We start from the raw sequence: 71,559 nt of genomic DNA, 5'->3' as shown, positions 1-71,559 counted from the left end.
AGTGGGACGAACCACTGCCCTTACGCCGCCACCGCTACCTCGACAGGCGGGATCCAACCACTGTCCCTGTTGGGCGCATAGCGTCTCATAATCTCAATGAAAAAAAATAGTACAGTGGTTTTCAAAAACATTTTCAGTATAATATGGATCCATCATCTCATTCAGAGCCCTCGACTCTTTTCAACTACTGTTCATTCACATTTCAGTTCCAAACTCAACAGTTCCTCAATTCTCATCTTATACATCAACCATTCATCACATACCATTGAACCACCCCAGTATGCCAGAAACCTACTCCTCCGTTTTCTAAATTTTTCCAAATAATATCATCTAAAACCCTTAAATCCTTTTCCCATGTTTCAAATATCCAAAATAGGCCCAAGAGTCTTAAAATGATATTATAGAAGCTTACAACCTCGTCGAGAAGGTGAAACGGTTGAAATAAAAGTTTAAATTTGTGAAATAGGGCGTGTGCGTCCGCATAGGGTTATGCGTGCACACGCCCAGGAAGATTTTAAATGTGTGCATGCATACAGGGGTGTGCGTACGCACAGATATTGAAATTTATAAAGTCTGTTCACTCACACAGGGTGTGCGAGCGCCCCAACAGACGACCATTCTCGACTTGTGTGTGCGCATAGCGCTGTGCGTGCGCACATGTTGCAATTCTTCATTGATGTGCGCGCGCACATATCAGAAATCCTGAAATTCTGCAACTTTGTAGAATTTCAGATTTTTAACACCAACTTTGAATGATCACAACTTCCTCTACGAAATTCCAAATTTTGCAAACTTTATATTGGTTTAAAGGGTTTTCAATGAACTTTAATTCTAAATAAATTTCAACCAATTTTTTCAACCAATTTTGAAAACCGAGGCAAAAGTTATGATCAAACAAATTTCACCAAAAACCAACTTTTACCCAAAATCACAACTTCCACAATTTCTTTGTAAAACACAACCAAAACCAAACCAACCCAATCCAAACTCCATTTTTCAACAAAATCAACCCTCTATGTCATATTACACCAAGCTTACCACATTTTTCCTTCACATTTCCTCACCCACAATATCAACATTAGTATATCACATATATCAAATCTCATTAACAATTTCCCAACTACATTACCAATTCACTTCTCAACTTCACAAATCATTCATCTTCATCATATCTTTAGCAATCAATTATAATCAAACTCAACAATAATCAAATCACCATAAATCATCACATACCATCATTCAACAACTCAACAACCATTCAATTCCAAACTTATCCTATGGGTCACTAGCCTAAGTGTCCATGAATATTATATACTACATAGAGGAAACCGAAACCATACATTGGCCGATTTTCAATATATCAAAAACTCAAAATTGAGCACGAAATGAGCTTTCCAACCATAATCCAAGCTTCCAACAATCACCAACAAGCTCCAAACTCACAATAATCAAACTATATATGCATAAACCATCACAAATCAACCTAGGGTTCCATTTAAACATAATGTCATAAGGGTTTAAGTTTCTTACCTTTTCCAACAGTTTTGATAGCCAAAATCCAATGCTAAGCAAGGATTAGAGTGAACCTAAACATCCAAAATCACAAAACTCACTTAATCAAAAGCTCTAAATACCCGAAATTTTGAGGAGAAGAACTGGGAAGATTTAGAACTTACCTTACCAATTTCTTATATGGGTTTTGTAGAGCTCGTCACAAGAAACGCGTAGTCGCAAATGGTGCGGCGATCGGAGCTCTATAGCTCAAGATATGAGCTTAAGAAGATTGAAGAGAATAGTAAAAATGGAGGTTCTCTTCTTCTCCCTCTCAGCAGCATGAGTGTACTTTATTTGTGTGTTATGTTGAAGTGGGTTCACTTAATGAACCCTTTTATATGTTGGGCTTGAGCCCAACTTGGGCCCGGTCCAATCCGTTAGCGTTTTTAGCCCGTTTGGCCCAACCTCGGGCCAAACATTTAAAATTAACGCCCGATTTTCTATTTCTAATATTTTTCTAAAGTTCTTGACTATTTTCACTTTTTCTCATGCGGTTTCGGGCAGACTTGAACTGGTTCAACCGGTTCAACTGTCAGTTCACGATTTTTCGCAGAAAACACATTTTTTGACTCAGAAAGACGCACTGAGTCCAAAAATTACCTTTAAATCCTCAAATTCTCACTCTAACTTTTTCGGAACGTAATGTGGGCAATATAATCACTTAATTAACCGATTGATTAGATGCGGTTCTTACAGAGGGGGACTCAAAAGGGTTTTTTTTTAAGTACAAAATGATGTCGTTTTAGTGCTCCCATTGGCAAAGATGGACACAAATTATTTTAGGGAATACTATGGGTCTCGGAGGGAAATTTTGGGGACAAATTTGAGTAATTATTAACTTCAATGATTACTTTGAGGCTCGAGTGTAAGTTCAGAGACTATTTTGAGATTTAACCTTTAAATTTTAATAATCCAACATTCAGCAAAATCATCATTCTTACATTCATAAATCAAAGAACAAAATAAAGAAGAAAGCAACATAGCACAAGTGTACATCAGATTCATTGAACAATATTAAAGTACTTAATAAAGAAAATAAAAGGGAAGAGGGGACTGAAGTCACCATCAGAGGAAGAAAGAGAAGGTCTTACTTGAATTGGAGGCAAAGGAGAGGTCTCACAGAGTCACAGTCTCACCCAGTCACATTGTCCAGCCACCACAGTCCAGTTTGACAACATCCACAGAAGGCAACCCTCATAGGTCACAGCAACATTTCGAACAAAAATCAAGAACAAACTAAAAATTAAAACAAAAATCAAGAACAGAAACAAATTAAGAACAAATAAGAACAAAAATCATAAAAAAATAATGAATTCAAAAATCACAAATTTTAAAATTAAAATAAAATAATGAACCCGGAATAAATCCTAAAATCGAAATCAGAATAAACAAAAAAAAAAAGAACGAAATCAGCACAAACCCTAAAATATATAAAAATTCAACAAAATCAAAATAAAACAAGAACATAGGCATACACCACAAATTAGGATTTAAGGTTAGGGTTCAAAAAGGGGGGTTAGGGGTTTTTTAATTAAAATGAAATAAAAACGAGGATGGAATAGAAAGAGGAATGAGGGCAACCTACTTGTAGGAGGGAGGAGAGACACAGGTCGGCGATTAAGGGAGTAACGACAGCGACAGTAGTGTCGGGAGGACAAAAATGGTAGTGACAAAGCAACCAACACTTTGCAAGGAGCACCTAACCGAGTTCATGTATTCTTTGGATGCAATTAGTGGTGGCTGACGCTGGTGGAGAGGCTGTTGAAGATGGTTTGGAGAGAGAGAGAGAGAGAGAGAGAGAGAGAGAGAGAGAGAGAGAGAGAGAGAGAGAGAGAGAGAGAGAGAGAGAGAGAGAGAGAGAGAGAGAGAGAGAGAGAGAGAGAGAGATGTTCGCGGTTCGAATTTAGGCAAGATTACCGTCAGTTTTACTGGCAAAAAAATCCAATGGTAACGCTTTAAAAGTGACCAAAATACAGTGTTGCATTGATCAGGGATTACCGGCGGATAAATCTAATGGTAAATCCCACGGTGATCTCGGCGCCAATTTTTCTTATTTTTTCTCCAATTATTACTAGCGAATTTACCGTCGAAAAATCAAATTCGACGGTAACCTCTTTATCTGACGAATTTATTATCAAATCTGCCACTAACGTTCGACGCTAAATTTGACGGTAAATCCAACGGTATTTAGCTTTTTCTTGTAGTGTCAAACAATTTAGCATGGGTAAGGTGATAGTCATTGTACAAATAGAGAGTTAGTTCATGATTCTTACCTTCACGAAAGGCTCTATCTCTTTCAAAAATAAACTTATTTCGACGAAACCATAATGAATTCATAGTGCTAGCGAAAAAAAATTAACTTGGATTGGTCAAGTGGTCAGCTCACTTGTCCACTTAAGCAAGTGTCAGGGGTTCGAATTCCGCCATGTGCATGTAGCAATCAATTGGCCAATGACAAACTCTTAAATAGAACTCAGATCCATAATAAATTAGCTCTTGACTTGTTAGACCGAAAGATATCGTAAATAACAGAAAAAAAGTGCTAGCGAAAAGAAGGGTCACAAGACCTTCTAATGTGAGATTGAGAAGATAAATTCTCTAATAATCAATGGATAAGAAATAAGGTAAAAAAGTTATTCTCAACCATCTGTTTATGTTCTTGCACATCTTATGTGCAACTCTGCAGTCACAAAGAACATGGAATAAAGACTCACATAAAAATTTATAAATTATTCAAAGCTATATGTCTTCTAAAGTGAAGCTCATTAGTTAGTAGCTACTTTTTTGTAACTAAGCACTCCGAATTCATTGGGGTGGTTCAAGCTAAATCTTTGAATAAAGCTCGACGGAATAATCTTTTGGGAGGTGAAAGGTTAAGTAGAAACTATAAATCGATTTAATAATAAACAAATCATTAGAATTCAAAGTCATGCAACTAAATCGTCCACCCTCCACACTTAATTCCGACCTTTAAGGCAATAAAATATGGTTAACCTTAGAAAATGTTTAGGTTTTTTATAATTTAATTTTAATATACTGATAATAAAAAATATATTTTATATGATTATTTAATTATATTCATAAATTTAGATAAATTTTAATAATAAATTTAAGAAAAATTCTCCACCTACAAGCGTTTTCATACAAGTCATACAAGTCATTTATTTCTTCTTCTTTTTCTTTCTTCATGTCTCCTCTTTTTCTTCTCATTCTTCTCTTTCCGTGTCTCCTCTTCTTCTTCTTCTTCTTCTTCGTTTTTGAAGTGTTTCATCTTCGTCGTTGTGTTTCTCCTCGTTCTTCTTTTGATTTTGCAACATTATGTATTTTTTTTTCTTTGTTTGATTTTTTCCTCCTAAAAAGAATTATGAGAATATGAAATAAGAAAATGAAGAAGAAGAAGCAACAGAAGATGAGGAGGAGAAAGAAGAAGAGTTCTGAATTATGCATAAGGTGTACTTCAACGAATTTTGGGTGTATTTTTTAAATTATTTGGGTGTATTTTTGTAATCCTTTGGGTGTATTTCTATAATCGTTTGGGTGTATTTCTGTAATTGTTTGGGTGTATTTCTAAAGTTTCATTATCTTCAAAACGATTTCAAAGCTTGATTTCAGAAACCATGAAAATCGAAAAAAAAAACGAAGCAAGAATACAAGTGATAACGCAGATAAAACAACGAATGAAAAGGTAAAGAGAGAATGCACGAAGGAGATCAAATTTGGCAAGAAACTCGTTTTCATGGAGGAAAAAGAAGAAGAGTATGAGAAGAAGAAGGAGAAGAAGAAGGAAGAGGAGGAAGAAAAGGAGGAACGCGAAGCACGCCATAAAAATCGTATATGGGTCAGCGTATTTTTTGTTAAGTTTCTCCCAACTTGTATGACTTGTAAACTAAATGACTTATATGTGTATCACTCCTCATAAAAATAAGATATTTTAGTCGATGTAGCAATATCTACTTATTTGTGTAAAATTTTCTTACATTGAAAATGTACCAAATGTTTTTTTAATAAATATGGTACAAGTATATAAAAAAAGTTAATCATTTATTTTTATTCATAAATTTTTTGTTAAGCACTTTTAGGGTAGGAGTTACAATAGATACATTGCAATAATTTTTTCTATTCATAATTTTTAATTAGTAAAGTTAGAGTGGTAAGAAAGCCGAAGTTTTTCGCCTTTAACCAATATTATCATATTATATGAAAAGAATATATAAAAATATACATAAAAAAAACTATACAATAGATAAAATTATTCATTAATAATTTAATATTACCCATCAAAGCAACAGAGTTTAACTTCATGTGTATATTTGAATTCTTAAATTATTAGTGAATAATTGTGTCCACTAATATAATTTTTTAATAATATTATATAATCAATAAATATTATCATTTTGAGTTAGTATTTAATTATTAATAGTTTATATTTATATTTATAAAAATTTACACATAAAAAATATATAATTTATATTTATAATTATTAGAATTTATACATATAAATTAATATAAATTATATTTATATTTATTAAAATTTATATACATAAATTAATAAAATTTATTTATTAAAAATAATTTAATATTTATACTGATTAAATACTGATTAAAATTATTAAAAATTGTTGGTTTTTAAAAGTTTCTAATAAATTTTAATGTAAATTTTTATTTATTATTCTTATTCTATATTTTAGAATAAAAGAAACCATAGAAAATGTAAATCCTATTATATATTACAATATTATTCATTTATTTCTTCAACATTTTTTATCTGGTGGACTGTTAAGTTTTTTGTTCTTGTAATTAAAAGTTTAATATAAGACAAGATTTTCTTTATTCTAAAAAGTAAAAAATAAACAAAATAAAAGTTAATATCGTATGTATATATTATATAGATAGATTATAACCATAACGCATGTATATATAAACATTTGAGCAATTTAGTATATTAAATAATATGGGATCCATATTTATCAGAATGCATAAAATACAAAGTGGATGCTAAAATGTATTTTTCTCATAATCTATGTAAATCGCGACAGGGGTTCCGCGATTTACGAATACACGTAATCTGCTGTAGGGGTATCGCGGTTTACGTGCTACGAAAAATAAGCATAAACCGCGAAAGGGGTGTCGTAGTTTATATGTGGGCGTAAAATGTGCATAAACCGCGAGAGGGGTGTAGCGGTTTATGCGTTAGTATAAATACGCTGAAGGGGTCTCGCGGATTACATTTGTGCTGGAGAAAAAAGTTTTCTAGAGAGAAAAGTAGAGGTTTTCTAGAGAGAGGAAAAGAAAGAAAAGTGTGGTTGAGTTGAGTTGAGATCGGAGTCAGGACCATGGCGGAGGCACGCAGTCTATACAGGCTCAACGGCGTTGCGCACTTTGCTGGGAGCATAAACGAAGAGGTTAGTTTGGTTATTTTTAGTTAATGTATTTTGTATAATATTTTTCGTGTTTTTCATATTTTTGGTTATTTTTAGTTTCGTTATTGTTAATTAATGTATTTAAATTTAGATTTAAATTATTATTTTAAATCACAAAATGTAGTATTTAATTAATTTAGATTAAGGTCTTGAATCGTTTATGTCTTTCATTGAATTTTGTGATTAGAAAATAAAAACGGTATGTTACCTGTTTAAACTTTAAAATTGTAGTGTTTGTGATAGATGACTATAAACTAGTGTTGGATTTTTTATATGTTTGGTTTCTTCTGTCACGTGCTCCAGCCGGCTAAGTATATATATAGTGTCCGGAGGCAGCAGAACATGCCTCTGCATGACAGGATCGTACCATATCTGGAGAGGGCCGGTTTGTACCACTTGGCGAGGCTCAACGCCAGGTGGTTCTGGTTGGACGATCCATTAGTCAGTGCTTTCATTAAGAAGTGGCGTCCTGAGACGCATACCTTTCATATGCTCTTTGGAGAGTACACTATCACGCTGCAGGATGTAGCATACTAGTTGGGGTTGCCCGTGGATGGTTTGCTTGTATTCGGGTGCCTTACTGATTTTGAGAAGTTTATGGAAGAAGGCAAACCGACATGGGATTGGTTTGAGGAATTGTTTGGCGAGCTTCCACCATAGAATAAGGTGAAGCAGTATACAGTCCACTTCACCTGGGTTCATGAGAGGTTCAGGGTGCTACCAGATGATGCTACGGAGGGGACCGTACGCATATATGCACGGGCTTATATTATGATGCTGCTTTCCACTCAGTTGTTCGGTGACAAGAGTGAAAACCGGGTTCATATACGGTGGTTGCCCTTTGTGGCGAGGCTTGATGATATGGGCAGTTATAGCTAGGGGTCGGCAGCGTTGGCCTGGCTATATCGTTGCATGTGTCGGGTGGCCAACAAAAACATGACGAACTTGGCAGGCCCCCTGCAGCTACTGCAGTCATGAATTTTCTGGCGATTTTCTAGCCTCAGGCTGCGGGGATTAGACACATATTCCTTCCCATTGGCTTTTAAGTATACATATTTGTACAGTTAGGCTTGAACTGTAACTTTTTTTTTATTGGTTCTACCTGTTAACTTTGTATAACATTGTATTCGTTCAGGTGGGCCACCTACTTGCCTTCATCCGACCACATGGAGGAGAGAGTCGTCCACTGTCGCCTAGCGTTAGATGATTAGGCAATCGAGATGTAAGTTTATTCATTTTGATTCAATTTTTATGTAGTACTTAACTATATATACATTTCGTTAATGGACTAATTAATGTATTCTGTCAACATCTGTAGATTGTTTGGAAGCTTTATGCTTCGCTCGACATGATGGCTATTGTTCATCCAGAGATTCTCATAGAGGAGCACAATCGGTTATGGCGTGTATGTACTTGCTTGATATACTTTGTAAGAACCCGCGTTTTCATGCAAAACCGTTTTATAAAGTAATTTTAGTGTCCAAAATAGATTCAAAATTTAGAGGTTTTAATTTGAAAATAAAAATGTGACATTTGATTTCAGTGAATTTTTCTGAGTTGGAAAATGTACATTTTTCGAAAAGTTTTTGTAAAAATGCGTACTGGCGCTTGAGCCAGCAGTACCGGCTCTAGTCTGTCCAGTACTGCGTATTTTGGAAAATAATATTTAGAAAATTGATTTGTTGTTTTGAAAGGACAAAAATAATTTTAGAATCGAAAATCGGACACTAATCTTAAAGGTTTTGGCCCAAAATAGGCCAAACGGACCAAAAACGCTAACAGATTGGACCAGACCCAAACCGGGCCCAAGGTCCAACATATATAAGCTCATTTAATGAGCTTTGAGCTCATTTTCCAGCCCTAAGAGAGAGAGGGCCGCGGTTTTTAGAGAGGAGAGGAAGAAGAGAGAGTGCACTTTTCACCTCCACCTTCCGGAGGCTATATTTAGGCGAAGTTCTTGGCAAGCTCTTCGATTTTATTTAGGCAAATCTGGTAAGATATCGAAATCCCCTCTCCAGTTTCGTGCCCTAGGTTCTGTGCGTTTTTATGTTTGGTTTTTGAGTAGATTTTGTAGTTTTGCTTGTTTAGGTGATCTCTAGTAGCGGAAAAATGTTGGATTTTACCCCTAATCAGGTTGGGTAAGGTAAGGTTTCACTAAACCCTTGTGTTTAGTTTTTTTATGTATCTTAGATTTTGATGTTGGTATGTATATGTGATATTAGATTGAGTTTTGGTGTTTGTTGGAGTTGGTTGAGGCCTTGGATCAAGCTTGGTGGCTTTGTTTTGGTGTTTGGTGCGGTTGGGAGTCGGCCAAGGTATGGTTTTGGTTTCCTTTATATAATATGTAATGTTCATGGACACTTAGGCTAGTTGACCCTAATATAGGATTGAATGTTGTAGGTGTATGAGTAATTATATGTGAATTGATGTTAATTGTTGGTGTATGGAATTATTGATGGATAATGAGAATTTTGAGAAATTAAGATGATGAGTTAATGTAAAATATTTATGGTGGGTTGGAATAAAGGATATTGATGATTATGATGTTTGATGACAAATATTGATGATGTTTTTTATTGTTGGTTATTGTGGTTGTTGAGGATTGTTGGGTATCATTGGTGTTGATGAGCGTTATGATGGATTTGGTTAATGATGGATGGAGTTTGATAATGATTATTGGAATTTATGAGGATTTGTTTTGGTTGTTGAAGTTGTTGTTGGTTGATGATGATTATGAGTGTGGATTTATGATTGAATTGGAAATTTTGGATTGGTAGTGAGATATGATGTAATGGCTTAGTAATTTAGGTGTGAAATTGAGGAGGATGATATGAAATGGTAAGATGTTGTATGTAGTAGTGATTTATGATGGTTGGACATGGTTTGGTTTGGTTTTGAATGGAAAGTTGGTTAAAATTGAGGTTTGAGGTTTTTAGGTAAAAATGGATTTTTTGGTGAACTTTGTCTGATCATAACTTTTGCCTCGGTTTTCAAAATCTGATGAAACTTGTCTATAATTAAAGATCTTTGAAAACCCTTTAAATCGATATAAAGTTTGTGAGAATTGGAGTAAAGGAAGTTATGATCATTCAAAGTTGGTGTTAAAAATCTAAAATTTTGCAAAGCTGCATAATTTTAGGATTTTTTGATATGTGCGGATGCACAGCCTTGTGCGCACGCACAACCCTGCGAAAATTCTATTCTGTGCGAACGCATAGACCTGTGCATACGCACAGGCAGGGGAAAGAGCTCTGGTAGTAGCGCTGGCATATGTTGTGCGCGCACACATCAATGAAGCATTACAACCTGTGCGGACGCACAGCCCTATGCGCATGCACAAGTCGGGAAGGGTCGTCTATTGGGGGCGCTCACACAGCTTGTGCGAGTGAACATGCTTGTAAATTTTAGTACCTGTACGTACGCACACTTTCAAAATCTTCCTGTGCGTGCGCACGCACACCCTGTGCGGACGCACACGCCCTGTTTCATAATTTTAAAAATTGTTTTCAACTATTTCACCTTCCCAACAAGGTTGTAAGCTTCTATAACACCATTTTAAAGCTTTTGGGCCTACTTTTGAGTATGGGAATATGGAAAATAAGTTAAGGGTTATAGTTGATGTCTATTATGAAAAGTTAGCAAACGGAGGTCCAAGTTTCTGGTGTATTGGGGATGAGTTTGGTTGAGAGAGAAGGAAGAGTAGTGAACTTGGCGAGTACTGATAGTGAATTGAGAAACTGATAAGCTAAGGAGTTCGGAAAGGAACTTATGACTGGATGATGGTTGTGATGAGTATGAGTGGAAGTGTGTTTAGAAGAGTGTCCTCTAAGGTTGAATATGTAATCATAATATGCATTATTATCCGTCGTAGGGGCAGTGGCAGTATCCCGCCTATGTTTAGATGTGAGAGTTGAAGATGGGCTTCTCACTCATAATTCTCACAACCAGAGGAAGGTGGTAGGGAACGCTCCCTCGGAATATTTTCCTCTAAAAGGAGAAGGTGGTAGGGCACTTATCCCTCGGAATTCTTCCACCTGAAAATGCGACTTCTCTCTGATTGCTAGGTGGTAGGGCACTAACCCACGGAATCATGCGACAACCAGAGGAAGGTGGTAGGGCACGCTCTCTCGGAATATTTTCCTCTGAAAAGAGAAGGTTGTAGGGCACTCTTCCTCAGAATTTTCCTCCTTATGCGCAATAGAGAGACTAATCCGGGAGTTGTCGACCGGATTTGCCGTCGGGTTTGGCACAATAACTGACATGTGATATCACAGCCAATAGGGCAGACATTCATCATGTGCATCTTCTATATGCTTGCTTGCTTTGTTTACTTGAGTTTGTCTAAGTGTATAACATGCCTATTTGCTTCTTGAACTACTTGCTGTATATGAACATTATCTGTGTTTTATTTGCTTGCCTTAATTGTGTTTGTCTGGTGCTGAGGAGGTTAGGTAGGCGGTGGCAATGAGATCGCATGGAGGGTAGGTTGGCAAGGGCTGTGGGATACAACGGTGTGATTAGTTTAGTTAGAATTTCCCCTAAGTTTAGATAACACTGGTTTATGTTTTAAGTTCTTTTATTTATTTTGTTCTAAGCTTGAATATCCGTATGTGATGTGAAGTTCTAGGATTGCCTTCGGCATCTCGGAGCCTTACATCTTACATCATTGGGCACTGTTACCATACTGAGAACCTCCGGTTCCATTCCATACTTTGTTGTTATTTTTCAGATGCAGGTCGTAATCAACTTCGGTGAGATTGCGGATATAGTGACAGAGCGGAGTATGGTTCCTCTTTGGTTTAATTTATTTTACTTTGTTATAGTTACTCTCACATCTTTTTGTATTTTATCCTTATGGACTTAGAGGCTTGCTTGAGAGATAGGTTGTATAAGCTGTTTTAAATTCCAAAACTCTGTATTTGTCAATTTGTAACTAGTCGGCTTAAACTCCGCAAGCTGTGGCTAGTTCTCTATGATTATTATATTCTTATATTTATATATGCTTTATTCTCTCATACCTATACCTGGTACCTTATGCGTTTATTTACCGTGTGCGAACGCTTCACGTATGTAATTCCGCATTATGCGACTTTAAGCTTTAATCCTTCATCGGGCTCCTAGAATATATTACTTCCTTCTATATATATATATATATATATATATATAAGCCTTAGAACTGTCGTAACCTCTGATTAACCTTTGCTTTACGGCTAGCGGTAAAGCTTAGGGTAATTGGGGTGTTACATTTAGTGGTATCAGAGCGGTTCGTCCTCGTGAGCTTGAGGGATGGACCGATTGTACTTTATTGCACACTCTGGGTCATTTTTCTTTCATGCTATTTAGGTTATCTACTTGATATTTCATAGCATGCTTGTTTTTGAGTGCCTTTTTGGAATAATTGAAGCACTAGACCTTTGATATTGAGACTGATCACCTTGATATCAAATGTTTGGTGTAAAAATGAACCCTAATGGCTACTCGCGGATGAGGTCATACACGTTTATGAAGAGAGAGTAGGAATGAGTGACCGACCGATAACCATGCTGAGCTCATGGCGGCAATGACGGACCTTGCGAACACCATGGAGGCTAACGCTATTGCGAATCTAAAAGTTGTGCAAAGATTAGGCCAACCGGCCGGAAACAAAAACGGGAATGGCGAAAGAAATGCGAATGAGAATGCGGGAGGAAACAGAGATAACACGGGAGGTGCTCCGATGACCTTGGCGACCTTTTTCAAGGTTCATCCTCCGAGTTTTCGAGGTTCAACTAATCCCACGGAAGTGGATAACTGGTTCCAAGCTATGGAGCGTGCACTGCAAGTGTAGCATGTTCCGCATAACCAATACGTAGAGTTAGCTACTTACCAACTTCGGGAAGAGGCCCAGCATTGGTGGCAGGTAGAATGCTGCTTGCTACAGCTCCAGAATGCAGATGCTCCTTGGGATGTATTTCAAATGGCCTTCTACAAGAAGTACTTCCCTGAGTCTGCAAGGGAAGCAAAGAGATGGAACTGATGCAGCTGAAGCAAGGTTCTTTGTCTCAAATTTGAGGAACTTTGTAGGTTCTCTAGGGTGTGTTAGGGTGTCCCGAAAACCTATAAAAATTGGAAGTGTATCACGTATCAAAGGGGTTTGAAGTACGACATCATGACTACTGTGGCTCCTATAGAGATTCATATTTTCTCTTATTTGGTGAACAAGGCAACGGTGGTTGAAGAATATGCTAAAATGGTAGCCTCGTTCAAGGAGAATTCTGGAGAAAATACGAGTAGGGAGCGTGACGATCACCTTGGACCAAGGGGACAGAACTTTAAAAGAAATGAACACACTCCTCAACATCTGCGAGGTCAAGGGGATTTCAGAAAGAACAACAACGCTCAATTCCATATGGCCAAGGGAGATGGTCGATGCTACACTTGCGAATTACCAGGGCACCTTGCTAAGGACTGCCGTAGAGGGAGGAACCGAGGTGTGGGTAAGAGTTAGCAACCAGGCCTTGTGTTTGCTTTGGAGGCACGTGAGGCGATGGCGTCGGATCCTTCGACGAGAGGTAAGCGTATGCTTTGAGTCTTATATTGCCTGGACCTGAGGTTAGTTTGGTTCTATCTTTTGTAAAGTCGTCGTTAGAATTTCAAGAGCTTAGAGTTTTGTTCGGAGTAAACCATTGGGAAAGGAGGATTCTAGCGGCGGTAGCCGAGGATTTTGGACTTGTGATGATGAACGATCCGAGTTGGCATGCTAGAATGGTTACCAGGTATGACTAGAAGTCTTGGGGGGTTCCCTGTGTGGGCGATGGGTGCGGTTCAACACTAGTGGCAACGAAAATACCAACTAACGCCCTTGCAGTTTTTAACTATGATTTTGACGTTTTAAGATTTAGAGTGATTTTCAAATCTGGTTTGGAGCTTTGGTTTAACTGATTTGGTTTTGAAACTAGGATTTGAACTTTTGATCAAATGATACGATTTAAAAAGGAAGGTGGGTTGTGTGGTTTTAATAACTTGTGATCTTGGTTTGCAAATTTATCTTATAAAAAAGGGATTCAAATTGAAAGGTTTTGATTTAAGAATAAATGAATTTTTGAGCCTTTTGAAAAAGCTTTCATGATGAATTGGTTTAGATTGAACTTGTTTTCACAGCTTTGCAAAATGTTACAAAAGCAGTCTTTGGTTTTGAAACTACGTCAGAAATTCTTGGTTTGGAAGATATTGTTTAAAAAGAAAAGTGAGTTCTCCGATTATGTTCATTTGTGAATTTGGTTTCCAAATGATCTTATCGAAAGAAATTCAAACTAAAAAGTTTTTATTTAAGAAAACTGTGATTTCAAGTGTTTGACTTACTAGTAAGTGATTTTTGACTCTTTTGATAAGGTTTTAACAATGGACTCATTTAGATTGGACTTGTTTTAAAGGTTTTGAAAAATATTACAAATTCGGTATTTTGGTTTAAAAAGAAAGGATTTCAGATTCCTAGTGACGATAATTAGAGTGACGCAGCGGAAGTTGTGCAACTGTTTTAATCTTGTTGGAACCGCATGAACCGTTCGAAGTATGCTATGACGCTTCTCTGAAGGGTTTAAGTTGCGTGTTGATGCAACACCGGAGTGTGGTGGCTTACGCACCACGTCAGCTGGGACCGCATGAGGTGAACTATTCAACTCATGATCTGGAATTAGAGGCGATTGTATTTGCATCGAAGATTTGGAGGCACCACCTGTGCGGAGTGAGGTTTAGCGTCTTTTCTTTCTAATCATGAGAGTCTCAAGTATGTCTTTGATCAGAAAGAGCTTAAAATGTGTTGGAGAAGATGGATGGAGTTGCTAAAGGATTATGATTTTGAACTGAGTTATCACCCTGGAAAGGTGAAGGTGGTCGCAGATGCATTGGATTGGAAATCCTTAACAATTGCTTGGGTGAGAATCAAGGAAGAGGAGTTAGTGGATAAGTTTGTGGACCTTAAGCTGGAACATTGGTGAGGTGGCCGGAAGAGTTTGTTTGAGCCAGTTGCAGATTTCAAGCACATTTAAGGCAGAGATTCAGAGGGCTCAGCAAGATGAGCGGAAGCTTCAAAAATTGTTGCAACCAGTTGGTGATAAGAGGCGTGAAGAATTCACTAAGGAGGGTGAAAGATTGTGGAGAGATAAGGGGAGAGTTTGCAAACAGGATATCGGAAGTTTGAGACAAGACTTGTTGTCGGGGGCTCACTGCAGTGGATTTTCTGTTCATCCCGGAAGCACCAAGATGTATTGTAACTTAAAGAAGATGTTCTGGTGGCTTGGGATGAAAGGTGATGTAGCTACAGTGGCATCCAAGTGTTTGACGTGTTAGAAGGCGAAGATAGAGCATCAGAAGTCGTCAGGAATGATACAGCCTCTTAAGATTCCTCAGTGGAAGTGGACTATGATGCGGTTTGGGTGATCGTGGTTTGCTTAACCAAATCCGCTCATTTTCTGCCTATCCGAGATAACTGTTCTATGGAGGAGTTGTCGAGAGAGAACGTCGACACGGTAGGATGATGGTGAACGAGGTGCCTTGGCAACTTGTTGGGTTAGCAACGTTGAAAGTAAGGTGCTTCGTGGGGAATATATGTATATATATGTATATATCCCATCGCGTGTTTCGTATTTTCGAGGGCGAAAATCTTTTTAAGGAGGGGAGGATGTAAGAACCCGCGGTTTCACACAAAACCGTTTTATAAAGTAATTTTAGTGCCCGGAATAGATTCAAATTTAGAGGTTTTAATTTGAAAATAAAAATGTGACATTTGATTTCAATAAATTTTTCTGAGTTGGAAAATGTATCTTTTTCGAAAAGTTTTTGTAAAAATGCGTACTGGCGCTTGAGCCAGCAGTACCAGCTCTAGTCTGTCCAGTGCTGCGTATTTTGAAAAATAATATTTAGAAAATTGATTTGTTGTTTTGAAAGGATAAAAATAATTTTAGAATAAAAAACCGGACATTAATCTTAAAGATTTTGGCCCAAAATGGACAAAACAGACCAAAAATGCTAACGGGTTGGACCAGACCCAAACCGGGTCTAAAATCCAACCTATATAAGCTCAATTAATGAGCTTTGAGCTCATTTTTCAGCCCTAAGAAAGAGAGAGGGCCGTGGTTTAGAGAGGAGAGGAAGAAGAGAGAGTGCACTTTTCACCTCCACCTTCCGAAGGCCATAACTTTTGATCCGGAACTCCGATTGACGAGCCGTTTATAGCCACACGAAGTTCTTGGCAAGCTCTTCGATTCTATCTATGCAAATCTGGTAAGATCTTGAAATCCCCTCTCTAGTTTTGTGCCCTAGGTTCTGCACATTTTTATGTTTGGTTTTTGAGTAGATTTTGTAGTTTTGCTTGTTTAGGTGATCTCTAGTAGCGGGTAAATATTAGATTTTACCCCTAATTACATTGGATAAGATAAGGTTTCACTAAACCCTTGTGTTTAGTTATTTTATGTATCTTAGGTTTTGATGTTGGTATGTATATGTGATATTAGATTGAGTTTTGGTGTTTGTTGGAGTTGGTTGAGGGTTTGGATCAAGTTTGGTGGCTTCGTTTTAGTGTTTGGTGCAGTTGAGAATCGGCCAAAGTATGGTTTCGGTTTTCTTTATGTAATACGTAATGTTCATGGACACTTAGTCTAGTTGGCCCTAAGATAGGATTGAATGTTGTGGGTGTATGAGAAATTATATATGAATTGATGTTAATTGTTGGTGTATGAAATTATTGATGGATAATGAGAATTTTGAGAAATTAAGATGATGAGTTAATGTAAAATGTTTATGGTGGGTTGGAATAAAGGATATTGATGATTATGATGTTTGATAACAAACATTGATGATGATTTTTTATTGTTGGTTATTGTAGTTGTTGATTATTGTTGGGTATTATTGGTGTTGATGAGCGTTATGATAGATTTGGTTAATGATGAATGGAGTTTGATAATGATTATTGGAATTTATGAGGATTTGTTTTGGTTGTTGAGGTTGTTGTTGGTTGATGATGATTATGAGTGTGGATTTATGATTGAATTGGAAATTTTAGATTGGTAGTGAGATATGATATAATGGCTTAGTAATTTAGGTGTGAAATTGAGGAGAATGATATGAAATGGTAAGATGTTGTATGTAGTAATGATTTATGATGGTTGGACATGGTTTGGTTTGGTTTTGAATGGAAAGTTGGTTAAAATTGAGGTTTGAGGCTTTTGGGTAAAAATAGATTTTTGGTGAACTTTGTCTGATTATAACTTTTGCCTCGATTTTCAAAATCTGATGAAACTTATCTAAAATTAAAGATCTTTGAAAACCCTTTAAATCAATATAAAGTTTGTGAGAATTGGAATTGTGTAGAGGAAGTTATGATCATTCAAAGTTGGTGTTAAAAATCTGAAAATTTTCAAAATTATATGTATAATAAAAAAAATTGAGAATTGAATCCACAACCTCCTTTTTGTAAAAATTCAAATTAACGACTAAGCTAATCATTTAAACTATTAATTTAAGAATAAAGCTCTACAACTAAATAAAATACTTAACCAAATCCAACCAAGTTATTATAACCATTTTTCATATCACGTGCTTCTTTTCTTCTTCTTCTCCTTTTTCTTTGCGATACGCTCCTCCTCCTCCTCCCTCCTTCCCCTCCTCCTCCTTCTTCTTCGCATTCCTCTTCCTATTGATGTTGCTACTTCTTCTCCTCCTCTTCATCCTCCCCTTTTTTTTCTTTATCTTTCTCTTTCGTTATCGTCGTTGTCACCACTACCACCACACCACCACTTCCATCTCCTCCTCTTTCTCTTCCTCCTCATCCTCTTTCTTTTCTTATTTGAATTTCTTTAATATCCTCCTTCCTTTTTCTCCTCCTCCTTCTCCATCATCATCATTATCATCATCGTTATCGTTATCGTTATTGTCATCATCGTCGTCCTCTTCTTATACATATAACAGTTCAAATTCAAAATGCACTGAAATTCCTTAATAATGACGAAACACAAAAACTCAGTTCAAAACAAGTTTAGATCAGAATGTACCGAAATTACTTAATGATGATGACACACAAGCAAACTCAATTAAAAAAAAATCACGTACCAAAAGTACACCTTATTTAAATTCAGAATGCACCAAAATTACTTAATGATAACTCAAAACTCCTCCTCCTTCTTCTTCATTATCATCAGCATCATTCTTCTTCTTTTAGCTTCTCATTATTCTTCTAGTTTTTCTCTCTTAACAAGAATAAAAACAAGAAAAATTAAATAAAGAAAAAAAAACGTATAATGCTTTAAAATCATTAGGAAGAAGAGGAGAAAAAAATAGCAATAATAATAGCAATAAAAGAACGACAATGAGAAGAAAATACGCAAAGAAGAAGAAGAAATGCGAAGAAGATGGAGGAGAAACACGAGGAAAAAGGAGAAGAACGAGGAGGAGGAGGAGGAGGAGAGGAATGCGAGAACGTTCAAGTAGTTGGAGCGTGTATTCACGCTCTCACTAATAAAACTAATTTTTGTTGGATTTGGACCAACTTGGTTGGACTTAGTTGACAAAAAGACTTGAATGTGTAGCATGGCTCTTAATTTAGTATGTTTGTTATTTAAAGAGTAATGTTGCAAAAACCTAGAGTTACAAAAAGAGTGACAAGACATTTATCTTTATTTGTGTTATTTTAATTTCATTAAAAACTTGATAATCATGTTATTTGTAATTTTACGTTAGATTTCCTTAAAATTTTATTATTTTTAATTTTAATTTGAACTTAATTTTTTATTTTTTATTTTATTAATTTGTATGAAATATGAAATGATTGAATTTTATATTTGCTTGAAAAATTTTGATTTTTCTGCGAGTAGGATTGGATAGGATAGGGCTGAAAACTTTAGGGTGTGGGTAGAGTTAGGACTGAGAAATTCTCAACTTGTGAATAGGGTAGGGTTGAATTTTTAAAAAGTTTTTAACCCACAGGTAAAAAAAAGTTTTGACTTTTTTTTTCTGTTTCTATTTTTTTTCTCGAATAGAAATAATTAGTAAAATTATAATATAGACGAATAATAATCAAGAGAAAAATAAAGAACGAACAATCTTACATGATCATAGTAAATATTATTATTTGTGGTTAGTACTTGACTAACAATAATTTACATCTATATTTACAAAAAATTTACACACAAAAAATACATAATTTATATTTATATTTATCAGAATTTATACATATAAATTAATACAATTTATACTTATAATTTTTAGAATTTATATGCACAAATTAATAAAATTTATTTATTAAAAATAATTTAATATTTTTGTCGATAAAATAATTACAAAAATACTAAAAATTAATTCAAGAGTTTCTCGTTAAAAAAAAAAACATGGGCTTAGGTGACATCATAGTTGTTAAAACTGAATTGGGTTAGTCGGTTCGATTGAAAACTGGTGAATCGAATTCTATTCTGGTCCAGTCCTAATTTTGGACGGTCTAAGATAAAGAACTGATACGAACCGGTCAAATTCAGAATAAACCGACAAAAACTGATCAAATTCGATGAAGATCGATCCGACCGAACCGTTTAGTCGCAGATGAGGCAAACCTACGGCGTGCAAGTCCATCGTGCTTCAACACGTACAATCCTTCATGCTCATCCGCTTCTCGTTCGAACTCTCTCCTTAAAAAGGCATGCATGCATGAACAGTTTTCTGGTTCATATATATGCAGATTATAATACATATAGATACCGTTCATCAAATAGTTTACTTCTATTTAATTTATATTAATTTTAATTATAAATTCACTTATTTTTTCTTTTTATAATTATATGATATTTATTAATATTATTTTTTAATAAATACTTATAATATATAATAGTATAATAGGTATAAATTAATTAATAAATAATTAAAATGTAAAAATAATTATTTTAATATAAAACAAAATAAAAATATTTATAATAAAATAAAAATAATAAAATAATTATTATTCCTGTTTTATATTATTTTAGAATGACTTAATTATTTTTAAAATTTTAATAAAAATATATATTTTAAATTTTTAGTTATTTTATATTTTTTATTTATATGACACCAGAACTACCAATAATTTACTCGTTGAACAATAATCCAATAACATAAGGGTTATGTTAGGTAATTAATGACTTTTTTAAACAACATGAACAACACCAATCAAATAAAAATTATTTATCTAAATCTTAATATTAAAATAAGTATCTGTACACCTAATAAAATGAATATCTGATATATCTATTATTCACATTATTTAGTATTTTCATTGTCTATTTATATTTTTCCAAACAAACTACACTTTTAAATTATCTACCTAAATTTTAATATTAAAATAACCATCTGTACACCTAATAAAATGAACATCCAATATTAAAATAATAGCCACCGAATCGATCCTTCGGTTTTGACAATTAGGGGCGACGCGGACTAACTCATTCATTTCTTTACTGGAAAACACATTAACAGATTTTTATATAGTTTTTGGACATACAAGCAGATTTTTCTATTTCCATAGAATTAAGACCTCACAGAATATATCTGCTAAAATTGGATTAACATTTAACACCAGTATCACCCTGCTCTTGTTCTATCTACTTTATTTATTTGTTTATTTTAAAAAATAGAGAAAATAGAAAGTTTACAGGTCACAACTGGTGATGCCCATGTGTGAGTTTTATATCCACTACGAACGACGAGCATAGCTGAATGCTGAGCTGGGCAAAAAAACAAAAGCTGATTTCAATGAACAGTTATGAAAGAAAAATAGAAAATCACCTCTCACCACCACCAATACCAATCCACCATCGATTCTGATTCCTTGACCTTCACAGTTCACACTTCACAACACTTTGCTCTTTTCTCCAACCACACATATCTCTTCACTCTCTCTCTCTCTCTCTCTCTCTCTCTCCAAAAATAACTGCCACAGTCACTGCTCTAAGTCGCTAACTAACTGACTAATCCACTCAGTCACACAACATGAGCGTCATTCTATCATGCCAGCGCTCCACAATCTTAGCTCACAAAACTTCTCCGTTATTTCTTCACATGTTCCGTTTCAGATTCAAACCTCACCGTTCCAGATTCTGCTGTTTGCTCGACCAGATCGCCGTCTCCGACAATGTCATCGCCGCTGCTGCCAAGGCCGCCACCACCTCCGCCTCTCTCCACGGCGCCGTTTCCTCGGCCATCACGCAGGTCGCCGTCACCGCTGTTGCAATTGCCTCCGGAGCTTGCCTATCCACCAAGGTTGATTTCTTGTGGCCTAAATTGGAGGAACAACCAGGTTCATTCATATGCTTTTATTATCCTTCTTCATTTTCCCTATGATTAATTGAATTCCTTGAGTCTGAGACTTGTTCATACATTATCTGCGCTTGAAGATTTTCGCGTGATTTTTGTGATTTTGTTTTTGTTTTTGTTTTTTTTTTTTTTTTGGATTTTTTTTGTAACAGAAGAGCTACCACATAGAGAGTGCTAGTAATTAGAAGCATAATTTGTCAATTGCTTCAGATAGTGTTAATAGAAGTGAACTAATATTTATTTGTTTATTTATTTATTAGAACTTCATGTGTTAACAGAAGTAAACTAAAATGGCGTGCAGGTACCGTTGTTCAGGATGGAGTAGAAATTACAGGCTACCCTATATTTAATGATACAAAGGTTTAATAATATCTCTACTTGCATTAGGACTAGTATTATTATGATACGTTGTTACATTTATTAAAATACCTGGTTTGTGAAGGCAGGTTCAGAAGGCTATAGCTTTTGCAAGAAGAGCGCATCGAGGCCAGTTCCGGAAGACTGGAGATCCTTACTTAACACACTGTATCCATACTGGAAGAATTTTGGCAGCGTTGGTTCCATCAAGTGGTAAAAGAGTATGAAACTATTATGCAACACTTGTTAACTTTTATATTACTATTGGGTTGTGAGCTAGGGTGTAAGATCTAAGGTGCATGCATTGCATGTCAAAATACGTTTCATTTTATTTGAGATACTGGTGCTGTTTGTTTCAGGCTGTGGACACAGTTGTGGCGGGTATTTTACATGATGTGGTTGATGATACTTGCCAAAGTCTGCAGGACATCGAGGCAGAATTTGGGGATGATGTGGTCAAGTTGGTCGCTGGTGTTTCAAGGTTAAGTTACATAAATCAGGTATCATAAAGAATGAAGAATGCCTTTCTAAGACCTTTAATTTTATATTGAAACAAGTGGCACATTATAATTAATTCTGTAGATTTAGCTAATTGTTCGATTTAAGTTTGCTGGATATCCTTTTGCAGCTGTTACGTAGACATCGAAGGGTAAATGAGAACCAGGGTGTCCTTGGCCAAGAAGAGGTATAGAATCTGAATTTGACATATGTTTCAGTAATTAGCAACAAAATAGAATGAAAATAATGGCTAACTAACATCGTCTTAATCAATGCAAAGAACAGTATGTGAAGTTAGAAATGTATCATACTATCCTCTTTCTGTATTCTGGATATTTGATACTTTTAGTTGTGGATGCTTGAGGTTTGGTCAATTACTCAATTTTATCAGAATCAGTTTTACTATCTAACAGTAATCGTACGCAAAATAGGTTGGTGCAGCAATGTTCTCCTCTTAATGCATTTGGTAGTTAATCAAGATAATATTGAAACTGGATGCCTTTTGAAGCTTGCAATATATAACATGTATTGAGTGCTGGAATTAGCAGTGGAGATTTTTTCTGATGCCTTGACCTCAATCTATTAGGCGAGTAATTTGCGAGTGATGCTTTTGGGAATGGTTGATGATCCACGTGTTGTGCTCATCAAGCTTGCAGATCGTCTTCACAACATGAGAACCATGTACTGAGTTCTGACTCAGAACTTTTTCATTCTTTTTTAGCCTTTATACCTCAATAATGCTGCTCTTCATTATTTTGCCTTATTAGTTCCCCAATCAATTATATCTTACCCTTTCTCCGTCCTCTATGATTATCAGTTGTAAACTATACTTATTTGGTATAAAAGCCCTGTTTAACCAGTAACCTTTTAGATATGCCATACATTGCTCTGAATGTTTTTGCTAAACACTATATTTTAGGTAACTTGCTTTGGGAATTTTAGTGTGACATGCTACATTTTGCAGTTACGCTCTGCCATTACATAAGGCTCAAGCTGTCGCAGAGGAGACCTTAATTATTTGGTGTTCACTTGCTTCAAGATTGGGTCTATGGGCGTTGAAAGCTGAATTGGAAGATCTTTGTTTTGCTATTCTTCAGGTCTTCAAATAATTAATGTGTCTCTTTTGCTTTGAGAGTCATCAATTATATTGACATAATAATGTGAGGAAATGGAGAAACTAGAGGTGAACAAACATATTAAAGCATTGAAGTTTTCCAATTCGTTTGCATATCTGCCCACCCACCCTCAAAAGGATTGTATGTGGCACACTAAAAAGAGATGTAAAATGCTGTCTTGTCATCAAGTAGTTAAAAGCTTTTTGTGCATGATTTCAACATAGTGTTGTGGAAACATGAATAAGCTCACATTCTTCACTTGAAGTGAGTTGTAGCTGTTAAGAATATGTTTTAAACTATTTACTATCAGCAAATAGTTTTATCTTCTTGTGTATACACATTATAATGGAAAGGGTAAAGTATAATTTTTGTCAATGCAATTTGCCAAAAGTTTCAAAGATACCCCCCAAGTTTTATTTTGTTTCAATTTTGTTCCAGAAGTTTTCATTTGCATCAATTATACCCTTAGCAGCTAAATTTTCAAGAAGCTTAGGATCAATTCAGCAATAATGCTTGACAACTAGGAGTCAGTGACAGAACTTTGTATTGTGTTGAAGGTTGTCTTTGTGAAGTTGTTGCTAAATTGGTCCTAAACTTCTTGAAAAGTTAGTTGTTAGGGTACATTTGATGCAAATTGAAAATTTCTGGAACAAAAATTGACACAAAATAAAACTTAGGGTTTTTTTTAAAACTTTTGGCAAACTTTAGGAACAAAAAGTATATTTTACCTAATGAATTTTATATTGTCAAGGTGACCCGACTTTGGCATTACTAAATTTAATTCAGCTGACTAAATCTGTGTTTGTATTTGTGCGTTGTTATCAGCCTCAAACGTTTCAGAAGATGCGAGCTGATCTGGCTTCCATGTCCACGTCTGCTAACAAAATAGTAAATCCAAGAAGATTCTCTGTAAAAGGTAATTTGATACCTACGGATGAGAACAGTTCTCTCTACAATGAATCCTTGACATTCAATGAGGATGTCTCATGTATAAAGGTAAGAATTTTTTCGTGTGAACTTTCATTTACTCATTTGTAACTTCTGATCACGGGTTTTGATTGAATGCTATTTTATGGTTTTCTTTGGTGGGAGCTTTATACGCTACTGTGTATTGCATCTAACAATACAGTCAAAAATGCTTTTCTTTAGATTGACTGCAAGATATGTAGGAGCAAAAATGATAAAGTAATATACTGTTCGTTTAAAGTAGTTAAATTCAGAATATGACGAGATAAAATTTTTAAGAAAGATGCGAAAGACCGAAAGCATATGAAATGATGTTACTTTTAATTGCTTCCCGCCAGACTTGGAAAGTTGATTATATTCTGAGTTAGACAGAAGGCTCATCAATCACATTTTTTTAACCGTAAGATTAACAACACTAGGCCCCAAGTAATTTATGGTTGCAAAAGATTTATATGTTCATTATTCATAGTTCTTGAGCAATAACAGACGCAATATTCTATCTTCACTGTTTTGCCATGCCTAGAGGAAAGGATGAGGGCAGATTTTTCATTCTAATTGCACCACACTATATATTCTTTCATTTCAGGACCTTTTGGAAGCTGTAGTCCCATTTGATGTTTTGTTAGATCGGAGAAAACGTGCTAACTTCCTAAGTACTATGGAGAAGAATAATTCAGAGACATGCCTGAAACCGAAGGTTGTTCAAGATGCTGGGTTAGCTTTGGCGTCATTGGTAATTTGTGAGGAAGCACTTGAGCGAGAATTGATTATATCAGCTTCGTATGTTCTTATTGTCCATTATTATTTGCTGGTTTTACATTCTTGTCCACCGATATGTGCACGCTTTCGTTATTTTGGTGTCTGATAAAGTATTCTCTATTGAGAAGTGATATTTATATCAGTCTGAAAGAATAACACAGCACTGCATTCTCTCTTCTCACCAAGTGCTTTTAATACTAAAAGGAGAAGGTTTACAAAAACGTGATACATATAGCATCTTTCTTTTCTATTTCCTAACTGCTAAGGTTTACTTAATTTTGTAGTGCCTAAAATGCTTAAAGTTTTCTTCCGTGTTTTCAGTTACGTTCCGGGAATGGAAGTCACATTATCAAGCCGATTAAAAAGCCTTTATAGTTTATATAGCAAGGTATTGGCGAGAGTTCATTTCTTGACTTTTTAAGTAAGAATGCACGGCCATGTACTTTAGTTATGCAATGTGGACAGTCATTAGCATCCAAGCACAGATTTTGCAACAACGAAGCTAAATAAAAAAGCAAAATTAGTGAACGGAAGTGGCTAACTGCAGGGTTTTCTAATTAATAGCGTAATTTTATACTGCTAGTCTTAAATGCGTTATTAGTTTATTTAATCACATTATGATTGTATTATCATGCAGATGAAACGAAAGGATATAAGCATTGATAAAGTATATGATGCACGTGCATTACGAGTAGTCGTGGGAGACAAAAATGGAACTTTACATGGACCTGCAATTCAGTGTTGCTATAATCTTCTTGACATTGTACACAGGTAAATATATGCCAAATCTCAGTCATGTAACCTATACTTAAGTAATACAATACAAGCTACCAGCTATAAGCTTATGAACGAAAGTAGCATACGTTGTTTCTAAGTTTTTGTTTTGCTTTGGGAATTTTGCTCTTTTCTCTCTAAAAAAAAAGAAAGCAGCATGGAAGAGGTCAGTATGAGGATAACGTATCCTCATAGACCAGAATCAACTGAAAAAACATATTGATTGAAAATATCCTTTTATATTTTGCATTCTCTCCCCCTTTTTCAGTTAGTTTGGAAAAGTACGTTCATATTTTAGGATTTGCAGGCTTAGCTGTAACATCGTTTACTTCAATTAACTGTATTGACCCTGATAATGTCTTCTAATTTCTACATGTTTTGGTATTTTATTTGTATACAGGCTTTGGACTCCCATAGATGGTGAATTTGATGACTACATCATTAATCCAAAACCTAGTGGCTATCAGGTTAGGCTTTCTTGTTCATACTATTATAAAATTTAAATGATCATCTTGTATGCTAAGCATAATAATAGTGCTAATGATTGTATAATTTAAATTGCAGTCCTTGCACACTGCAGTACAAGGTCCTGATAACTCAGCCCTTGAAGTACAAATAAGAACACAGGTGCCAAATGATTTCAAATGGGCTAATTCTTTATACTTTATTTCTTGACATTTTATATTATTGTGTTTACTAGAGGATGCATGAGTATGCTGAACATGGACTTGCTGCACATTGGCTGTATAAGGAAACTGGAAATCCTTTGTCATCAATAGACAGCATGGATGAACCTGAAACAGAAGAATCCTATTTCTCCAAGGATATAGAAGATGGGAATTCTTCGGATATTTTGTTAAGTAAATATAGGTCATTGAAGACTGGACATCCAGTCCTCAGGGTAGAAGGAAGTCACTTACTTGCTGCTGTAATCATGAGGTACATAACACTACGCTGTGTTAAAAAGCTGACAATACTATTTGTGGCTCATGAATTTTCACCACCTTTTCAGTGTTGAAAAGGATGAAAGAGAATTGTTAGTTGCTGTCAGCTTTGGGCTTGCAGCTTCTGAAGCAGTAGCTGACAGAAGATCTTCTTTCCAGATTAAGCGATGGGAAGCTTATGCACAACTATACAAAAAGGTATGCTAATTAAATTAACATATATTGATGTAATTTGACTATAAATGGCTTGTGACGAATGGTTCATGGATGGGACTTAAATTGACTGGTTTCACTGATTGAGAAGGCTATGCCCAGATGGACCGATGTATCAGTATCTTCCTTAATGCTGCCTTTCTGCTTTGCTTCTTCGCTTCAGCCTCTCCAGTTGTATCATCTTTATATTTTATATTTAATCACAATTTGCTTATTATTGGCCTGTTTCAGGTGTCTAATGAATGGTGGTTTGAACCAGGACATGGGGATTGGTGTACTTGTTTAGAGAAGTACACACTATGTCGAGATGGTATGTATCACAAGGTATGTTTTGTCTGAGCAGTTGAAAATGTAAATTATGTACTTAAATGTTATTGTTCTTTCTTTTTTGTTTATAATATCAATGAAATTGATCGCTCAATGTATCGAAATCGGGAAAAGATAAGGGGGGAAAAATCATTTTTGTCTGAAAATCTGCCACAGTGCCACTATAGTACTAAGAAATGAGAACTACATGACATTCAAATACACCAAACAACAACCTAGACTACACATAGCATCAAAGATTGGGCAGATTTGTTTAATAAACTTGCCTGACTATCTTAGCTCATAATGGGTTTTGCAATACTGAAGAACTTTATATTAATTTTTTGCTTCATTTGCAGCAAGACCAGTTCGGCCGCCTATTGCCAACTTTCATCCAAGTTATCAATTTCACCGAGCAAGAAGAATCTGAATATTGGTCTGTGGTGTCTGCTGTCTTCGAGGGCAAGGAGGTGGATTGTATTACATCTCGTTCAAAATTTGACTTCCTTGCTTCAACTTCGGTAGAAGCTAGCATCAACAACAAGGTTTTTTTTTTCCTGCAATCACTTGCCTCTCCTGTCCACATTGTGCTAATAAAAATTTCTTCTCATTATTTATATTTTTGTAGCAATTGTGGTTGCAAATTGAAGACTAAAAATGCTATTGTATTGGAGAAATCAAATTCGTCTAACGTACTTAGTTGACTAAATGTAGGAAAGAAATGGAAGTGTCTAGCATCAGAGATTGAAAGTTGATGATTTATCACAGTATTTTCTCGTTATTCAAGTAGATACATTTTTTTGGTGACTATTCAAGTAGACACATGAAAACATTTGGGTGACTCTATGTTTTAGGTACAACTTTTGAGAACAATGCTTTCGTGGGAAGAACAGTTGCGCTCTGAAGTAAGTATCAAGCAAACAAAGCTTAGTGCAAAGCCTTATGGTCTTTCTGGTTCTCTTAATCTTGGAGAAGTGGTAATCATAAGTTGGCCCCATGGTGATATTATGAGGTTAAAAGCTGGTAGCACTGCTGCCGATGCTGCCCAAAGAGTTGGTTTGGAGGGAAGGCTGGTTTTGATTAATGGCCAGTTAGTACTCCCCAATACCGAGCTAAGAGATGGCGATGTTGTTGAAGTAAGAATCTAATCCATTCATTCACAATTCACACATATTGACAAAGAAATTGTAAATAGTTATTCATGGGTTGTATGTGGTTAAGGTAGTTGGTGCAGAAATAGGCAGGTCTGTCTGAAAAATAAAATAAAATAGGGTTGGGTGGGGATTTATTTTGTTACATCGTGTAATTTCAAAAAGGTTTGAGCTTAATTCCAAATATGCTCTGATAGTCTGATAAGTGATAACTGATAACTATATTACCATTGTATAATTAGTTAATTACTTTGGTGGCTTTATGTATTGTTAGGTTTATAAGTTCAATCATATTAGGTATATATAAAAAAGTAATTACTAAATTTTTTAACATAAAATATTTTATTGATAATTTTTTAGCATTTCTATAAAGTATTTACTCTGAAATATAGAATTTAGAATACTCTCATAAAAGAATAATTTTTTAGAATTTCCCTTTTTATTTAAAAATTATTGATTAAAAGGAAAAAATTAGAATCAAACATGTTACATGTATAAGTTCTCTCGTCTTTTCCTGTTCTGTATACAAATAAGATATTTTAAAATTTGATTATACTACGTGTATATCAAATAAAATACATATTAAAATATAAATATATATTGAAAATAAATTAAATTACATATGTATTTATACACAAATATATTAATAGCTGATTTTGATGTATGAATAGTATTTTTGTTTAAAATGACATTTAAATTTTAACAATTTAATTATTTGGTATTTTATTTTTTTCAAAATTTTAAATACTCTATTCAAACACACGCTAAAAATAGCAATTATCTTTGTTGTATCACTTCTTTAAATTGGTTCTCACACAAAAGTCAAATTTAAATTATCTATCGTTACTTTAAATTATTATAATTATTCATTCACTAAGTGAGCATTCATAACCACCCAAATATAAATTGGTGCTTGTTTTTTCGTTACTTTTCTCATTCACATCTCATTATCATATCGTACGTACTTAATGTAAGTTTCAAGAATATTTTCTATACACGAGTCAAATTGGAGATGCCTAAATTGAATATTATCATATCGTTTGTATTTAATTTAGAGAAGTGTTAGAGCCAATAAATTTTGTGATTTGTAACCATCAATTAGTTATTATTAGTATTTTTAATAACGTAAAATTATATCTAACGATGTAGAATTTTTCATTTTTTTCACTAATAAAAGTGCTAGCCTTCTAAATTTTGTCTTTAATTTATTTTCATACCTTTTGCAACTATAAGTATTCTAAGAGAAATATTAAGATCACTTTCTGTTTGTAGGCTACAATTTTTCATTACGAAAGAAAAAGATGTGTAATTCAATTCTATTAGTTGTGCATGTATTTTTATTTTGGTATGGAAATTAGGAATTAGAAGATCCGATTACTTTACAAGTTTATTTTTATTTTTTTTTAATATCAAATTAGAGGGTCTTATTTGTGGTTTATTTTTTCTAGATATTGGATAAAAATTGGTATAATTCTTTAATATTAGAAATTACGATATTTTACAAAATTTGGGACTGTAAAATTTGCAGAAGGCGAATTTGATTTTTTTTTATTTATAAAGACAATACACAAATTGCGTATTGTATTATTTTAATATTAAAATTACAACATATGGATCGCATATTATAATATTCTGCGTATTGTACTTACACAGAACAGCGTTCTCAGAACACTGAAATCCTATTTTTTTGTAACATTAACGTAAAACTCTATTCACTCTTCAATATTAAAATAAAAAATTTCCAATTTGTTTGTTGTGGCTTTTTTCACAAAAAAAAATCATGAATAAGAGGATCCGGTTTTCGTTCCTAACAAATGAGATGTCGATTTTTATTCCCAAAAAAATTGAAGAGTCCAATTTCTACGTTTTGAATAAAAAATTACACATTTAAAAATAACGCCTTATAATAATTCATGATCCTTCAAAATACCATTTCCATCCCAATATAAAAAATAATTTGCGTCTGTCTATATACTCTACGCTTACTTTCGCGCTAAATAGCACTGCTTTTGTCGTAGCACTTGCACTGTTTTAACAAGCCAACAAGGAGTTCAGTTTAAAGCAGAGAAGGGTAACGGTAAAAAGGCAAGAATAAAAATGAGTATCAGCTAAATGTCAAACAGGATACCCCACAAAGGGAGGTTCAGTGGTTCACGTATAAATTGAAAGAAGGAAAGTAAAATCAGATAGAAAGAAAAAATATACAACAAATAAGACAAGAAGTCATAAACTAATAAAACAACAAATCGCATATCATGAGATGATGTATTGTATTGTATCACATCATACTATGTTTTCTCCCTAAACATCCAATGTTATTTAGGGCAAAAGCCAATATCCAGCAACTAACAAAGTATATAGAAAGTTTAAGACTACTGAGAAATGGCACTAGTAGCAATCGAAGATACAGAAATTCTCCTTACAGGACGAGAGGACTTCTTCACATAAGAGGAATTCCACTCCCCACCATCTTGAGAATAATAGTCCATTGGATATTCACCACCAAAATCGCTCTTTCCATTTCCATTTTCATCTTCTCCACAGCTACACTCACAGGAAGAATCACCACTCTTCTGGCAACTTACACCACCATCTTCACAACCTTCCTGCACCTTTGACACCAACACATTTTTCTTCTTCTCCCACCAGCAAGGTATCACTCCCAACGCGATCTCTGCCTCGAAGGGGTTGAGCACTGGTTTCCCAAAAGCATCACCCCAATCAATTGATAACCGAGGACAAGCAATCTGAATCCAAGCATCCACGGAGTCCTCAAACAATGCAATCCTTGCAGGGCTAATCTCAGACATCAAGAAAACAGTGTAGAGGAACCCTTTTTCTTTCATATTCTTCTCCAATCTCTCCAGAATCTTAGGGTTCCCTTGCCTACCCAGAGTCCCCAAAACAACACCCCAATTCCGAGCTTCCTCCCTCGCTCTCAAAATCGCACCTTTCCTAGATTCCTTCATTCCCACGTGATCATACTCTTCCAGAAACAACTTCCCAATGTAAGGATCATACCTAAAAGCCTTAATCCCAGGATTAGCTATCATGATCGCCTCAAGATGAAACCTTCCATCAGCTACAAACACCAAAACGCTGTTCTCAGGATTCTCACTAAACGCATTCATTAATGAAACCTTGGGAGCAGTGCAGCCAAGAACCTCACCGGCCGAAAGAGGCTTGGACTGCGGTACCAAAACCCTAAACCCTGATTTCTCCAATTCCGGCTTCGCAGCCCTAATTGCAGATGCGAACTGAATAGTACCAGCTAATACGAGGTTCTGGGCGCGAGATTCGAGGTTCAATTTAACGGTATCAACCAAATGGGAAACGTCGATTTTGATGTCGACGAAGACGTAGAGACAGGGGATGGTGGTGGAATCGATGGGGACAAGGCAGCTGTGACCGTAGTGGATGAGGAGGTCGGCGGAGAGCGCAGCGGCGGAGAAGTCGTCGACACAACAAGCGCCGTAGGTGACGTCACCGAGGACGTAGCAGCGGTCGACGGCGGCGAAGGTAGTGAAGATGTCGGAGAGAGGGAGGGAGTACATGAGGAGGCCCTCGGGGAACTGAAGGGCAACGCGCTTGGCGCCGGTGGAAAGAACGCGCCAAACGCATTTGTGGACCTCGAAGTTGTAGTTGTGAGGGAGAATGGAGATGGCGGCGTTGAGGGCGGCGTCGTTGAGGATGGAATCGGGGATTTGGTTCTTCACAAACCGCTTCGGCGTTGGCTTTGGCTTAGCTTGCTCCACCTCCATCGACCAATCAACCTTCTTCCCTCTCTAATCTTCTGTAAACCCTTTTTTTTTTTCCGAAACTCACTCGGTCCCCTTCTACTTTCCTCACTTAAGGGTGCTCACGTGCAACCCGCTCAGCGGCGCCAAAAAAGAAACACCAGCACCGAAAATCGACTTGAAAATGGATTCGGTGTGGGTTGGGGAGAAGCGGAGGGAGGTGGAAGGGAAAGAGAGGAATCGATTGGAATGAGAGGATGAGTGAGTGAGGGAAGAGAGAAACAGAACTTGAAATGATGTCGTCATTCGTCTCATTACTATTGGATCCTAAACCCTGAACGGGGTCGATTAGTTACTATACTCATCAACAATGTTAAAAATATATGGTAAATTTTGGAATAATACAAATTTACGATTTTAAAAGTGAAAGACTTATTTAATTATTTTAAAAAGTGAGGAACTAATCTAATGCCAAGCGAAAGTTTCAGGAACCATTTGTGACATTATCTCCTATAAAATAGATATTAAAATTATATAAAATAATATATGTATATATACAATAAAAATGTTCGAATCAACTAAATTCTTGTATCACAAATACTTAGTTATGTTATTTGTAATTACAAAAAATTAATTATCTACATTTATAAATTACATATTGAAAAATTATCAAATAATAAAATATATATGTAATTAGTGTCTAATTTTTTATATGTATACAACATTTTTGTATTTAATTATGTTATATTTTTTTTATGTATACATATTTATATATAAACATAAAGTGTGTCATCAAAGTGAATATATATAGAAAAAAAAATATTACGTATATATAAAAAATTAATTGCTAAATTAATTATTATATATTTATAAATATTCATATATATTGATTCATACTTTTTTGTCAACTAAATAATCTATCAATAGAATTATCAAACTTGTTATAATAGGATAATTAAACTTACAATATACCAATAATCATACTTGTTTATAGTTATACAAAAATTTATGAAATGTCAAATATTTTGAATAGTGAACTCATTTATAATTTTATCATGAATATTTCAGGAAACAATGTCGCAATTTCGCGTGTTGCATATGGTTGTGGATTTTTAGCCGTAGAGCAGATCCACTTGATTCCCCCATCATAGTTAATGTGATTAGCACAAAAATTGAAATTTCAACAACTAAATTAAAATTCTCGTACCAGTTCAGAGAGATTAAATTGAATATTATAAGTGACAGTTGCAGACTATTTTGTGACAGATGATATTTTGCTTTTTATGTCCAAGACAAGACAAGAAGCCTCGTTCCCTTGGGAGAAAAGCTCTGAGAAATGTGGGCTTGCTTGGCAGCAAAAACAAGATCTTCAACATGAATAGGTTTTATCCTTAGAAATGTCAACAACCCACTGAATAAATAGGAGTTCTATTTCCTTGGAAATAAGTCATACCCAACAAATTCTTGAGCTACCACTGTAAATTATTGTACTGATATAACAATGTACATGTAACCTATGAATTTCTCTCCACATCACTATTCAACAAAGCCGCATTACTAGCTGCTTTTAAAGGAGGCCTATTAATCTTCTCAAGTAATCTACTAAATACCAATTTAACTGGTATGCAAGCTACAGTAGTGAGCCCAGAGACCTCTGGTTTAATCAACCTATTTGTTTGATAAAAACTGCTATCAATTAAAGGTTTTTTACTATGATGATTATGTTCACTAGACAATGAGGACAGAGTTCTAGTTTTCTGGCTAGACGATAAGCTCACTTTCTTTGACCCCTTTTTCATTGACTTCTTGTCAATTGAAGGCCCGGGACTGTTACGGCCACTCTTCCTGGAAATGGAAAAGCTTCCCTTGTAGCTGGAACTTCCAGCATTTAATCTTCTATATTCAAATCTTTCTTGATCTAAGGAAAAATCTGAAGCAGCTTCAGCACCATTCGATGATGATAAATGTGGACGAGGAACACGAAAATTCGCTGTTCTCCTTGCAGTCCTCCAAGCTGGTGGAAGCACACTACTTCCCTCAATACCAATTCCATCATTATTGAAATCATCAAATGCAGGAAATAGCATATCTGATGAACCATCCTTCAGGGTTTCAATTTGGATCGGATGTCCGATTATTGCCCTACCATCTAACTTACTCATGAGAGAAACAATGGGAACAGGCTCTTTGCGATAGCTAGCTTGAACCTTCAGGTCTACATCTACCAGAAATGGTCTCATCCTCCCATCATAATGATAGCGATCACCATATCCTGGAGCAAACCCTTTATAATCCCAATATCCTCTCGTAGCAGGCTGATCTTCCCAACCCCAGACATCCCAATCAACACCATGACGAACTTTGGTTTGACCCTTTGATGCTGCTCTAGGAGTTAGAGAGAATTCATCTTCGAATCCAAACGTTTGTTCGGTGTCATCAAAGACATCACTTAGACCATTTTTGTAGTAATGTGAATTAGGACCTAATCTCTTATGGCCTATATGACTTCCTTGCTCAACATCTGCTCCATACCGAACTCCTTTTCCATCAGGAGCACCAACAGACCTCTTCACAAAACTACGACTGTTCCTCTTTCCTTTTAATTGCCATTTGGATACAGCTTCATTACGTGTTGAAGGTTCACGAGGATACAGGAGAGGCATGTCAGCAGATATTGCCAATTCATCAAGATCCTCACTACTAGTGCTTTCTTCCTCTTCAGCATCTTGACCCGTTTCTGCAGTTACAATAACGTCAGATGAGTTAAAATGAATGATGTGAACTGAAATAAAAATTCTAACCCAAACGAAAGAACAAGTTCAAAACAGAAAAATTCAAAAGGAAAATGAGAAACCACGATGTCACAGGCAGAAGAAACAAAGAACTGCAAAATGGATTTAATTGACTGATAAGTGCATAATCTCAATAATAAAGTCAAATTCACATATTCTCTGACAGCTGTACACCACAAGTTATTCACAGAGAAAGTGAAGGGCAAATAATGAGAAAGCTAAGCCAGCCCTCGTATAACAGGCTGCATTGATTGATTAAGCTGACGTTATTTTTAGAGTAGATGTTCACTTTTTCTTTTCAATAATTGAGTAAAGGTTAACTTATTTCTGTTACTGTATCATCAGCATTTTCACTTATTTTCATATTAACATGATGGTACTAGATACCCTACATGACCTCTGAGGAATTATTTTCACATTAATTTGAATCTATAATGCATCCATTGCCACTTTGTCACCTAACATTCTACTTCAGTGAAAACATGATGACATAGGAATGAAAATGTAGGCAAGAACTAATATGACTCAAGTTTTGAAACTTTAGGAACTAAATACAGTATTCTTAATTTCAGGGTCTACAATGCCTCACAAATACAACTTGAGCAATTGAAGTGAACCTTCACTCTTTTCCCTTTTTGTCCTTTGTTCTTTGTCTAGGCTAAGCATATCTTAAAAGCGTTGAGTGACATGTATGCTGGATTGCTGGCAAACAATCAAAACTAAAAGATAATGATGATTAACTTCCTTCTCTAGCCCTTCATTACCCTTGTTCTGAGTCTAATATCCTATACCATAGGAAAGCAGGTCGCTCCCACTGTACATTTGAACTATCCTGACCTTTCCTTATAATATTCAATTGTTAAGAACTTAAACACATGCACATTGGCCAATCCAGGATAGGTTCATGATTTTGAAGACCATGGCAACAAAAAATATAGACAAACGTTTGTTGGAAGATGTAAAAAACTAAAAAACGTGGGTAGGGACGTAGGGTTGGCCTATGTTTGACAGGATGAACTTGTTGTGCAGAGTTACGCTTTTAAAGAAGAAAGGAAAGATGCATGAATATAGAAGGAATATGACAATTTTAACATCCAGAAAATTATGTAACAATAAAAACCAATACTATTTCCACTACAAGAAATATTATTAAGTGAAAGAGAAGAAAATTCCCCAGCTATGATACTCGCAGATATATACATCACTGGATAAGTCGTTTCCCCCTTGTTGAAGTAGTGGTCATCAGAACATAATGATAAGATAGTTATAACAATGATAGCATAAAATAAGTAAGCAGAAACTAAACCTGAAATGGTCATCTCTTCATCCTTGTCTGCTTCTGTTTCCGAGGAATCTGAACCAGAATTAGCTGAATCAGTTTCAGAAGAATCAGATTGAACATCATCTACAAAGGCAGATTCACCCTCCTCAGCAAAAGAACTACGATAAGGATACTCCTTCCCAAATTGAGAAGATGACATCTCAACATGAGTCTCTTTATAATCCATAGAATCACTAGACTGAGGTGGTAAATACACACATCTGCTTCTCTTTGCTCGGCAACCTACACCCATTTGCCCAGCTCCTGCAAACAGAATCACAGTTAGGTTGTTCCTGGAGCCGTGACTGCTGTTCTTAACAGTGTTAGTGTGTTACATGATCTAAATTTGGTTCTATTGGAAGCAATACCTAATTTCTCTTGCTTCTTCAGCATTTGCCTCTCAAGTTCAAGAGCATGAAGAATGGCATCTTCTCGGCGCGCATACTTTTCCCTTTTCTTTAAGGGCATACCCTGGGAAGACTCTGCCCTTTCAATACATCCATCGAACTCACCACATCGAAATGGCTTCACACGTTTGGATTTCTCCAGATTGTACCAATCTCTATAAAGAAATACCGACACACAAAAGCAAAACCAATAAAAACACTAAAAACTTGTCAGAATATTGTTACAACAGTGCATTCAATACCATTTTCCAAACTCAAGAAGTGTATCCTCTAAACAAATATCACCACAAATCCCTTTATAGCCCACACAATTATCCTCTAAACTAGCACTACAACTTGACGAAAGGCTAATTCTGGACTAGTTTTTGCATAAAAATAAAATCTATACACATTTGACATTTACGAACACACCATATAAATTCAAACCAGATATGAATAAAATATTTCAATAAATAAAATAAGAAAGGGAAGGAACTTACACGCTGGCATCTTCCCTGCCAAGAAGCTTAACGGGAGTTCCTGATCGGGGAGAAGTAAGATGAGAACCCGAAAGTTCATGAGGACCGAGTATTTGACCCGGCCACCACGACCCGTTTCTTCTTCGGACCCATACAATCGATCCAACGCCACAATCGATTGCACCTGAACCCGAGTTCTCCATCTCCCCAACCCTCCCCTTCCCTTTCTTTCGCTTCCCCAGTTTTCTCTCTCTTCTCTTTCTCTCTCTCTTACTGCCTCTGAGTAACCGAAGGTTGATTTGACGAAGGTGAAAGGAGGTGTCGGTGGTGGCTCACCCACCGGCGAAGAAAAACGATGAACGGAGGATCCGGGAACCGTCGTAAATGGATAGTCCGATTAGCGAGGAATGGGTTAGGGCACAGGATTCCATTCAGATTTGGGGAAATTTCATTTTTTAGGGTTTTCAATTGAATTTTGACCCTATTGCTTAATTAAAATTCCCGCATAACACGAAAAAAAGAAAAAGAAAAAGAAAAAAGGGAAAAAAAGAAGAGAAAAGTCAGAACGTTCTAGAAGCATCAAAATTCTATGGGATTGATTAACTTGGTGGCAGAATGGGAAAATCATGTGCCCACGTAGACGTAGTTTAGTAACATTTAGTAGTTTGGCTAACACTTCTTGCCGGCATTGTGCAGTAAGCCAGTGACTTATCGTTTGCAAATAAAAATAGTATAACGGATAAAACACTTAATAAATTAATGACAACTTAATATTACATGAATCTTCTAAAATAAATAATGTTACGCATATTTTTGTATATAGTTTTAGGATAAAAAATCTAATTAAATCAAGGAGAACACAAATTTACATGTTTCAGCTAAAATTAAAACATCTTCATCAATTAACCAAAGCAGATTTATATGTAATTCGAAAGAGGTAGATTCGAACTATATTTGCTCATAATTCGAACTAGTTCATTTCGAATTATATAGTAACATACGATGAGGGTAATTCGAATCTACTTGATTCGAATTATGAAAATGCATAATTCGAACTAGGTTGCTTCGAACTATGTTTGTGCACTGTTCCCAAAGTAGTTCGAACCTAGTTGATTCGAATTACATTAGGAACGACTATATAAGGAGTTCGAACCAAACTCATTCGATTCACTTTTCCATTCTTATACCCCACCAAATTCCAGAGAAAACGACCCAGATTCGCTCCAACAAAGACTCGAGCAGAATACTTAGCCGATGGGGGACGATCCGGAAAGGCTATATCGTTTGGATGGAGTTGCTCACATAGCCGGGGTCATCAACAACGAGGTTAGTAGATAGAAAATTTTGTGCTAGTGTTTTATCTGAGATTAGTGGTTTTGTATGCGGTTTTGTTGGCGGTTTATGTTAGTGGTTTATACTAGTGGTATTGCAAGTGGTTTATTTTAGAGGTTTTGCATGCTTTTTAGTTGGCGGTTTATGTTAGTGGTTTTTGTTAGTGATATTGCATGCAGTTTATTTTAGTGGTTTTGTATGCGGTTTTGTTGATGGTTTATGTTAGCGGTTTATGTTGGTGGTATTAGAAGTGATTTATTCAGTGGTTTTGCTAGACGGTTTATGTTAGTGGTAACATAGGTGGTTTTTTTAAGTGGATTTGCATGTGGTTTATGTAAGTGGTTTATGTTAGCGGTTTATGCATGTGGTTTTGCTAGGGGATTTATTATAAATATTTTGCATGTGGTTATTGTTAGTGGTTTCCATAAGTGGTTTATGTTGTTAATTGTTTTTGTTAGTGGTTTTGTAAGTGGTTCTAACTACGCGGTCCATGTAATGCGCAGCCCCAGCGATGCATCTCGAGCATGCGGCGGCAGTAGGGCATGCGACTCGATGAGTGGTACATTCCGTACTTGTAGGTGGCCGGATTATACCATCTTGCGAGACTGAACGATAGATGGTTCCGATTAGATGAGCCCCTTATCAGTGCCTTCGTCGAGCGGTGGCGTCCGGAGATGCACACATTCCACATGCCGTTCGGAGAGTGCACGATCACACTTCAAGACGTGGCCTACCAGTTGGGGTTGCCAGTGGATGGACGTTATGTCAGTGGTTGCCTGACAGATTTCCAGATATACATCCAGGGTGACCGTCCGGCTTGGGTGTGGTTCCAGGAGTTGCTTGGTGTGTTACCTTCTGCGAACCAAATTCAGAAGTTCGCAGTGAACTGCACCTGGTTCCAGGAGACTTTTGGAGAGTGCTCCGCGGGAGCCGATGAGGAGATAGTGAGATGCTTTGCTCGTGCCTATATCATGATGTTGTTGGGCATCCAGTTGTTTGCCGACAAGTCCAGCAATCGTATTCACATCAGATGGCTACCCTATGTGGCTAGGCTTGAGGAGATGGGTGGATACAGCTGGGGGTCGGCGGCACTAGCATGGTTGTACAGGTGCATGTGCCGAGTGGCCAACAGGCATGTGGTGAAGTTAGCAGGTCCATTACAGTTGCTTCAATCCTGGATCTTCTGGCGCTTTCCTGGATTTAGGCCTGCTGGTTATGACGAGTTCAGCTGGCCCTTGGCCTCGAGGTACCATTCTTGGACTTTTCTATTTCGAGTTAAATTATTGAATTCTATGTTCGCTTATAATGTTATACTATTTTGTCACACTTTTACACGCTATAACACCGATGTAATATGCAGGTGGTCAGGTCACAATCCTTCCGGTAGCAAGAAGGGACCTCGAGTGCAGATGTGGAGGCTCGGGATAGACATGTTACAGGCCAAGGATGTGAGTATACTAACCTCATATGACTAGTTAATTAAAGTTTCAGACTTCGGATTACGATTTGGCCTTACAATGTTGATATGTTTTTTCAGTTTATCTGGATGCCATATAGCTCGCCCGACGTCCTTCAGGTTGTGCATCTGGAGGTGTTGGAGCCTCGTCATACGGCCTTATGGCAGTGTGTGACGGCACTGATATATTTTACCGTCGTAGAGTGGCATCAGATTGACAGGGTGTTACCCCAGTTCGGCGGAGTATAGCCCCGCCCCCAGCCCGCCCTGAACATCGACTTCTTGATGTCCAAGGACGGGAGAGGAGGTGATCATTGGTTCCCGTACGCTTTGCAGTTCTGGCACCTTCACTGGGAGAACCGTGTGGACCATGTTCTCCGGTTCGACGTTGCCGCAGACTCGGGACCCTCACATGACTTCTTAGACTAGTGGAGTCAGCATGGAAAGAGGTTATTGTCACTAGAGATGTACCTGGGGGATTCGAGAGCCGTTCCTATTCCTGTTGAGGCGACGCAGAGGGGTGCCGGGCGAGTTCCTGATATGGACCGTGTTGACGATGGATAGGCGTCGGGTTGAGAGGAGAGCTTGTGTGGGTACACGACGGAGCCAGCGTGAGTGAAGGTGGCTGGACCAGGCTATGGAGGAGGGTGACGCGGCGGGTAGGGGTAGAAGTGGACGACGAGGGCGTGGCGGTAGACGGAGAGCGCGTGCTGCGGGGCATGATCATGGTGATCACGGTGACGACGACAACGGCGGTCATGAGCACGGTCCAGGCAGGGGAGACGCTGGAGGCCATGTTGGAGTAGGAGGTGTTAGTCCCCATTACGGCGGGCATGGTGGAGAGTGGTACGGGTCCGGTATGGGAGATGGTTCCGGCCAGAGTGACGGTGGACTTGGTTTAGGGCCGCTAGGCGATTACTTCGTTGGTGTCCACGGTGACGACCAGACACTTCAGGAGAGTACGCTATGGGTTAGTCCGGGTACGATGTTTTCAGACTTTTTGGCCGGTGATGGTCTTGATGCGGAGTTTGGCGGGACACACTTCCTAGATAAGATCAATGCCATCATGCAGGAGGATGATGCGGCACGTCGGCGACTTCAGATGACGGGGACACAACCACCTTTAGATGTCAATCTGAACGAGCCTCCATCCGTGCCTCCACCTGACTATTTTGCATTGGGTGGTACCCCTCCTTCCGCCTATGCTGCTGGGTCACATTCAGTTGCCGGACCGTCCAGGGCAACCGTCCATGGAGAGTCATTTCCTTCTGGGTCCTCCTCACGACCGTTAGAAGTCAAGCCTAGGCCACCTGCACAGCCAGCCCCGGATGACAATGAGGATGATATCGAGGACGAGGAGCCGCTCATCCGGAGAGGCCATAAGACATGGGTCCCCTGTCATTGCTTCACCGGTTCGCACCTATTTGGATGACTTGTGTATGATGTATGCCTTTATTTCATGATCAGTGTTGTATCTTAGCCACCTTTATTTATGTCTTTCATGTATCCGTACGATCCGAGTTGTATTTTGTTTATTTATGTTTGAGGTCCGTATTGCTTTATCGTGTATCCGTGACTTTGAAAATGGGTGTACGTTGTTTTTTTTAAGTTCTTTGGATATTTTGTTTATCATGTATAATTTAATTTGAAAAATGCGTTATTGCCTTATGTATTTATCGGAGACGTCATATGGCACATCGAAAACAGAACACATTCATTAATTAATAACCAATGCAAAGTACATCACATTAACCTTAACAATTTTTTTTCAGTTAACAACTCCATGTAACGAAACCTAAAACAGTGGACTCTAAAAGCAAAAGTGAACTCAACGTAGTAATAAAGCTAACAGTACACCTAATCATGCGGTCCTGTATGGCTTGGTCCTCCGAGCTATGGACAACTCCGACGTGTGTGTCTGGGCTGTCGACAGAGGCCACATCTCTTCGACCTGCTCGGATCTGCCTCGTCCATAGTGGTCCGTATCCAAGTGGACCTGGGCGTCCCTCGCTCGCCCGCCTCTTGTTCGGGTCTGGGATCACTGTCGGCCCATCATATGGTGGCCAAAAACCCTTGGGGATGGGATGTGTGAACCCCATCCGATACACACTGAATACTGAACTAAGACGATACACCTGGTGTACATACGACTGCCAAGTAAGCCGTGAATAGGCACAACATGCCAGGGCATGAGGACACGGGAAATGAAGTGCCTGAAAGTATCCGCAATCACATGTCTGGCTTGCAAGTGAGACCCTGTAGCTACCCAGTGAGAACGTACCAGTAGGAGTCGTCTCCGCAACGGTGAACTCCGAGTTATCTCTGTCGTACAAAGTTATCGTGAAGCACCTCGCCGTCTTTAGATTGGCTTCGATACACTTCACCAGGTGTTGACTGAACTGTTGTCCGGTGCCCATCTGGGCCTCAGCCTCTCTCCCCTTGCGGACGAATAGTTCGGCCAACCTACCGTAAGTTGCCTTGACCAGCGAGCACACATGGAGATTCCTGACCCCCTTAATGATTGAGTTAACACACTTGGAGATATTTGTCGTCATGTGCCCAAATCTCCGACCCTCATCACGATGCTGTGTCCACAATGAATACTCAATCTGGTTCGCCCACTCACACATGGCAGGGTCTTTAGACCGCAGAATATCAAACCAGTAATCGAACTCCACCTCAGTCTTAGCATAAGCTGTATTCACAAATAGCCTCCTTGCGTCCTTGCCCTTTAAAGTAAGGGCGAAATTTGCTGCCACATGTCGAATGCAGAATGTGCAGTACGCAGCTGGAGGTAGCCATCCTCCATCCGGAGCCTCCAGGGTGGCCTTGATGCCGTTATGCCTGTCTGTTATAACCAGCAATCCCGGCTGCGGGGTCACGTGCTAACGCAGGTGGGAGAGGAAGAAGGACCAGGACTCGACATTCTCACCCTCAACCAGGGCGAATGTAACAGGCAAAATGTTGGAGTTCCCGTCCTGTGCAATTGCGACGAGCAATGTGCCGCCATACTTGCCATACAGATGGGTGCCATCAATACTAACCAACGGCTTGCAATGACGGAATGCCTCGATACATGGTGGAAACATCCAGAACAGTCGGTGAAAATAAGCTTGCGACTCGTCCACCTGTCCCCCAACTCGAACTGGGCTCGTCCTAAGGAGTGCAACCGTACTAGGCATCGTCAACTGAACTCCTAACACCCACCTAGGGAGCTCGTTATACGACTCATCCCAATCGCCATAGATGTGGGCAACGGCCTTCTGCTTTTCCAGCCAGACCCTCCTATACGTCGGCCTAAACCCAAAGTATGTGGCTGTGGCATTTAAGAGCACATTGATGCATACGGATGCATCAGCCCGAACCATTGGCATGATGAATGCCGAGATCACATGATAATCCAAACTCCTGTGATCGCTAGAGATGGAGGTCGCTAGACACGTATGTGGTCCGTTGTACCTTTTGACCTCCCAAATGCCCTTGCGCTGCCGGAGGCTAAGCTGAATCAACCATGTGCATCCATTCCCAAACTTAGAACACTTTTCAACATACCGGCGATAGTCAAACTCCACCACCTTGTACTGTACCCCGCATCGAATACTGTAAGTCTTCACACTTAACACGGCCTCATCCTTGTCCTGAAATTGCTGACCAACCTGAAACTCTGTCAGACCTGCAGACCCTTCCGCATCTCTAGCGCCAAAACCAGCAGGCTCCCCAGGATCTCCCTCTTGCCTCATTGCATCCAAGTTCAAAGATGAAAAATGTGAAGGGTACTGCTGTGTGCCAGAGCTAGAACCACCTCCCACACCAGCAGGCTCACTCGGTCCAATATCATTGCCACTGTCATCAGCAATGATATCCGGCTCTACATCGTCGTCCATTGGATCATCCAACAATGCATCTCCAAGACTAGCCGGTGCAGCACACTGTAAAGGGGTCGGCACATAATCCCCTATTCCAACCTCGCCGCCTCCACTTCCATTGAGATCCACAGCGAACGAAGGGGAGGCGACAGGCTGGACTGGAGGTTCATACACAGGGACGGAGGAAGACGCACCCGCAGGTCTCGAGCTAGAACCGACTACCGTGGCTACAGTGGGGGTATTCCGGTTCGAACCCCCCGAGCTGGATACCACGTCAACCAACTTCGCCAACAGTTCTGGTGTCCTCACTTCGGGAAACTGCCAGCGACAATGAAACAGGACATGCAAGTCCTCATCATTACCGATCGTGAAACAATCATATTTCACGATTTCTTGGAGGACCGAGATTGGAATGCGATAGAAGAACTTCTTAACCCGTTTCATGCCTTCTTGACCAAGTTTCCGTAGAACAGAACTAACAAGATCATCATAGCTCGTCGTAGGCCTCACGAAAATACTGAGAGGATCATTATCAGTGAACTTCACACCGGATCATGTTTTCCTCTTAATCGATCCTCTGTGGTGAACCAAGACTACAAAACTCTCCTCACTAGCCATTTTCCCACTCTAATGAGATCAATTCATGTTCACACCATATATATACAGGTCTGGTCCTCACTAATTCGAACTAGCCTAGTTCGAATTATATATGGTGTAATTCGAATCAACATCTTTCGAATTACATAAGAATTGGTCTTGGGGAGTAAATTGAATCAGCCTGGTTCGAACTACTGTTAGTGTGTAATTCGAATCAGGTGAATTCGAATTACATGTGTGGGTGACTCTGTATAATTCGAATCAACATAATTCGAATTATATATAAATGCAGTTCGAGCTTAGCTGATTCGAACTACATATTAATGTGTTTTGGTTGATTGATGAAGCTGAATTCGGAATGGCTGAATCATGTAAATTTGTGCTCTCCTTGGCTTATTTAGGTTTTTTGCCCATAGTTTTATATAAATCGATTTAATTAAATTTAAATTACACATCATAATACGAAATCGAATTAATATAATTTAAATTACATAAAACATTATATTTAAATATAAATTGAATCTATTAAATTCGAATTAGCTATGCTAGCACTAAATCAAATCAACAGGATTCAAATAGAGTTTAATATAAATCAAATGAAATCAATTCGATTTATAAGTCCCTAGTAAATTGAATATAACAAATTCGATTTATATTCAATGGTGGCTAGTGGTAAATCAAATTCATTATATTCGATTTAGTATGCAGTGATATATATATATATATATATATATATATATATATATATATATATATATATATATATATATATATATATGGATTTGAATTAATTCGATTTACTATAATACAAACGTATATAAATACGAGCTGAACGTGAATTTTTCACCATAGTGAGACTCACAATGGCTAGTGATGATAGTTTTTTAGTTCTGGTACATTATAGAGGGTCGATTAAAGAAAACGCGATTTGAAATAAAATTTACAGATAAAGATCCACTAAGTATTTTCCTCAAACCTTCAATGAGTTTCAACAAGTTTTAGAATACAATAATCCAAAAATTGGGGCTGCATGGCGTGAAACGGGTAGCCAAGTTATTCTATAGGATTCCAATTTCTGTGTTGCGTGATGGTGTGAAGTACGATTCATTCGTCATAGATAGTGACAAAGATCTGCAAATTCTGTTCCATTGTCGTCGTTAGTTTTCCGAGGTGAGGACTCCTGAGCTATTGGCCAAGCTTGTAGATGTGGTATGTAATTTAGGAGGTTCGAACCAGAATCCTCAATCTTCAGCAATGCCAGCCTACTCTAGCTCAATGCCTCAAGGTGCCTCATCATATATGCCCGTGATTGCACCTGAGACAGTTTTGGTTGCATTTTCGTCCTTCGTAACCGATCTAAACCACAACCGTGACGGAGAAATAGGTGACACTCTAGCCTTCGGTGAGCTTGCTAATGTGATGGCCAGTACTCCTGTTATGGTCCCAATTTTCGGAGAGGGTGGAGCATGTAAACTCCTGATAATTAGTAACTAATTAACCAATAAATTAATTATTACTTAAAGAAATTAGAAAAAAATTAAATTATATAGTTTAATGAGGTAGAAATAATTAAAATATAAGTTTTGATACTAATTTTAAAGATTTTGATCTAAAATTGGACCAACAAACTGAACTGATTGAACCGAATTCAAACTGGGCCGAGGCCCAGCATATAAATGGGACATTCAGCCTTCTTCCTTCCTAACGAAATCTTTTCCCCAAATATTCAAATCTTTATAACTTTCAATCCGGAGCTCCGATTGACAAGCCGTCAGCGGCTATGCATTCGTCTCGGAATTTTCTACAAAATTCACGGAATAATTTGGTAAGAGAATCATGTTTTCTCACACAATTTTTCCCTTTTCAGTTCTTGATTTGGGTTTTCATAATTGAGAGATTTTGTGATTTTGATGATTTAGGGGTACTCTAGCGGTGGATAATCACTGGATTTGTCTATTTGACTCATGGGTAACGATAAAGAAACTCTAACTCTTGTGAATTGGTGATTTAGTGAGCTCAATATTGATTATTGGGATATTGTATGAATTAGATTGTGTATCTTGTTGAATTGGAGTTAAATTGGTAGATATTGGAAGCTTGGAATTGAATCTTGGGAGCTGAAAATTTAATTGGTGCGGAGTTGGAGCTTTGGAGCTTGAGGAACGGTGGATAATTGAGGTGTTTCGGACTTAGGGAGGAATCGGCCAAGGTATGGTTTTGGTTTCTCGTAGTTAATATTTAATGTCATGTGAAAACTTAGGCTAGAAGACCTTAAGATATGAATGAACTGAATGAATTATTGATGGATTGTGTATAAAGGATGAATGAATTTGTATGTATTGGATTATGACTTTGATGAGTATAAAATAATGATATTGTTGATGTGTTGAGGATTGATGGAGGGTTTGTGAAATTGAATTGAACGGATTGGTTGAGAAATGTGTAGTTTGATTTTGTAAACGATTTAATATTGGAATTGATTTGATTTTGAAATAATTTGATACTGAAAATAATTTGAATGACTGATAGGTGTTTGGTTTGGTGGTTGGGACCCTTGAAGTATGGTAGAAGTTTGAGTTTTAGAGGAAATGTTGCTAGACTTTTTATGAAAATAGGAGGTTTCGTTTGAAGTGGTTATTTAGAAAGATTTGGATTTTTAAGGATTTTGTAATTTGATTTTGAGTTATTAAGAAAAGGATTATGTTTTGAGTTTGCTTTATTTAGAAAAGAATGAATTGTGTTTTGAGTATGAATTTTTTATGAACGAAATGGGAGGTGTGATAATAAGGAATGAACGATGATAAGAATTGATTTTTAAGTCTAATTGTTGAATGAATATGAATGAATTATAATGATAATGAGATATGTGTGACCGGGTAAGTGGCAATGGCGTTGTCCACTTGCTCCGGAAAATAGATGAGGAAGAAGAATGATGAAAACTGAGATTAATTATGAAATTATATGAATATGAATAAATTATAATGATAATAAGAATGAATTTTTGAATGTGACTTCGGGTAAGATGCAGTGGTATTATCCACTTGATCCGAGTAAGAGTCAATAAGCCGGGTAAGATGCAGTGGTGATGTTGTCCACTTGCTCCGGATAAGAGTTTGAGACTTCGGGTAAGATGTAAGGATTGAGTTCTGTCGCCGTTTGCTCCGGGTTGAGAACTGTAACACCACCTGGGTAAGAGACAAGGGTGAAGTTGTCCCCTGCTCCGGGCACACGGGTAAGATGCAAGGGTTGCAGTGTTGCCCACTTGCTCCGTGTTTGGTGTTCTGTCTAACGGTTAGCTACCAGGACATATCGGGTTGGCTATATAACCGACAGATGAGACTCATTAGCCATAGGACAAGCATACATCATATGCATATGTGTGTTTTGTTTGATTGTGCATTAATTGGGCTTGACTATGTGATTATTATGCTTACCTGATGTATCTGTATCCTACTTGTGTTTGTCTTGTCTGTACTGCTTGTCTGTGCACAGGTGTTTCGTAGGGCTGGAGGAAGCAGAAAGTGAAGGGTTAAGTTAGAAATTGATTTAGGACTTGAGAACCTTAGACAGTTACCTAATTTCTGGTTTAGTTTATTTTCCTTAAGTTTAATTCTGAGTGTCGAAGTTCTAGGAATGCCTTTGGCTTTTTCGGGACCTTTTATATTAACTATGCGAGCACCTTTATCATGCTGAGAATTCCCAGTTCTCATTCCATACATATTTCTGTTGTTTTTCAGATGCAGGTCGAGAGACATCTCGCTGAGCATCTGGAGTTTCCTATGCAAGCGAAGTTAGGTTAGTTTTATTATGTTGTATTTTGTATTTATGCTATGTATATAGGTATATAGATTCTCCTCTGTATATATTTTATGTTTGTCCCTCCTAGAGGTTGACTTGGAGAAACAGGTGTTTGTTCTATAGTATGAGTTATATTTTGTATATATATATATATATACTCTGACCGGCCTTAGCTTCATAGGTCGAGTCTAGAGCTTGATATTTGTATTTTGGAACTCCGATCTGTATATTATGTCGTTAGCCTTCTTTTGATCTTACCTATCCGTTTTATGATTATCCTTGTGAGTGTGACACGATTTTCAATTTTCACTTTTGCTTAGCTTCTTCTTCAAGGCTCCTGTTTACAAAATTCTTTCAATTATAATTATATACGTCTTTTTTTAGAGGTCGTAATACCTTGCCACCTCTGCTTTATGACTTAAGCATAAGACTCTGTGTGGTAGGGTGTTACAGAGCACCGAATAGTGTCGAGGATATACTGCAAGATGATGATGATGATGATGATGATGATGATGATGATGATGATGATGATGTGGATCCCGCCACGATTGCTAACGATAATGATGATGACATAGCAAAGAGTACTCCAGCTGGGAGTGGAGGAGCATCTAGTTTAGGGACTCAGTAGTACCCCCACACTTTTCAACTTTGGACTTGGATGTTATGACACAGCATGGTTTACCGGGAGTACCTATGGGATTTATGGCCAAAGATACACAAGATACAGAGCTCTAGCTAAGTTCCAAGTTGGTCAGCAGTTTCATGATAAAGAGGAGGTCGTCTTAAGCTTGAAGACTTATAGCATCCGCTGTGGGATTGAATACAAAGTGTTGGAATCTGACCATCGCAAGAACTATGGAAAGTGTAAGGAGTTTGGCAACGAGTGCACATGGTTGATTCGGATAAGTCTTCATCAGCGCAGAGGTATTTGGGAGGTAAAACGGTACAACAGACCTCATATTTGTCTGACCACTTCGATATCTAGTGATCACAGGATGCTTGATTATCATGTGATATCGGCTTTCATCCTGCCTATGATTAGAGCTGATGTTGCTGTGTCAATCAAGGTACTGCAGAATATGATAGAGGCACATTTTGGATTCAGACTGACTTATAGGAGGGTTTAGTTGGCTAAGCAGAAGGTCGTGGAACAGATTTATGGAGATTGGAAAGAATCATATAATGAGTTGTCGTGATAGGTGCTGGGTGTGTAGATCACGATGCCAGGTAGTGTTGCAGTGTTGAGAACGAGTCTTGTGCGAGTTGGTGGGAAACTCAATGAGTCATCAACTTATTTCCATCGGCTTTTCTGGATATTCTCACCGTGTATCGAGGCCTTCCAACAGTGTAAGTCGTTGGTTAGTGTCAACGGGACCCACTTGTATGGCAAATACGGGGGAGTACTGCTCGTTGCAATTGCTCAGGCCGGCAATTCTAATATCATTCTTGTTGCATTTGCACTTGTGGAGGGTGAGAATGCAGAATCGTGGTCATTCTTTCTAACCTACCTTTGGCAACTCGTAATGTCTCAGCTGGGTATTCTAGTCATATCAGATAGGCACAACGGGATCAAGGCTACATTGGAGGATCTTGATGGCGGTTGGCTTCCACTAATGCATACGGGGCATTTTGTATCTGACACGTGGCGATGAATGATGCGTGGCAGAAGTTAGACCAATTAAGAGAATCTTAATAAGAGAGATGCGTTGCAAGTATAGCCCTTAACCAGCTAAAGTCTACCTCACCAATTTAAAAAGGGTTGTCACAAAATTTAGAATTAAAAATATTGGGAGTATGAGTCCCAGGTCGTCTCCCAACGAGTTGCAAGAAAGCGTGCTATTTTATTAATTAGAAGTTTTCCAAAAAAAGTTGAGTTTTGATAATGAGTAAAATTAATTGTAAATTAAAACAATAAAAATAAACTAAGAATAATTATTGATATTCTAAATGTTCCGAGGGTTACCTGAAACTGTAGGTCGATCTCGGACGAGATCTTCTGTGCTGGTCGGAACCGATGTGTCCGGCTGGTAAATGGCGGTCGGAGCTGGTGCGTCTGACTTGTTTGGATTGAACGTGCTGCTGATCCTCTGTCACCGAAGGGTGGGGGTACCTTCAAGAGACTCCGATGCTTAAGTTAGCACGTGTATTAAACAGGTGTTATCTAGAATCAGAGTATGAGTTATACCTGGGTGTTCCAGTGTATTTATAAAGGTGAGGTGTGACCTTTTGGATAAGATAAGTTAGTTATCTTATCTTATCTTGATCTTTTGAGTTGAGGTCAGCGTATCTTCAACGGAACCGCCTTTATCTCTATAGGCTTGGGCTGCTTTAGGATTTGAGTCGTGTTCCTCTACCTGGGCCCTTTATTGGGCTCTCTTGTTGACTCGGCCGAGTTCTTTAAGAAGAAGTCGGTCCGCTTGACCCGAAGAGGTCGGTCGCTTTATCGTCGATCATCCCAGGTCGGATAGCTCGACCCAAGGTATGAACAGTGCCCCTGCTTGAGCATGGTCTTCTCTGTCGAGGTCGAATTCCTTGGTCCTTTTTGTAGTGAAGCCGAACTCAAGCATCTTGTCGACTTCTTTTTGTAGCAGCTTTTGAATGTAGAATGTTTTCCTCTACAAACGCGCGCTTTTGTATTAGCGCTTTTTTTTTTGGGAATGCAAGCGGTTTTAATATCCGCATTTAATTGACATTTAATTGCCCTGTTTCCCTAACTTCCCTATTTTTGAATTTTGTACTCCAGAAACGGTTTCTCTCCTTCACCCTTTTCGTAACTTCTTCATATTTCTTCTTTCATTTTCTCGCTTTCACCTTTTTTGATTTTTCAGAAGCTTCCACCTGGAGTTTGCGGTTGCGCGTTTTAGCCTAGCGACGTTGCTTTGTCACTTTGCTTTTTCGTGGGAGAAGGGTGATTCTGGCTTTTTGCCTTCCGCTTCCCTGCTTTTCTTTGCAGTTTCTCTCATTTCGCAGGTTTGACTCTTCTTCCTTCCTTCCTCTACACCATTTTGTGTCTGTTTTGAGAAAGTTTGGATCTTTCTATCTTTTTTGCTGATCACTGTGTGTCTTGTAGTTTCTCCATCTGTTGCTTGATACTTTTAGAACTTTGCATGTTTGTGAATGTTTTTGTATTTGAAGCTTTGAAATGATGACTTTATTCTGAAAAAAGGTTGTGTCTTTGCTGTTTTTCCGCTTGGCCCTTTTTGGAATTTCTGATAAACTATGGAAATAGTGCTTTCTGCTGATAATACTGTAGAAGGGTGGACCTTTTGCATTTTTGCTTCCTTTGTTTTCTTTCTGGATTTTATTTTGATGAGTGCCGGGATGTAGGCTGTAGAAATAACTTAAAGACCTTCCTTGTTTACTGCCTCCAAGGGATGCCCCAAGACTTTTTGTCTTGAGTCTTGGGGTTTTCCCTTTTTTATTTATCCATCCGTCGAGATGTCTTGCCCCCTGTCCGAGATGTTTTTAAGTAATCCATTCTTCTTTTCTTTTTGTAGGATTTAGTTGACCTCATGTCTTTCCGAAATAACGTTGTAGAGATGCCTTCCCAGGTTCCCGCGGGTATGGCCGATTGGGTGGACTCCATGGTTCTCATGTGTGTCTCGCTGGTTGATTCTGAATTTTGTGCTCAGCTTAGGCAGTTTTATAGTGTCTGTAGTAATTCTGGTGATGAGAAGAACTATGAACTTGTCCCTCCTTCTTCTGACGAGAGAGTCTGCTTTTCTACTCGGGTTGTTGATGGTCGCCCCTTCTTTTATGCTTATGATTTTTTCTTTGGTCAGCTGGGTATCACCCTTCCTTTTACCCAATTTGAAACCGACCTGTTATGGTCTTGTAATGTTGCCCCTTCTCAACTTCACCCTAATTCCTGGGGTTTTATTAAAATCTTCCAATTGTTGTGCAATGGTTTTGGTATTCCTGCTTCCCAATCTCTCTTTTTCTATCTGTTTGTCTTGACTAAGCCCGGTGTGGTAAAAAAGAAGTCAGCTTGGGTCTCCTTTCGTTCTACCCAGGGAAAAAAGGTTTTTTCCATGTTTGAAGGAGCTCGCCCCTTTTTTCTGGATGAGAATGACGAACCTGCTTTTCCCTTGGAATGGCAAAAAGACGTGAGGGTCTCCAGGTATTCGTGGAAAATGTTGGATGAGGCTGAGCGAGCCTTTGTGACTATTTTGGAAGAACGCTGGGGTCAATCTCCCCATCTTGACACAAAGAAATTTCTAACCAATCCTTCTCTTCTTCAAACTGAATTGGGTATTTTGTGTTTCTTTTATTATCTTGTTTATGTTGCTTGTAGCTGTCTCTCCGACTTGTAGCTGAATTTTCTTGTTTTATTTGCAGAGGCAATGAAGAATAGTGAATCCATGAAAGTTTTTAAGAGGGCACAGAGGGCGACTGCTGCCAGAAATGTTGCGGCTAAAGCGGCTGGGGAGGGGTCCTCCCAAGTGCGCGAGAAGCCATCAGTGCCGAGTTCTCCCGGGGTGAAGAAGGTGATCCCTACACCCCGAGTCCGTTTGGTGGATCCTCACCCTACTTCTGCTGCTCCCTCTGTTGCTCCTCCCAATAAAAAACAAAAGATTGCTGAGCCCTTTGACCTCGATGCTCCTGATTTTAATCCCATTGAATTTGTGGATCAGCAAATTGGTCCCTACGGCGCTCTCTCCATGGACGATGTGTCCATCCTTCGTCACTTGGAGTTTATGGCCCGAAATCACGTGAAGATGGCGTATATGGCGGCTGCCATATATCGGACTGCTCAGAATCTCCCTCTCCACGCCACTAAAGTGTTTATGGAGGAGGCGAAACAAGAGTTTGATCGGATGAAGGAGTTGAAGGAGGAGCTTGAGATAAAGGTAGCCAAGCTGGAGAAGGACTTGAAGAACGAGGAGGCAAGTTCTCAATCACTGGCGGCTTCTTTGAGGTTGGCTGAGGACGCAGCCATGATGCATAAGGAGAGTTATGTTACATCTTATCGGGAGGTGCTGCGCCTGAGGGGGGAGCTCGACAGTGTCCGGGAAGATTATTCTGAGCTCCAAAGTCATCTCGTTGGTAGCGTGACTGCTGCTTATGAGAACTTGAGGGAGCAAGTTCAGGTCATTGCTCCCGAAGCCGATCTCACCTCTTTTAGCCTGGACAACGTTGTCAGGGATGGCAAGATTGTTCCTGATGATGAGGATGGTGATGATGAGGTTGTTCCCCCTGCGTCCTCTGCCAAAGTGTCGACATCTTTAGTTCCTCCTGCTGCGCTTGACTCGGATTGCCAGATTCTGAACCGGGAGGATGGAATTGTGGACGCTGTACCGATCCAGACTCGTCCTCCTTCTCCTTGTCCTGATGTTGCTAAGAAGGCTCCTGATGTTTGCTGATCTCTTTCTGGATATGTAGTTGGCCCGGCTTGTGGGCTTTTAAAACTTTTTATTTAAGTGCTGACATTTCAAGTTGCTTGTTTAGCAACTTTTTATTTTGACGAACAAAAGGTAGCTCGCTATCTCTTTATGGTAGGTTTTGGTGGCCTTCCGGGCCTTATAACTTTTTTGTAGAGTAAAAAGAAGTAGCTTTTTGACTTGGCATTTTTTCTACTGATGTTTGAAATCTTACATCTCGACCTCCTTAGATTGCTTTGTTTTATTGTTTGTAGCTTGGATCTTTTGAGGTTATGGTTATGTGGGTTCGACTTGTTTTTCGGTTTTCTCGCTCTTGCTTGTATTTCTGACGATCTATAACCGATTCCTTCAAGTTGGTCCTCCAAGTTGTTTTGGCAGTCCTTTGTCCCGTCTTTCTCAGGGGTTACCTTTGTAACTTGCTTTGTAGTAGGCCGACTTCTGTACGTCGTCCTTTTCTAAGTTATTTTTGTAATCCTCTTCCTTGGATTTTTGTCAGATCTCTTTCCGGGATTACTTTTATAACTTTTTAGTAGTAGGAGTCCGACTTCGTTATGTCGGTCTCCTTTAAGTTATTTTTATAATCCTCTTTCTTGGATCTTTATCAGATCTATTTCAAGGATTACTTTTATAACTTTTTAGTAGTAGGAGTCCGACTTCGTTATGTCGGTCTCCTTTAAGTTATTTTTGTAATTCTCTTTCTTGGATCTTTGTCAGATCTCTTTCAGGGATTACTTTTATAACTTTTTAGTAGTAGGAGTCCGACTTCGTTATGTCGGTCTCCTTTAAGTTATTTTTGTAATCCTCTTTCTTGGATCTTTGTCAGATCTCTTTCAGGGATTACTTTGATAACTTTTCGTTTTGGGCTGACTTTGTTATGTCGGGCCCTTCTAAGTTAAAGTAATCCTCTTTAATAGGGTTGGCCAGACCTCTTTCCAGGGTTTACTTATAACTTGGTTTGACTTGGTTCGACTTCTTAATGTTCGACCAGTCTTTAAGTTATTATTTTAGCGATCCGTAAGACCTCGTCAGGTTCTTTTTTAGATCACTTTCAATAACTTCTTACATTATTCTGTGTTCATCTTTGCCGATTTGTAGAAAGTGGTTGTCATCTCTAGATCGTCTTTTGGGTGAATCGCGTTTTCACCTTTATCGGACGGTTGTCTTTATCGTGATCGTGCAGTGAAATTATTTTTCACTTTCTGCCGATCTGTTGCTTTATAATCGGACGATGAATGCTTCAGATTAATGCATCTTGAGATCTTTGTAGAATATCTAAAATATATTTTATTTAAAGGAAAAGTGCAAATATATACATATGGGATTGTCTTGAGTCTCAACTTGGTGCCTCATTAAAAAACCTTTTCAGGAAAAAGAGTGCATCCAATGATGAGGTCTTTTATATCTTCTAACTATAGTACCTTCTTAGGTTGCAGGCGTGCCATGACTTGGGAAGCTCTCGTCCATCGAGTTCAGACAGTCTGTAGTAGCCCTTTCCAAGTACTTCTACAACTCGGTAGGGTCCTTTCCAGTTTGCTGCCAGCTTTCCTTCTCCTGGTCGAGTTGTTCCGATATTATTTCGGATTAGGATGAGATCATTTTCTGCAAAACTTCTCGGTACTACCTTTTGATTATATCTGGAAGCCATTCGGCGCTTTAGAGCTTCTTCCCTGATCCGAGCTTTTTCCTGGATTTCGGGTAACAAGTCGAGCTCTTCTCTCTGCAGTTGGGAGTTTGCTTCATCATTATAGTGAACTACTCTAGGCGACCCTTCCTCGATCTCTACTGGGATCATCGCCTCTATTCCGTATGCTAATCGGAAGGGAGATTCCTTCGTAGTGGAATGTGGCGTTGTTCGATACGCCCATAGAACCTGTGGAAGCTCCTCTGCCCAGGCTCCCTTTGCATCTTGTAATCTCCATTTTAATCCAGCCAGTATGACTTTGTTAGCGGCTTCGGCCTGTCCATTGGCTTGTGGGTGTCCAACGGAGGTGTATTGGTGCTTTATATTCAAGTCGGCTACTAGTTTTCTGAAGCCTGTATCTGTGAATTGAGTGCCATTGTCTGTGGTTATTGAATATGGAACCCCGAACCTCGTGACAATGTTTCTATATAAGAATTTCCGGCTTCTTTGAGTGGTGGCATTAGCTAGGGGCTCTGCCTCGATCCACTTTGTAAAGTAATCTACCCCTACTATTAGGAATTTAACTTGTCCTGATCCTTGTGGGAAGGGGCCGAGAAGATCGAGTCCCCATTTTTCAAATGGCCAAGGCGAGGTCACGCTGATGAGCTCTTCTGGCGGGGCGATGTGGAAATTAGCATGTTTCTGACATGGTGGACATGTCTTTACAAATTCTGTAGCTTCTTTCTGTAGAGTTGGCCAATAAAATCCCGCCCGGAGTACCTTTTTGGCGAGAGCTTGCGCTCCGAGATGATTGCCACAAATGCCGCTGTGTATTTCTTCTAGCACTTCTCTTGTGTTGGAGGTCGGTACGCATTTTAGTAAAGGTATTGAGATTCCTCTTTTGTATAGGATGTTGTTTATGATGGTGTAGTACTGTGCCTCCTTTTTTAACCTCTTTGCCTCCTTTTCTTCTGTGGGGAGCGTTCCTATTTTGAGGTAGTTGATTATAGGGGTTATCCATCCTTGGTCCTGATTTGTTATAGTCAGGACTTTTTCCTCTTCCGAGATTGACGGGTTCTGCAATATTTCCTGGATGAGGCTTCTATTGTTGCCCCCTGGTTTGGTGCTGGCTAATTTTGAGAGTGCATCAGCTCGGGCATTTTGTTCGTGGGGTATGTGGCAGATCTTGTACTCCCCAATTTGTCCGAGCTGTTCCTTGGTTTTATCCAAATACCTTTTCATGGTGGGATCTTTGGCTTGGTAGCTCCCTGTTATTTGTGATGTGACCACTTGTGAATCACTGTAAATATTGAGTTTTTGAGCTCCGACCTCTTTAGCCAGCTTCAAACCGGCTAATAATGCTTCATATTCTGCCTGGTTGTTTGAGGCCGGGAATCCGAACTTGAGGGAGAGCTCAACTTGGGTTCCTTGGTTACTTTCTATTATCACGCCTGCGCCGCTTCCAGTTTTATTTGAAGAACTGTCCACGTAAAGATTCCATTCTGTGGGGGTTTCTAAGGCATCTATGAATTCTGCGATAAAGTCGGCCAGATACTGTGATTTGATGGCCGTCCGAGCTTCGTATTGGAGGTCAAATTCTGATAGCTCGACTGCCCATTGTAGAATTCTTCCTGCTAGATCTGTTTTCTGCAATATTCCTTTTATGGGCTGGTTAGTTCGAACCTTAATGGTGTGAGCCTGGAAGTACGGGCGGAGTCGTCGAGATGTTAGGATAAGAGTATAGGCAAATTTTTCTATTTTCTGGTAGTTCAGCTCGGATCCCTGTAGTGCCTTGCTAATGAAGTAGACGGGTTGTTGCCCATGTTCGTCTTCTCTTACTAGTGCTGAAGCTATTGCCCGGCTCCCTACTGCGAGATATAGTATGAGCGGCTCTCCTTCTCATGGTCGAGATAGGATAGGTGGCCGTCCTAAGAACTCCTTGAAGTCTTGGAAGGCTTGCTCGCATTCTGTCGTCCATTCGAACTGTTTTCCCTTTCTTAAAGTAGCATAGAAGGGGAGAGATCTTATCGCAGCTCCTGCTAAGAATCGGGATAAGGCGGCCAATCTCCCGTTGAGTTGTTGTACTTCTTTGACGCAGGTTGGGCTCTTCATTTTGAGTATGGCCTGACATTTGTCTGGATTTGCCTCAATTTCCCTTTGTGTGAGCATGAAACCTAAAAATTTGCCTGCTTCTACTGCGAAGGTGCATTTTGCGGGATTGAGTCGCATGTTGTGCTTCTTTATGGTGTCAAACACTTGAGCCAGGTCGGATAATAATGTATCTTCGCTTCGTGTCTTTATCAACATGTCGTCCACATAAACTTCCATGATTTTTCCGATGTGACCTGAGAAGACTTTATTCATTAGCCTTTGATAAGTAGCTCCTGCGTTCTTGAGACCGAAAGGCATCACGATATAGCAGTAGTTTGCCTTTGGTGTTAAGAACGAGGTCTTTTCCTGATCTGGTGGATACATGGGAATTTGGTTGTATCCCGAGTATGCGTCTATAAACGAGAGGTATCTGTATCCGGAGGAAGCATCTACCAGAGCGTCGATGCTTGGGAGTGGGTATGGATCTTTTGGGCATGCTTTGTTGAGATCTGTGTAATCGGTGCACATTCGCCACTTCCCATTTGCTTTTTTCACCAAGACAACATTGGCTAGCCATAGTGGGTACTTGAATTTTCTTATAAATCCTGCCTCCAGTAGGGCCTGTACTTGTTCTTCCACAGCTTTGGATCGTTCTGGCCCGAGTTTCCTTCGTCTCTGCTGAACCGGCCGAGATCCTGGGTAGACCGCCAACTTGTGGCACATTAGCTTAGGGTCTATGCCTGGCATGTCTGCGGCTTTCCATGCGAAGAGATCGACATTATCTCGTAAGAATTGTACCAATAATTCTTTTGAGTCTCCTCTTAGGGTCGTGCCAATATTGGTTGTTTTGTCCGAGGTGTCTCCGATTTGAATCTTCTCCATCTCGCCTTCTGGCTGCGGGCGGAGTTCTTCTCATTGCTGGACTCCGCCTAGTTTAATTGTATGAAACTCCTCTCCCCTTCCTCTAAGGTTTAGACTTTCGTTATAACAGCGGCGTGCCATCTTTTGATATGCTTTTATCGTGGCTATCCCTTCTGTGGTTGGGAATTTCATGCATAGATGTGGGGTTGAGACTATTGCGCCGAGTTGATTGAGTGTTGTCTGACCTATTAGAGCATTGTAGGCTGAACTTACGTCGACCATAATGTAGTCTATTTTGAGGGTCCGAGATTGGTTCCCCTTTCCAAAGGTTGTGTGTAGCGATATGTATCCCAGTGGTTGTACTGGGGTATCTCCTAATCCGAACAGGATGTTCGGGTATGTCCTAAGCTCCTTTTCGTCTAAGCCGAGTTTGTCGAAGGCTGTTTTGAATAAGATGTCGGCCGAACTCCCCTGGTTCACTAATGTGCGATGTAGATTGGCGTTTGCCAGTATGACAGTGATGACCATGGGATCATCGTGTCCCGAGATGATGCCTAATGCGTCCTCTTTAGTGAATGTTATCGCCGGGATGTCGAGTGTTTCCTCCTTTCCTTCGACATGATATACTTCTTTCAGATATCTTTTGCGAGATGATTTGGAGATCCCACCTCCTGCGAACCCACCGTGTATCATGTGGATGTGTCTTTCTGGTGTCCGAGGTGATCGTTCAGTTCGTCCATCATCTTCGTCCCTTCGCCTCTTTCTTTGGTCATCATCTCGGGTGGCTAGAAATCGATCTAATTTTTCTTCTCTCACCAATTTTTCTATGATATTCTTTAAGTCGAAGCACTCGTTGGTGGAGTGCCCTCGGACTCGATGGTATTCACAATATTCCTTCCGGTTTCCCCTTCCCTTTTGCCTTTGAGCAGTCGCGCTGGGGGATTTTCTCTGTATGGCAGACTTCTTTGTACACGTCGACCAGGGATGCCCTGAGAGGAGTGTAATTATGGTATTTTTTGATTTTCTCCCCTTGTCGATCTTCTTTCTTTCTAGATTCTTTGTCTTTATCCCGGTAGGAGGCTCCAGATTTTGAGGTTTCTCCCAATCGGGCGTTTTCTTCCATATTGATGTATTTTTCTGCTCGTTCCTGTACTTCATCCAAGGAGGTCGGGTACTTTTTTGATATAGATTAGCTGAAAGGTCCTTCTCGTAGGCCGTTGATGAGTCCCATGATGGCCGCCTCTGTGGGTAAACTTTGTATGTCCATGCATGTTTTATTGAATCTTTCCATGTAGTTGTGGAGGCTCTCCCGATCTCCTTGCTTGATCCCCAGTAGACTGGGGGCGTGCTTGGCCTTATCTTTCTGGATGGAGAATCTGGCTAGGAACTTTTTGGCCAGATCGTCGAAGTTTGAGATGGACTTTGGAGGTAGGTTGTCGAACCATCTGATTGCCGTCTTCGTGAGGGTTGTTGGAACAGCTTTACAGCGAACGGCATCTGAGGCGTCGGTAAGGTACATTCTGCTTCTGAAATTGCTGAGATGATGGTTAGGATCTGTGGTGCCATCATATAAAGTTATATCCGGTAGTTTGAAGTCCTTTGGGATCTTGGTTTTCATGATCTCCCTGGTGAATGGATCCTGTTCTTTGCGTGAGCTTTCCTTGGGAGTGATTTGAGGGGTTTTCGATTTGAGATCGGCTTCTAATTGTAGTAATTTTTCTTCCAATTCTCGTCGTCGCCGTACCTCTCTTTGTAGATCCTTTCCGATCTCTCGTTGTTGTTGGGTTTCTTTTTCAAGTTGCTTCAAGCAATCTTGAAGTGCTTCTATTGCTCCCGGGTTTGCTGAATTTTTATCTCCGTTGGATTCCGGGGTATCTTTTGGTGGAGTGTCCGCATTTTTGTGCGGCGTTCTGTTTTCTAAATCCGAATCGTGGTCGTTGTCATGGTCGTCCGCCATGGTGATGGGATGACTTCCAGGTCCCCGGCAACGGCACCAATGTTCCGAGGGTTACCTGAAACTGTAGGTCGATCTCGGACGAGATCTTCTGTGCTGGTCGGAACCGATGTGTCCGGCTGGTAAATGGCAGTCGGAGCTGGTGCGTCCGACTTGTTTGGATTGAACATGCTGCTGATCCTCTGTCACCGAAGGGTGGGGGGTACCTGCAAGAGACTCCGATGCTTAAGTTAGCACGGGTATTAAACAGGTGTTATCTAGAATCAGAGTATGAGTGATACCTGGGTGCTCTAGTGTATTTATAAAGGTGAGGTGTGACCTTTTGGATAAGATAAGTTAGTTATCTTATCTTATCTTGATCTTTTGAGTTGAGGTCAGCGTATCTTCAACGGAACCGCCTTTATCTCTATAGGCTTGGGCTGCCTTAGGATTTGAGTCGTGTTCCTCTACCTGGGCCCTTTATTGGGCTCTCTTGTTGACTCGGCCGAGTTCTTTAAGAAGAAGTCGGTCCGCTTGACCCGAAGAGGTCGGTCGCTTTATCGTCGATCATCCCAGGTCGGATAGCTCGACCCAAGGTATGAACACTAAATAAAAAGCCTTGACTGGGGAGAATAATTAATTGGAAGTTCTATCCTTGTTGGAATCTTCTCAAGTGTAGTGTAAAAAGGTGGTTGTTTTCACTTAGTTAACCCTTACTAAATAAAGGAAAGTTAAGTGATTGAGCTAACTCTTACCTGCAAATCCTAGTCCTCTCCCTTGGGAAGGTCTAGCGTTAGTAGGTACAGAATTAGCCAACAACGTCCAATTTAACTAAGCACTTGAGCATTTCAACTCAAGTGTCTCCTCTTAATCAACCCCCATGTCAAGTAGAAAATCTATTCCATTGACATGGAATTAATACTCATAAAAATATAAGAAGACATAATTAAATGAAATAAAATAGAAATTTAAAATTAATTAAAAATAAAAGTAACTCTATATATTAATAAATTCAAAATACAACATACTTATTTGAATAGGGTCAATGAGCAACTAATAAGAGTAAAGGAATAGGGAAACAAACTAAAGTGATGTCTTTACAGAGGTAATGACTCTTCAGCATCCGAAATCCAAAGCAAAAGCATAAACTATCAATGTAAAGTTAATCTAGATTATGATCTAAAACTAAAAGTAATCATAATATCAATGTATCTGAATGTGTGTGGATGCGTGTTGAGTCTCTGCATGTTCCCTAGCTTTAGTCTGTGATTCTGGGCTGAAAACTGGGTTAAAACGTGGCCCGAAATCACCCCCAGCGTATTCTATTATTTCTGCAGATCGCGCAGGTCACGCGTTCGCGTCGTCCACGCGTTCGCGTCATTCATCGATTTTTCTTGTCATGCGTTCGCGTTGTCCACGCGTTCGCGTCATTCGTGCAAACTCCACTCCACGTGTTTGCGTCAGACACGCGTTCGCGTCGCTGCGATTTCTTCATTTCGTGCGCTCGCGTGAGCCATGCGATTGCGTCAGTGTTCGCTGGTTATCTCCTTAGTTTCTTGTGTTCCTTCGAATTTTGCAAGCTTCCTCTCCATTCTCTGAGCCATTCCTGCCCTATGAAGCCTGAAACACTTAACATACAGATCACGGCATCGAATGGTACAAAGGAGAATTAAAATGTACAAATTAAAGGTCTTTAGGAAGCAAGTTTTCAACCATAAACAATACTAGGAAGGAATTATAAAATCATGCAATCCATATGAATAAGTAGGTAAAGACTTGATAAAATCACTCAATTAAACACAATATAAATCATAAAATAATAGTTTATCAACCTCCACACACTTAAACATTAGCATGTCCTCATGCTTAGCTTAAGGAGATAAAATAAATGAGTAGGGAAATGTAAGACTCATGCAATGCAATGAAACCTATATATATGAATACAACGATACGATTCTTGTCTACTTGGTTAAAAATAAATAAGCTCTTCAAGACAAACATAAATCAAATTCCACTAATTCAATTTATACAGTAAGAACAGATAAAAATGTAAGAAGATGGCTCATGAAAGCAGGGAACATAGAATTAAGCATTGAACCCTCACTGATGGTGTATGTGCACTCTAGTCTCTCAAGTGTATAGGGTAATCACTCTATTCTTCTCTAATCATGCTTTTCAAATTTTATTCTTCACCTAACCAATCAACAAATATTTAATGTACTAATGCAACATCATGAGGTCTTTTCCAAGGTTGTAATGGGGCTAAGGTTAGGGTGAGGGTATATATATGGCTAAGTGAGTTAGAATATGAATCTTTGACTAACCTAAGCTTTCACCTAACATACACATACTTTATTTAATTCTAATTCATGCCTAGCTACCCATAATTTCCACTTTTACATTACATACTCATGCATCAATTTTCTTTTAATTTTCATCACATATGCATTGATCCTTGAACTTAACTTAATTTAGAGTTGGGGTAATTTTGTCCCCTTATTTATTTATTTATGTACTGAATATTTTTTTATATAAAAATAGAAATAACATACCAATGCACATGGATTTTTAATTTTTCTGTTTTACATGAGTAGGTATCCAAATTTTCATTATTTTATTAAGGTAAGAACATAACATATTCCTTTATTAACCTATGTTCTCACAATTTTTCCATGCTTAATTAACACATAATCTCTATCTTAAGCTAATCAAAGATTTAATTTGGGGTGTTTAATTATTTTTCTGCTTAAGGCTAGTGATGTGGTAAAATATAGAACAAATGAGATTTAAAAGGCTCAAAGTGGCTGACAAGGGTGATTTAAAGAGTAGGCTTATTTGGGATAAGTGAGCTAAACAAGTAATGGCCTCAATCATATGCATGCATATAAATACATTAAGCATTGGACACATAGGATGAAACAAAATAAAGATTACAATCATAGAGAAGTGAACACACAAGAATAAAATATTTATGGTTAAATAATGTAACCATGTAATTAAGCTCAAAATTTCATGGGTTGTGTGTTCTTAGCTTTTTAAACTATGTCCCAATTACAACTTCAAACAAATTCAACACAAAAGTTTTGATTTAAATTAGTGAAATTTTTCAAAAATAGGATCTTAAAAAGAAACTTATTATTTTTCAACCAAATAGAACATGCATGCTAATTATTACTATGCAATCTATCCTAAAGAAAAACTAACTAAATATTCTATTTTATTGGTGTTTTAGGGAGGAGAAATTACCTCCGGAAGTCAGGTACTGACTGACCTCCCCACACTTAAAGCTTTGCACCGTCCTCGGTGCCATCTGTCAAGAACAAAGGGGGGCTGGTAGCAGCATCTCCACCATCGGGACCGTCATGGCTCCCTGTACTGGTAAATGAAGTGGAGTCTGGGGTGTCTGGGTCTTCGTAAGGTGGGTGGTTACCAACAAGTAGCTCCTTGAGGTATGTAAATCTGCACTTGTTACGGCGCTCTCTTTGCTTTCCTTTCCGGTCAAGCCGGTCTAACCTCTCAAGTATCTGATGGAGCAGTTGGTTTGTTGAAGGTGCTTGTGATGTGGAAGAAGAAGGAATATCTTCTGCTGGTTCTGTGCTCCAGTTGATAGTGGCTGCTGGAAGTCTGATATACTTTCTGTTAGGGACATATTGATCATCTCGTAGAATCATGGCCTTGGTGTCCCCAGCTCTATAGGAGACTCCAGCTGCTGAAACTAGATCTGAAACCAAGGCGGGGAAAGGTAGGTTGCCCGCAATCTGTACGTGTCCCATAGCATGCCGAATGTTCCTTGGTAAATTGAGGTGCTGGTCTGTAAGGATACACTAGAGTAAAACAGCCATGTCTGCAGTGAAGGAGGATTCGTGAGTGCTCGAAAAGACACAATGGGACATAATTTGTGCCCATACTCGAGCCTCCAAGGTGAGTGCAGAAGCTGATATGCCCTTAGGTCGGGAACAATGGTATCCGTAGATCCATATGCTGCCAGGTTGTGCGATAACTCTGAGAACGGCGTCCCAGTCAAATTGGTATATCTGGCGCTTGAATGAAGCTTCTTAAAATGCATCCAATCCTTCTGGAGCAGAGGAAAGATCTAAAGCTTGTTGAATGGCCTCTTCAGTTATGGGGATTTGCTTCTGACGGACATAGACAGACTGCATGGTTGGCATGTGAAAATTGGAGTAGAATTCAACTACCCATGAAAGATTAACCTGTCGTGGTTGTCTTTGTAGGAATCCCTATTATCTTTGCTCGATGCGGGGCTCAACAATTTCAGCAATGTTGGTTGGGAGGATGAGAAGGTGATCATTGTTATAGTTCCTTGCTGCCAGGATGGGGAACATCTACTCACAGTAGCGGTTAGTAAACCGCACAATGTCCTTTGCTAGAAAGGCTTTTTCTTTTTCATCAACCTTAATGATCCTCTTGATTCGTTTTGTTGAGGGTTTCACCGCTGTTGAAGATGGCTCTTCCACTAATATTCTTTTTGTTCCTCTCCTTGCTGGTGGTTTGGAAGTAGCTTTCTCTTTACCTTTCTTGGTGGCCATCCTGAAAAAAGGAAAGAGAAAGTAGCATGTAAAGCTAAGGGTTCGAGCAAGGGAGCGAGCATTAAGGATGATAATCAATGCACGGTAAAGAAGGATGTCGTTAACACATGGTCTAGACTACATGTGAAAAGTTCATCAAAGGTGATAAAGCAAGTGCATGTGATGGCAATTAAATGCAAGATGTTTATTGGCATGCTGGCAAAGGCATGAGTAGCATAGATCAAGCATTCAATGTCCAAGTTAGATTACCAAGCCTTTCAAACTAATAATCTGTTTGTATTGACAATTATATTTAATTAATAAAATATAAAAGGGGTTTTGTGAAAAACAGGCATTAGAGTAGTAGAATAGAATAATTAAAAATAATGTGCAATGCCATACGGGCTTTTTCACAAACACATAGCATGCATGGTAAATATGTTATTGAAAGTAGGAGTTTGAACATGCAAGCAACCCTTTAAGAAGTAATATTTAATTGTCAAACAATTCCATAATAATTTACAAGCAAAATATAGAAAATAATGACCCAAATAAATTTCTAACACCAATTAAAGGAATAAAGAGAAAAAGGAAGAAAAGGAAAATATAGATAATGAAAGTGAAAAGAGAAAGAAAACATAAATAAAAATAATAGAGGAAAAGTAAAAAGTGAAGAAAGAATGAAAATAACCTTGATAATGGATGTGAAAAAGAAGGGAGGAGAAAGTAAAAAGTGAGAAGGAGTAGAGAAGGAAGAAGGGAGAAGAAAGAAATAAGAAGGGAAAAAGAAAATTAGGATTTAGAGAAGAAAAGATATGAAATTTGGTTGATCTGGATAATCTGTGCGCCGCATGTGACGCGGACGCGTGGGTCACGCGGTCGCGTGTTGTGCGATAAGGTCAGGTGACGCGGACGCGTGGGTCACGCGGTCGCGTGACTTGATTTGTGCGAGTGGCGCGAGAGCAGCCTCGCGTTCGTGCAACTCTCTGTTTCAAACTCATTTTGCCAAAATTTAGGGTGACGCGTTCGCGTTGGTGACGCGATCGCGTGAATGGCCATATTTTGAGGACGACGTGGCCGCGTGAGGCACGCGGTTGCGTGGTAGGGCTGGTGCTTCCAGCATCATTCCAACCCAGCTCCATCGTAACTTGCTGCCATACACCTCTTTTACGTCGATTTTTAGGGGCACGCGTTCGCGTGGGTGACGCGGACGCGTGATCATGGTTGTGCCTAAGGCACGCCTTCAGCCACGCTTTCGCGTGACTTTCTGTTCAATTTTCTTTCTTTTCTTCAGAATGCACATATGACGTGGACGCATCAGCGACGCTTACGTGTCGCATGCGTTTTTTTTATATCCAATATGCAAATACAAATGCAGGCTATATGCAACTATATACAGAGATTATGAGAAGAGTCATTAACAAAAATAAAAATAGAATAAAGTAAAATAAAACTAAGACTGAAACTGAACGATCATACCATGGTGGGTTGTCTCCCACCTAGCACTTTGCTTTTACGTCCTTAAGTTGGACGCTCTTCAGACTCATTCTGCTTCTATTGGTGGGTCTTCCAAGAGGAAGACCTCTAGTTCCTTGTGATCCTTCGTCTTTTCACCATGATAAAGCTTTAGACGATGTCCATTGACTTTTAGAAATTTGGAGCTAGAAGGATAACGCAGGTGGAAAACTCCGTATGGCTCTGCCTTTTCTACTCTATATGGACCTTCCCATCTTGATCTCAGTTTACCTGGCATAAGCCTCAGTCTGAAGTTATAAAGAAGAACTAACTCCTCTGGTATGAATTTTCTTCTTTTTATGTGCTTGTCATGGACAACCTTCATCTTTTCTTTGTATCTCCTGGAGTTGTCATATGCTTCTAGGCGAAGATTCTCCAATTCTGCTAGTTGCAGCTTTCTTTCAGCACCATATTCTTCATAGTTCATGTTGCACTCCCTTACAGCCCAGAAAGCCTTGTGTTCCACTTCTACTGGAAGGTGGCAAGCCTTTCCGTATACTAAGCGGAAGGGGCTCATCCCAATGGGTGTCTTGTACGCTGTTCTATATGCCCAGAGTGCATCTTGTAGCCTGGCACTCCAGTCTTTCCTGTGAGGTTTTACTATCTTCTCCAAAATGTGTTTAATCTCTCTGTTAGAGACTTCTGCTTACCCATTGGTCTGGGGATGGTAAGCTGTTGCTACTTTATGAACTATCCCATGCTTCTTCAGTAATCCTGTTAGTCTCTTGTTACAAAAGTGAGTGCCTTGATCTCTCACGATTGCTCGTGGTTATCCAAAGCGACAAATAATATGATTTCTAACAAAGGAAATAACAGTGTTAGCATCGTCAGTACAGGTAGGAAGTACTTCCACCCATTTAGAAACATAATCTATAGCTAACAGTATATAAAAGTAACCATTAGAATTTAGAAACGGACCCATGAAGTCAATGCCCCAAACATAAAAAATTTTACAGAAAAGCATAATCTGTTGAGGCATCTCATCCCTCTTGGATATATTACTAAACTTTTGGCAAGGAGAATAAGATTTACAAAATTCAGCAGTATCTTTAAAAAGAGTAGGCCACCAGAATCCACAGTCTAGAATTTTTCTAGCTGTTCTTTGAGGGCCAAAATGTCCTCCACTTTCAGATGAGTGGCAGGCCTCTAAAATGGACTGGAATTTTGATTGAGGCACACACCGTCTAATTACCTGGTCAGCACCACACCTCCATAAATATGGATCATCCCATATATAATATTTGGACTCGCTTTTTAGCCTGTCTCTTTGATGCTTAGTAAAATTTGGAGGAAAAGTGTGGCTAACTAGATAATTAGCTATAGGTGCATACCAAAGAACTACTTCAGATACTGTATGTAAGCTATCAAATGGGAAATTATCATTTATTGGAGTGGAGTCATCCTTAATATGCTCAAGGCGACTCAAATGGTGTGCTACTAAATTCTGGTTACCACTCCTATCCTTAATTTCTAAATCAAATTCTTGTAGCAGCAGTATCCAACGTATTAGCCTTGGTTTGGACTCTTTTTTAGCTAATAAATATTTTAGAGCTGCATGGTTTGAGTACACTACTACCTTAGTACCAAGTAAATAGGCTCGGAATTTATCCAGAGCAAAAACAATAGCTAGAAGCTCTTTTTCAGTAGTAGTATAATTAGATTGAGCAGCATCTAAAGTCTTAGATGCATAAGCAATTACAAAAGGGTCCTTACCTTCGCGCTGAGCCAGCGCCGCTCCTACTGCATAGTTGGAAGCATCACACATAATTTCAAATGGCTGGCTCCAGTCCAGTCCTCTCACAATTGGGGCTTGAGTCAGGGCGATCTTCAGCTTATCAAACGCTTGCATACAATCCTCACTGAACTCGAACTCTATATCTTTCTATAGCAATTTGGATAAAGGCAATGCTACCTTACTGAACTCCTTAATGAACCTCCTGTAAAAACCTGCATGGCCAAGGAACGAACGAACTTCCCTCACGGAGGAGGGGTAAGGTAAACTAGAAATAACATCCACCTTTGCTAGATCTACAGAAATGCTAGTATTAGATACAACATGTCCTAGTACAATTCCTTGTTTTACCATAAAGTGACATTTCTCAAAATTTAATACAAGGTTGGTACTAACACACCTGTCTAACACTCTAGATAAACTATCCAAGCAAAGACTAAATGAATCACCATATATGCTAAAATCATCAATAAAAATCTCCATACAGTTCTCAATGAGATCAGAGAAAAGACTCATCATGCATCTTTGGAAAGTAGCTGGTGCATTGCATAAGCTAAAGGGCATTCTCTTATAAGCATACGTTCCAAAAGGACATGTAAAAGTAGTCTTTTCCTGATCTTCAGGAGCTATATGAATTTAAAAGTAGCCTGTATAACCATCTAAAAAGCAGTAATGGGATTGGTGCACAGATTGTGAATCACACTTTTCACAACTCGTACCACTGACCAGCAAGTGCACTGGGTCGTCCAAGTAATACCTCACGTGAGTAAGGGTCGAATCCCACGGAGATTGTTGGTTTGAAGCAATCTATGGTTATCTTGTAAATCTTAGTCAGGAAGTCAATTATGTTTATCAGTTGAATTGCAAATAAACAAGAGAGCATGAATTAAAGGTTACTTGTTATGCAGTAATGGAGAATATGTTGGAGTTTTGGAGATGCTTTGTCTTCTGAATCTCTGCTTTCCTCTGTCTTCTTGTTCACGCACGCACGTCCTCCTATGGCAAGCTGTATGTAGGGTTTCACTATCGTCAATGGCTACATCCCATCCTCTCAGTGAAGAATATGCTCACATGCTCTGTTACAGCACGGCTAATCACCTGTTGGTTCTCGATCATACTAGAATAGGATCCTTCTTCCTTTTGCGTCTGTCACTAACGCCCAGCACTCGCGAGTTTGAAGCTCGTCACAGTCATTCGATCATTGAATCCTACTCGGAATACCACAGACAAGGTTTAGACTTTCCGGATTCTCATGAATGCCGCCATCAGTTCTAGCTTATACCACGAAGATTCTGATTAAGGAATCTAAGAGATATTCATTCAATCGGATATAGAACGGAGGTGGTTGTCAGGCACACGTTCATGGTTTGAGGAAGGTGATGATTGTCACGGATCATCACCTTCATCACAGTTAAGCGCGAATGAACATCTTAGATAGGAACAAGCGTGTTTGAGTGGAAAACAGAAATACTTGCATTAATTCATCGAGACACAGCAGAGCTCCTCACCCCCAACAATGGAGTTTAGAGACTCATGCCGTCAAAGAGTACAAAGTTTAGATCTAAAAATGTCATGATATAAAATAAGTCTCTAAAAATTGTTTAAATACTAAACTAGTAGCCTAGGTTTACAAAAAATGAGTAAGCTATGATGGATGATGCAGAGATCCACTTCTGGGGCCCACTTGGTGTGTGCTGGGCTGAGATTTAAGCAATTCACGTGCAGAGGCCATTTGTGGAGTTGAACGCCAGTTTTTGTGCCAGTTTGGGCGTTCAACTCCAGCTTTTGATCCTTTTCTGGCGCTGGACGCCAGAATTGGGCAGAGAACTGGCGTTGAACGCCAGTTTACGTCATCTATCCTTATGCAAAGTATGGACTATTATATATTTCTGGAAAGCCCTGGATGTCTACTTTCCAACGCAATTGGAAGCATGCCATTTCGAATTTTGTAGCTCTAGAAAATCCACTTTGAGTGCAGGGAGGTCAGAATCTAACAACATCAGCAGCCCTTTCTCAGCCTGAATCAGATTTTTGCTCAGCTCCTTCAATTTCAGCCAGAAAAATATCTGAAATTACAGAAAAACACATAACTCATAGTAAAATCCAGAAATATGAATTTTTCCTAAAAACTAATGAAAATAGACTAAAAACTGACTAGAACATACTCAAAACTATATGAAATTAACCCCAAAAAGCGTATAAAATATCTGCTCATCACAACACCAAACTTAAACTGTTGCTTGTCCTCAAGCAACTAGACAAATAAAATTGAAGACTAATAGGTTGAGAAGCAATAATATCTCAGAGTTTTTGAGTGAAGCTCAGATTCTAATTAGATGAGCGGGACTAGTAGCTTTTTGCTTCTGAACAGTTTTGGCATCTCACTTTATCCATTGAAGCTCAGAGTGATTGGAATCTATAGGAACTTAGAATTCAGATAGTGTTATTGATTCTCCTATTTCAGTGTGATGATTCTTGAACACAGCTATTTTATGAGTCTTGGCCGTGGCCCTAAGCACTTTGTTTTCCAGTATTACCACCGGATACATAAATGCCACAAACACATAATTGGGTGAACCTTTTAGATTGTGACTCAGCTTTGCTAAAGTCCCCAATTAGAGGTGTCCAGAGTTCTTAAGCACACTCTTCTTTTTGCCTTGGACCTTGACTTTAACCGCTCAGTCTCAAGTTTTCACTTGACACCTTCACGCCACAAGCACATGGTTAGGGACAACTTGGTTTAGCCGCTTAGACCAGGATTTTATTCCTTTAGGCCCTCCTATCCACTGATGCTCAAAGCCTTGGGATCCTTTTTATTTGCCCTTGCCTTTTGGTTTTAAGAGCTTTTGGCTTTTTCTGCTTGCTTTTTCTCTTTTTTTTTTTCCGCAAGCTTTGTTCTTTGCTGCTTTTTCTTGCTTCAAGAATCATTTTTATGATTTTTCAGATTATCAATAACATGTCTCATGTTCATCATTCTTTCAAGAGCCAACATATTTAACAGTCTTAAACAACAAATTCAAAAGACATATGCACTGTTCAAGCATTCATTCAGAAGACAGAAAGCATTGCCACCACATTTAACTAATTAGAATTTCTCTTATTAAAACTCGAAATTTTATTGCCTCTTATTCAAAAGATCTACTACTTTATTCATGTTTGCTGATGATGAGAAAAATAAACTATAGCTTAATTGGAGATAAAATCAAAATAGATACTAATTACTACTATATGACTCCTAAGGTAAACTTCTATAAGGACACTGTCACAGAGTTAAGGCAGAAATTAGAAATTAACAACCTTTATTCTGGGGGAACGGGGGTTCCTCTAATCTTTGGGGTGCTTGGTCCTGCAAGAGAAGACTTTTGGCGCTTTAATTCCCTTAAGTCACGCCCTTGCTCCTCTTGTTCTTTAAACATATAGGTTAGCATTTGATTGTGTTCCTTCTGTTCTTTTATTATTTGCTCCATAGCTTCCCGTATCTTAGTAACAGACGTCTCAAGATACTCCCAGTATTCAGATTGAGGGATCTCTGGGAGGAATTCCTGTGCTCTCTTCTTGATGGGATCATCCTATGCTTGTTGTTTTTCCATTGATGCTTTGGTGATTGGCTTCTCAATTGAGATATACTCAGTTATTCCCATCCTTACTCCAGCGTCCTTGCAGAACAGAGAAATCACGCTTGGATAAGCCAACCTGGCCTCTTTAGAATTTTTGTTAGCAATTTTGTAGAGTTCAGCTGAAATCAGCTGATGAACCTCCACTTCCTTT

General features: G+C 38.6%; 4 protein-coding genes across 6 annotated transcripts; 2 read left to right on the top strand and 2 right to left on the bottom strand.

The window, feature by feature from the left end:
- Window positions 1–20,415: 20,415 nt before the first annotated feature.
- On the top strand, window positions 20,416–28,634 carry LOC107643177 (uncharacterized). Of its 3 annotated transcripts, none has more exons than XM_016346758.3 (18): window positions 20,416–21,267; window positions 21,586–21,644; window positions 21,727–21,862; window positions 22,001–22,141; window positions 22,270–22,326; window positions 22,726–22,820; window positions 23,104–23,236; window positions 24,080–24,250; window positions 24,807–25,000; window positions 25,301–25,367; window positions 25,617–25,750; window positions 26,154–26,220; window positions 26,318–26,380; window positions 26,454–26,692; window positions 26,766–26,895; window positions 27,142–27,234; window positions 27,576–27,761; window positions 28,071–28,634. In XM_016346758.3, the coding sequence occupies exons 2-18, from the start codon at window positions 21,634–21,636 to the stop codon at window positions 28,362–28,364; spliced, it is 2,211 nt and encodes a 736-aa protein (XP_016202244.1). In that variant the 5' UTR covers window positions 20,416–21,267; window positions 21,586–21,633; the 3' UTR covers window positions 28,365–28,634. The 3 variants fall into 3 exon arrangements, 2 of the variants coding, with proteins under 2 accessions (XP_016202244.1, XP_016202243.1); XR_001620776.3 differs by having other exon boundaries at window positions 20,686–21,267; window positions 21,731–21,862; window positions 27,142–27,220; XM_016346757.3 differs by having other exon boundaries at window positions 20,686–21,267; window positions 21,731–21,862.
- Window positions 28,635–30,480: 1,846 nt separating this feature from the next.
- Window positions 30,481–32,436, bottom strand: LOC107643175 (uncharacterized). The gene has a single exon (XM_016346756.3). The coding sequence runs from the start codon at window positions 32,126–32,128 to the stop codon at window positions 30,740–30,742; it is 1,389 nt and encodes a 462-aa protein (XP_016202242.1). The 5' UTR covers window positions 32,129–32,436; the 3' UTR covers window positions 30,481–30,739.
- Window positions 32,437–33,516: 1,080 nt separating this feature from the next.
- Window positions 33,517–37,805, bottom strand: LOC107643174 (Tudor/PWWP/MBT superfamily protein). Its single transcript, XM_016346754.3, has 4 exons — window positions 37,104–37,805; window positions 36,586–36,779; window positions 36,203–36,481; window positions 33,517–34,841 (listed from the first exon to the last, which is right to left on the bottom strand). Exons 1-4 carry the CDS (start codon window positions 37,283–37,285, stop codon window positions 33,619–33,621), a joined length of 1,878 nt encoding a protein of 625 aa, XP_016202240.1. The 5' UTR covers window positions 37,286–37,805; the 3' UTR covers window positions 33,517–33,618.
- Window positions 37,806–45,608: 7,803 nt separating this feature from the next.
- LOC107640284 (uncharacterized) lies at window positions 45,609–53,494 on the top strand. The gene is made up of 5 exons (XM_016343823.2): window positions 45,609–45,801; window positions 48,804–49,198; window positions 49,346–49,730; window positions 52,470–52,573; window positions 53,222–53,494. The coding sequence occupies exons 1-5, from the start codon at window positions 45,609–45,611 to the stop codon at window positions 53,492–53,494; spliced, it is 1,350 nt and encodes a 449-aa protein (XP_016199309.2).
- Window positions 53,495–71,559: the final 18,065 nt, after the last annotated feature.

This window comes from Arachis ipaensis, chromosome B5 (genome assembly GCF_059453495.1).
Source record: "Arachis ipaensis isolate K30076 ecotype BB chromosome B5, ASM5945349v1, whole genome shotgun sequence".
Lineage (NCBI taxonomy): Eukaryota > Viridiplantae > Streptophyta > Magnoliopsida > Fabales > Fabaceae > Arachis > Arachis ipaensis.
This window is presented reverse-complemented; position numbering and strand designations above follow the sequence as displayed.

What these genes read in the sequence shown, in the direction of transcription:
- LOC107643174 (XM_016346754.3), bottom strand. Translation starts at nt 37,285, where the DNA reads ATGGAGAACTCGGGTTCAGGTGCAATCGATTGTGGCGTTGGATCGATT. An exon ending in GGCAGGGAAGATGCCAGCGT is followed by an intron (nt 36,780 to 37,103) that starts GTAAGTTCCTTC and finishes ATTTCTTTATAG; the next exon opens with AGATTGGTACAATCTGGAGA. An exon ending in TGAAGAGATGACCATTTCAG is followed by an intron (nt 34,842 to 36,202) that starts GTTTAGTTTCTG and finishes TTGTAACTGCAG; the next exon opens with AAACGGGTCAAGATGCTGAA.
- LOC107643177 (XM_016346757.3), top strand. Translation starts at nt 20,961, where the DNA reads ATGAGCGTCATTCTATCATGCCAGCGCTCCACAATCTTAGCTCACAAA. An exon ending in CTTCACAACATGAGAACCAT is followed by an intron (nt 22,821 to 23,103) that starts GTACTGAGTTCT and finishes TACATTTTGCAG; the next exon opens with TTACGCTCTGCCATTACATA. An exon ending in CAAAACCTAGTGGCTATCAG is followed by an intron (nt 26,221 to 26,317) that starts GTTAGGCTTTCT and finishes TTTAAATTGCAG; the next exon opens with TCCTTGCACACTGCAGTACA.
- LOC107640284 (XM_016343823.2), top strand. Translation starts at nt 45,609, where the DNA reads ATGCCTCAAGGTGCCTCATCATATATGCCCGTGATTGCACCTGAGACA. An exon ending in ATGTTGCTGTGTCAATCAAG is followed by an intron (nt 49,199 to 49,345) that starts GTACTGCAGAAT and finishes CTGGGTGTGTAG; the next exon opens with ATCACGATGCCAGGTAGTGT. An exon ending in ATTGGAGGATCTTGATGGCG is followed by an intron (nt 49,731 to 52,469) that starts GTTGGCTTCCAC and finishes TTTTATTTGCAG; the next exon opens with AGGCAATGAAGAATAGTGAA.
- LOC107643175 (XM_016346756.3), bottom strand. Translation starts at nt 32,128, where the DNA reads ATGGAGGTGGAGCAAGCTAAGCCAAAGCCAACGCCGAAGCGGTTTGTG.